Genomic DNA, 72,089 nt, shown 5'->3' on the forward strand with positions numbered 1-72,089 from the left:
TATCAGATGGCATGTAGATTATTTGAAAACATGTTTAAAAACACTACACATGTACACTCATACTAAGTCAGGAATTGTAACAAATGCTCCCTCTACTACCATTTGGAAGATGTATTGAACCAAATTTTGTTGTTATAAAAAAGCTGTTCTAGAACATTCTACAGTTGAGTGGATATGGTCTCCCAAGATTCATTTAGGAAAATTATGTATTGCTGATGTATTGTGAAGGATCACATCTTAACATGTATTACAATAAATATCCTACTGGTGAAGTTTTCTGTCTCATGCATGTGAAGTATAAGGCAAATAATAAAGTCTACAGCATTAGGTTCCATGCCTAATTTCAGTCAGCCAATTAAGGCTATCTATCAGAGGGGGTGAATTTTACAAAAAAAATTGAATATGTGGTGGAAATGCAAACGTGGGCAGACAGATGGAGTATAGATTAAAGATCATGTGCTAACATTTATTAAATCCAATTTAAATGTTATTCCTATAAGTTTATTTCAAAGATAATGTTTCAATGAAATGAGACTCCATTTAAACACCTTGTGGAGGATGAGGAGGTTTTAAAACTTGTGGGTTACCTTTCATTCATTACCATATGACTTTATTGAGCTAAGCAGATGAGGGTCATTCTCTTTCTGAATTCCATTAATCAACCATGAAAAAATGTACCGGGTCTACCAGTATATTTGTGGTTAAGAAATTCATTCTAATATTTTTAGCCCTCCTATTCTTACATGTTTTTCACACTACACACTTTTGCAACTGAATTGCTGTGGCAGAAAGAAAATATAATTTCCCTATGCGCACTGTAAACTTCTTCTAAGCAAGGACCATATATTATGCTTACGTGTTTCTCTTCCAGGTCCAGAGTACAGAGATCAGGCACACACACTTGGTGTGTGGGGTCTTTTCCCAATCAAAGTATTACCCCAGCAGCAGTTGGATTTTTATATTTTTTGTAACACTTCAGGTCTTTCAGTCCAATTCCATTAGCTTGCTCTACTATCTCATTATGTAAATTTTGAATAAAAACACATAACTGGAAATGCAGTAGCTTTTGGGAGGGATCATTTTCGAGACTATTCTAGAACAAAACAACTCAAGGGAAGCTTCTTGTGGTCTCATACAAATACATAGAAATTGCTCTGCAGGAGTATGGAATACCTGAGCTAGCATTTCTATAACAATATTTGAATCAATTATTGCTGTTATGAAATATAAGTACACAAAGTTTCCTCATTTTTGTTCAGAATAGCTTATCTTACCTTGGTCAATATCAGAATGATTTTAACCTCATTAAAATGTTTTCCAAATAATTGTTTATGTAATTAAAAACATACAAAATCTCATAAGACCTATGGAGTTACAGAGATTAAAAGAAAAAAATAATAAACCTTTTAAAATAAATGTTCACCTTTTCTAAACCTGGTCTAGAGGAATTTATTTGCTTTGTAGGAAGAAGCATACAGGGCAGTCAGAATCATGACACCAAACATACGTTCTCCTGATAAGAGTCTAGATTAGGGGCATATGGCATTTTCTTTTTCCTACCTAAAAAGGCACAGGGTTACTTATCCATAAGACGTGGCTAGCCGTGAAAAGTAATTGACAAGCTGGCAAGCAGGATTGTGGAATTGGGCCTGAGTCTCCATTAGACAATCAATTTTGCTTTTCTGATTCCTCACAAAGCCTACACCACAGGCCCAAATTTATTGGCAAGTTGCCATGCTTTGGCCCCAAAAATAGAAAAAAGATAGTTTTTTTGTTTTGTTTTTCTAATTCAGAGATAACATGACTCTGAAAATGGCCCTGCATGGTGTCTGTAACAAAACCTTTCAAATCAGTGTCATTATGCCTTTGCATTATGTACCAACCTCTGGGTACATGCACTAGCTCTCTTTGAGAATATTAGGGAGAAACAGCTTTTATAGGGCCTGGAGCTCTGTGCTGCTCTGCTGAGGCAGCACGATTTATATTCCAAAGGTCTCCGTTGACGTGCAGCAGGCAGCCCTTCAATCTGGATCAAGAGTGACTTGTCCACATTTAGTTTGGGAGACTGATGTCTGGCAAGGGAGCAAGGTATGAAGGGGATGAGGGAATAAAGAGCAAAAGGTGCCACTTTATATTATGGTTGTGTATAGGTACATTTGGGCAGCAGCACTGATGTATTTCAGTAGGAACAAGGATTCCAGACTTGTGGAATCAAACAATTTCCCCAACACAGGATGTTTGCTGCCTCTCGCATGCCATATCCTAAGGAAGAGCTCTTTTCATGCTCTATTCTTTGACATCTGGTAACATAAAAAGGCATATATAGTTCATAATTTTAACATCAAATTTTAGGACTTTTTAATTGTGAGATTTGTGATTTCATCTAATAGAGGGAATGGCCAACACTTTGTATTCTACATTCATTCATTCAAAATGTAACTGTACAACTACTTTCTGCTAAGCATGCAATATATATGTCGAGGACATGGCGCAGACAATTCAACCATGTTCCCTGCTTCCATGGAGTTTCAAAACTTATGGATTACAAGCAAAATGAGTCTCATAAGAAAAGAGCATAGTGATGACGCTGGCATGTCAGGTTGTATCAGTCAGGATAGAGTACAGGCTTTGCCCCAGTCCAGTTCTCAGCTGACTGATGTAACTGGAAGTTATTGTTTACTGTCTCTACATGCCCATCCTAGGTCATCAGGAAGGCTCTGTTCCTAATAACTCAGAGAATTAGGGGAAGCTTTCTTTCCACTTCCAGTTCTGCAGGGGGAAGAGAAATATGAACAGTCTCACACCAGCAAATTAAATTCTCTCACAACCCTCTGGCCAGAACTGGTCCAATGGCCCTACCCAACCACAACAGACCAGGAATTCAATCTTCAGCATGAAGGGTGGAGAGAAAAGCTAGATATCAGTGAGTCACAATAACAACTACCATAGAGACCCTGCTGGATATAGTTCCAGATGAAGTTCCCTGTAACATCGATGCTTTATTCCCCTGGTTCACACTTAATTGAAAAACCTTCTCAAATGGAAAAATGTGTCCTGAGTCAAGTCAACACTTTGTTTTTATCCTCTGACCATTTTTTAATGCTTCTTTTCTCTCTCTCATTGTATACTCAGTGCCTGATTTTCATATTTACTAAATAAATTAACAGTTGGCTCACATTTTTAACCTGGTGGAGATGGAACTTAGATCAGTGCATTCTATGCAATCTCCGTAACATTTTAAAAAGAGTGTTTACCAAATAAGTTTGAAAACTTCTTGTTCCAATTGTAAAAGCCACTGGAATGCAAAAATACCAGAAATGGGATGGGCTTTTATAAAGGGGATTCATTAAGTTACCTACTTACCATTCTAAGGCCATCAACGTGTCCAAACTAAGGCATCAACAAGAGGATACCTTCACTGAGGAACAGTGGTATCTGAAATGCAGGCATCAGGAACACCTCTGTCAGCTGGGAAGGCACGTGGTTGGCATCTGCTTGGTCCTTTGCTCCTGGTTTCTGGTTTCAAAATTGACTTTCTTCTGATATGTCTCTAGGCTTCTGTCTCTCTTATCTTCCCTCCACCTCTCTGCTTGGTTCTCCTGGGGTGTTTCTCTCTAAGTGTCTGGGGGCCCTCTCTTAGCTTCTTGGGGGCAAACTCCGGACTTCATCTCTTAGCTTAGTATTTCCAAACATCTTTCTATCTGTGTCTCCCAGTGTCTGGGTCTGTGTTGGCCCCTGAGCTCTCTTAAGGACTCTAGTAAACTAATCAATGCCCACCTTGAATGGGTAGGGCCACACCTCCATGAAAATAATCTAATCAAAAGGTCTCACTCACAGTTGGGTAGGTCACTTCTCCATGCAAGCAACCTAATCAAAAGATCCCACCCACAAAATGCACCCACAAGATTGATTAAAAGAGCACAGCTTTTGTGGGCGACATAATAGATTCAAACTTGTAATACTTTATCTCCTCTTAGAAATTTACAGTAAGCATAAGTATATTAAGTATATTTATTAAACAAATAAGAGTTATGTTGTATAATATAGTGGTTTAAGAAATAGATTCAGGAGTGAATATGATTTTTTAAAAATTCTGGTTACCCCCTTATTCTGGCAAATATTTTAACCTTTCTAAGTCTCAAATTCCTCTGTTGTGTAATGGTGACAATAACATACTTTATATCTTCTTTGATAATATTAAATGTTGTATGAAGCTCCTAGCTCAATAATACTCAGTATTAAAGAATAGCTATTACCATTATTATCATTATAATTATTTCATAGTATAAATCATGGTGAATCTCAAATTTTTTTGACAGGAGTTAGACAACATTTTTTTAACATTTAAAGGCAAATTACTGTTGACAGTTCCATAAAATCGACTTTATACATTAAGAATTCATGAAGTGTTCATACTTAGAAATTTTATATTTGAAATCTTAATTCAAAAATAAAGGTTAATAAGTTTGACTTGTTACAATTTATAAAAGTGTATATAATTCCAAGGCAAATATAAACAAGTGAGAAAATTATCACCATAGGACAACCAAAAGTTTACATCATCTAATATATTAATAATTCTTAAAATCAATTTTAAAAATTGATACTCAATTCAAAAAAATAGACAAAGGATTTAACCAAATATTTAACAGTTACAGAAACACAAATACATAACGCAAATGAAAAATGCTCAGCCTTTTTCATAAAGAACTACAAATTAAAGCTACAGTGAGGTAACCCTCTTCCTCCCACCCCATAGGCTGACATCTGTATGTTTACAGTCCCCTAATGGGGACCCACAAAGAGGGTCACTGAACTGCAGGAGCATACTTTTCATTGGCCACCTGCACAGATTCCTATTTTCTCTAACACAAAATGGTTTATTTACTGCATTCTCTTGATTGTCTCTGGGAAAATTAATTACAACTCAGTATGCAAACTACATGAATATTTAACATAGACATATTTTCCAAAGTGTGATCCAGAAAGCTGTAGATTTCTGGGATGAATATAGTTGGGTATCTAAGGAAACAGAAATAAACATTGCTCAAAAAATTAAAATATATAGAATCAAAGAAATAGAAAAGAATAATTAATAATTCCCATGAGTCCTATAAAATTACAAGTTTAAGGAAAACAGTATTGACAATAAATGCAAATGGATCCACACACACACACACACACACACACGCCAGTTGGCCAGAACAAAAGTAAACCAATACCACCTAGTAGGGACATTCTGATGCATGTTGTCAGCTCTACTGAGAATACAAGAAGACATAGAAGATTCGACATAAAATTATGGAAAACTACATCAGTCCAATGTAAACACAAGGAAGACATTCCCTTAGAAAGCATTGATTGACTTGAGTTTGCACAGGACAGATAATTCACATACCCCAAATAGATAGATGAGAGAGAGATAGGTAGGTAGGTAGGTAAATAGATAGATAGATAGATAGATAGATAGATAGATAGATAGATAGATAGATGATAGATAGATATAGATGGACAAACTTTGGGATTATAGGCAATCCAAGCAGTGCAAATTAATATAATATGGATATGTCATTCTTATAAATTTAATTAGACAAATAATTTAAAATACAACATCTGATGTTGGGAAAATTGTGAAATAACACACCAATTTTCTAATGTTGGAGATAGATCCTTTATTGAAAAAGATTATATTAAATTAGGTAATCTAATACTCCCTACTTGGAATTTCTGTGAAAAACTCATTCCTAAAAGGCAAACCACTGCATAAAGGGAAGTATTGCAACTGCATTTTTGTAAGCATGAGGAATAAGACCTGATTTTAATATCTTACAAATAAATAAAACTGCTCCTTCAGCACATAAACTGCTGTAGAGTTACCTCCAGTAACACGTGATTTTGTTTGACATGTCCATCTACCTTATCTGCAAAGTGCTAACTGAGGGTAGAACCTCCTACATTCTCTTTTTACATGTGCAAGATTACTCAAAATACTTTTCACTGTTCTAGTTGCCAAATCAAATTCCTGTGCCAAGGAATAAAAGGGTATTGTCTGCCTTCAACCTCCTTGAATTTTTTCATTCTATCTAATGACCCATCTTGCACACACTAAAGTGGCCCAGCATTTTCACATTCTAGTTATGAATCACAAACAATTTACATGAGACTTAACATAAATCACCCTGAAATTACAGAGATGATAGAAGGCAAATGCCTCAAGTAAGATAAATAACATCAGTGTAAAGTTCTGTAAGTTGTATTCCATAACTGCAGCTACAATGTTTTCTAAAACCAGGAAAGACCGAAGTCTCCCTGGATGGAATCAGTTGTGGTTTGACCTAAAGCACAAAACAGGACCAAGAGGCTCTTGCTTCCAGTCTGCTCAGGCACAAAGGACCTCCCTGAATGGTTGGAGAGCCACAGGGACGGGAGGAGCGGCGGGGTTAGGAGAGCCGCAATCCGGAAGTGAACCCATGGGAGGGGTACTCTGAGGTCTCTGTGCCACGTCCTTGGTGACAGAGCGAGCAACTTGGTGGCCTCATATCTTACAATTCTTTACTTTAGCCCTAAGTAAAGTTTTACTGATTCTGTTTCCTGGGTCTAAATTCAGACTTGCACAACCATCTCTTCACTTTAGCTGCACGTAGAGAGATTTTCATGGCCCAGGGATTATACAATGACAAGTGTGTGTGGACTTGTACACATCCTTCCATTGGCTGCTACCTGATGAAAACAGTAAAGAATCGGAATGATATATGTTAAGTCAGTAAAGATAGAACATGTTTATTAGGTGGAGTACTGTTCACCTATGATTAATTTGCATATATTGCTTCTGCCACATATGCATAAAGATTAATCAGATAAATAGACAGACAGATAGATGATAGATATGATGTATAGATAGATAGGATGGATGGATAGATGGATGATGTATGGATAACAGATGGATATCTCAATCATGGTTTCTGTTACAGATTGAATAATGCCCCCTACAAAAGACATCCTTAAATATTAATCCACATTCCTGTGAATATAAACCCATCTGTAACCAGAAACTTTGAAGATGTCACTAGTTAAGGTATGGCCAAACTGAATGAGGGTGGACCTTGATCCAGTATGACTGAAGTCCGTATAAACAAAAAAATGGATGTAGAAGCAGAAACCAGAGGAGTAGACAAAAAGAGATAGCCCTGTGATGGAAGATTGCTGGGAAGTCATCATCAGAATGCTGTGGACTCTGGAGAAAGTCTGTCCTTGCTGACACCTTGCTCATGGACTCCAGCCTTCTATACTGTGAGTCAGTCAACTCCTGAAGCCAACCGGGGTGTGTTGGTTATCGCAGTCTGCAACTGTCAGTTTGCCTTCAGCTCTTTCTGCTTATGGCTATAAGCACATCACAATTCACATTTTCAGAGTGTTTTCCCAGGACCATAATGCACTGTTAGTTTTTTTGTGTATGTAGTAAGTAACGTCAACTTATGTTTTGGTTTCAGAAAGAGGAGATAAATCTATAATTTTTATATTATGAATTGCACTAGTCATGTGTTCCCAAATCTAATTGTTTTGATTTTATATACTCTATATGTGTACACTTCTTTCTTTGTTATTCACATAAAAATATTGTGCTGCTCATATTTACAGTGTTCTACTTTATAAAATATTTTAATGGTTTATTTTTTCTTTCATATGTATCTCTCCATACATTGGATTTTTATTTTAGTGTTGCAGCAGAAAGTATGGAAGTAACCTATTTTTTCCTTTGTTTATATTGCTATCCCGTTATTCCAAGAATAATAATTGGATTTTGTTTCCTTTTGTAATTGTTTGCTCAGTTAAAGATTCCTTTATAGTGTATCATCTATGATTTATGATTTATATTATTCCAGTGATTTATTTCTCTGTCTTTTATGCCTCTTCAGTATAAGTTTAATTATTCTTGATATATGATAAGTTTTAATATGTGGTAAGATCTTTCCTATTCCATTACTATTCTTTTAATTTCAGAATATATTAAGTAGTCTTACTCATTTATTTCTTTAATGAATTTTAGGATCTTTCTGTCAGGTTTCATAAAGTATCTCATTAGACTTAACTGGAAATGCATTAAATCTATATCTTAACTTCCAAAGAGTTGTCATATCTTCATGTATTCTTTTCAAATACAATTATATAATCATGGATTTTCATACTTGCAAGGAATCTTAAAGAATTAACAGACCTCCTATTTAAAGCTTGAATCCTCTCACTGTTCTTTCAGGCAGGGATATAACCAGATCATGCTTATGACAACACATGTGCCTTGTTGTTTGTTCAGCTGTTTTGTTTACAGTAGTAAGATTTTCTAGCAACAAAACACAGTGGGCATCCAGAAAAGATAGTTTCTAGAAGACGTGGCATATAAGCTGGGCGTTACTGCTGGGTAAAAATAAAGGTAAGGCTTACTTCAGAAAAAATAGGAATTTGCAAAAACATCAAATTTTAAAATTAATAGCAAACTTAGGAAGCTTTGAAAATCTCAGTATAGTTGAATTGAGATTTTCAATTTGTTCAATTTTTAACCAAGTTCCAATTGGTTAAAAATTAGAGTCCTGACTAAACATGTAAATTTGGTGTTAATTTCTGTACAATTTCATGGAAAGTACTGAACACGGTGCACCTAACACCGTCTCTGGACACCAGAGGACAGTGCCAAGATGCTCCCCAAGGAGCTCTAGACTTTCTCTCATAACCCCTTTTCCTGCACGGGTGTGATAAGGACATCAATGTTAACATCTCCTTCTCTTCCTTACCTTGTCCTACCACGTGTCACAGGAATATCTCTGTGAGGTTTCGATTCATTCGTGTTCTCGTCAGACCACCAAATAAACGACTGAACTATATCACTGCATCCCTGCGTAGACATTAGTTTTGAATGTCTGCTTAGACGTTAGTTTTGAAATTCTTCCCTTGTGTTGCTAAATACATATGGCAAATAGTTTTTGTGGCATGATTATTAGATTTTATATTGAGCAATACTTAATTTGGGAACTGAGATATTAGGCTTAGATTTTCATATGCCCAGATATTTTTGTTTTAATCTGGAATCTTCAAATAGCTCACCTATCAATACTGCATCTTGATAGTTCTTTGAAAATGTCCCCCAAACCTTAAAATGTATTTGTAGACTTAGGCATTTTATATCTTACCATATAAATAGTAATTCTTGTAATTATTTTTTAATCTTAAATTTGTTTCATAGTTTAGTTTCTTGGGTGATGTCCTAGTTTGCTAATGCTGCAGAATGCAAAACACCAGAGATGGATAGGCTTTTATAAAACGGGGGTTTATTTCACTACACAATTACAGTCTTAAGGCCACAAAGCATCCAGAAAACCTCTGTTAGCTGGGAAGGCAGCTGGCATCTGCTCCAAAGCTCCGGCCTCAAAACGGCTTTCTCCCAGGACGTTCCTTTCTAGCAAGCTTGCTTCTCTTCAAAACATCACTCCCAGCTGCACTCCCTTCTTTTCTCTCTTTGAGTCAGCTCATTTATATAGCTCCACCAATCAAGGCCCACCCCGAATGGGTGGGGCCTCGCCTCCATGGGAACATCTCATCAAAATTATCTCCCACAGCTGGGTGGGGCACACTCCAAGCAAATCTAACCAACACCAAAACTTCTGCCCCACACAAGACTACAAAGATAATGGCATTTGGGGGACACAATACACTCAAACTGGCACATTCCACCCCCTGGAACCCAAAATGACATTATCTTTCCAAATACAAAATACATTCATTTCATCACAATATAAATCATTTCAGTAACAAAAGTTAAGTACAAAATCCCATCAAAATCAATTTAGGCGTGGTCAGTCCCAAGGCACAATCTTTCTTTAGCTGTGGATCTGTGAACTTAGAACAAGTTATGTGCTCCCAATATACAAAGGAGGGACATTCATAGGATAAACATTTCCATTGCCATAAGGAGAAACAGTAAGGAAAACAGGGTTAACAGGAGCAAAACAGTTCCTAAAACCCGCAGGACAAACTCCATGGCTCTGTCTTTGAAGAAATTTTTCCTTCAGTTTGTTCCTTGTCTGTTTCCTCCAGTCCAGACCGGCAATGGCTCCGTCTATAAAGATCTCGCAAAAATTCTGTTGGCTTTGCATGAAGCATGCAGGGCTCAAAGCCATCAGACAATAGGAGTTTCCACAAATCCTTTCTGCTTAACTCCTTATCCAATCTTGGCTTGTCCTTAGGTTGGGCTGTAGCTTCTGGGATTCTACCCACTGGAAGCCCGTAATTTTCCAAGCCATCAACTTCTGGTTTCTTTGAACCCAAGAGTTCAGTTCTAAGTTTATCTCTCTCTGCTCGTATTTTACTATAAGCTGCAAGGAGAAGCCAGGATACGTCCTCCACACGTAGTCTGGAGATCTCCTCAGCTAAGTATTCCAAGTTGTTGCTTCCAGATTCTTCCTTCCATCTGACACCAGGACTCAATTTTGCCAAATTCTCTGCCACTTTAAAACAAGGATCGCCTTTCTTCCAGTTTACAACACATTCATCATTTCTGTTCAAGGCCTCATCAGAAGTATCTTTAGAGTCCATATTTCCACAAACAGTCTCTTTAAAACAGTTTTGGCCTTTTCTATCAAGCTTCTCACAATTCTTCCAGAGTCTTCCCCTTATCCATTGGAAAAGCCGTTCCAACATGTTTGGTATTTGCAAACACAGCAGCAAAAGCACCCCACTTCTCTGGTACCAAAATCTGTTCTAGTTTGCTAATGGTGCAGAATGCAAAACACCAGAGATGGATAGGCTTTTATAAAACAGGGGTTTATTTCACTACACAATTACAGTCTTAAGGCCACAAAGCATCCAAGGTAACACATCAGCAATCGGGTACCCTCACCGGAGGATGGCCAATGGCCTCCGGAAACCTCTGTTAGCTAGGAAGGCAGCTGGCATCTGCTCCAAAGCTCCGGCCTCAAAACGGCTTTCTCCCAGGACGTTCCTCTCTAGCAAGCTTGCTCCTCTTCAAAACATCACTCCCAGCTGCACTCTCTTTCCTCCCCCCGAGTCAGCTCATTTATATAGCTCCACCGATAAAGGCCCACCCTGAATGGGCGGAGCCACGCCTCCATGGGAACATCTCATCAGAATCATTGCCCACAGCTGGGTGGAGCACATTCCAAGCAAATCCAACCATCACCAAAACTTCTGCCCTACACAAAACCACAAAGATAATGGCATTTGGGGGACACAATACACTCAAACTGGCACAGGTGATAATTTCATGTTTCTTATATCTATTTAATTATTCAGGATTAGTCTTTTTTTTTCTTATGTTAACTATGACTAATTTCTTTGATACTGTTTTCAAAGATCTAGCTCTTAATTTTCTTTAAAAATCTACTGGTTTATTTTGTTCTAACGTATTTACTTTCTAAATTCCTTCATCTTAGTGTTTCTATAAAATATTTTGTTGCCTTCCTAAGATGTACTTAACAACTTAATTTTTCTTTTTTCTTATGAAAAATATTTAACTCTATGGCACTCTCAAAATTCTTTCAGTTTTATTCTTTAGAAACTGATAAGTAGCAATGCCAGCAATATCATTACTATTTGTTGCTATTTGTTACTATTTGTTTACTATGACTATTAATATTTACTATCATATTTACTATTGTGTTCTTGGTTCCTTGCTTCACCCAGTGGTCACCTATGTTAACTTTTTTTTAAGATTAAATTAAATTCTATTAATTAAATAATTGACAATTATTTATCATTAATGATTTCTTGTGATAATTTATTGTTAATTTGCTGAGATTTTTAACATGCTTTTTAGTGATCTAATTTTTTAAAGTTTCATTTTGAATTGGTAAATGCTCAGTTTTAATAAATACCCTATTTTTCATTTAGGGGAAATTTACATATATTTTCTATTTAAGCATTGTCCAGAGTTTAGTCATTATACCTACTTAAAAATGTTGAAATCTTCTATGTTTTATTTTTCTGGTTAATATATATCCTACTGACTGTGGTGCATTGCCTCACACTAAAATTTTATATCTTTACCTAATTTCATGTATATTTAAGAATTTATATTGTATGTATCTGATTCCTGTACTTGGTGGGTGTGCTGGTTTGAATGTGCTGTGTACCCCATGAAAGACTGTTCTTTTAATCCACTCTTCTGGGGGCAGACTTATTGTCGTTGGGACCCTTTGATTAGATGATTTCCATGGAGATGTGACCCCACCCATTTCAGGTGGGTCTTTGCTACATCCTCTATAAAAGAATAAAAGGCAGAGGCACTTTGAACAGAGCTAACAGGGACCCAGAAGGTTGCTTAGTGATGCAGACAGAAAGATGTTTGGAGATGCTAAGCTAAGAGATGAATCCCAGAGTTTGTCCCAGAGAAGCTAAGAAAGGACCCACAGATGCTTAAGGAGAAAGCCACTGAAATAAGAAACTGAAAGCAATGTAACCCTGGAGCAGAGGACCAGCAGAGGCCAGCCACGTGCCCTCCCAGCTGACAGAGGTGTTCCCGACGCGGACAGCCTTTTGCTCAGAGAAGGTATATACCTGTCCATGCCTTAATTGGGACATTTTCATGGCTTTAGAACTGTAAATGTGTGAACTAATAAACCCGCATTGTAAAAGCTAATCCATTTCTGGTCATATAATAATTCTATACATAATTTTCTGAGGAACCACCAAACTGTTTTCTACAGTGGCTGAACAATTTTACACTCACACCAGAAATGAATGAGTGTTCTTTCCCCACATCCTCTCCCACACTTTGTTGTTGTTGTTTTAATGGTAGCCATTTTAACAAGGGTGAAATGGTACCGCATTGTTTTTTTGGTTTGCATTTCCCTAATAGCTAATGATGTTGAGCCTTTCATATGCTTTTCCTGCCCATTCATGTATCTTCTTTGAAGTGCCTGTACAAATCTTTTGACCATTTGTTTGCATTGTTTGTCTTTTTTCTTGGTGAGCTGTAGGATTTCTTTATAGATTCTGGAAATTAAATCATTATCAGATGTATGGTTTCCAAATATTTTCTTCCTTTCTTGGAGGTTGTCTTTTTACTTTTTTGATGAAGTCCTTTGAGGCACAAAAGATTTTAATTTCAATGAGGTCCCATTTATCTAATTTTTTTTCTTTTGTTGTCCATTCTTTTGGTATAAATTCTAAGAAACCATTGCCTTACACAAGGTCCTAAATATAAGTCCCTGACTTTTCTTTTAGGTGTTATGTAAGCCTGGTTCTTATATTTAGGTCTTTGATACATTTTGAATTAATTAACTTTTGCATATGGTGTGAGATAGGAATTCCCCTTCTTACTTTTGCATATTATATACAATTTCCCCACCATTTGTTGAAAAGACTATTCTTTCCCATTTGAGTTTACTTGACATCCTTGTCAAAAACCAATTGGTCACTTGGCAGGTGAACTCACTGCCCTCCCTCCTATGTGGGACATGACTTCCAGGGGTGTAAATCTCCCTGGCAATGTAGGACATGACTCCTGGGGATGAGCCTGGAACCAGCATTGTGGGATTGAGAAAGCCTTCTTGACCACAAGGGGGAAGAGAAATGAAACAGAATTAAAGTTTCATTGGCTGAGAGATCTCAAAATGAAGTTGAGAAGTCTTTTCATAGGTTATTCTTATACATTATATAGATACCTGTTTTTAGATTTTAGTGTATTGGAATAGCTAGAAGGAAATACCTGAAACTGTTGATTGCAACCCAGTAGCCTTGATTCTTGAAGACAATTGTATAACTATGTAACTTACACGGGATGACTGTGTGATTGTGAAAACCTTGTGGCTCCCACTCCCTTTATTCAGTGTATGGACAGATGAGTAGAAAAATGGGAACAAAAATTAAATGTATAATAGGGGGTATAGGGGTATGGGAAGTTTGGGGTGTTCTTTTTTATGTTTATTTATATTTTTTTAACTTTTTATTTGTCTAGAGCAATGAAAATGTTCAAAAATTGATTGGGGTCATGAATACACAACTATATGATGGTACTGTGAACAATTGATTGTACACTTTGGATGATTACATGGTATATGAATGTATCTCCATAAAATTAAATGAGAAAACATATAAGGGATCTCTTTGGGCTGATGGAAATTTTCTAAAACTGGATTGTGTTGATGTTTGCAAACTTTGTAAATTAGCTAAAAATCACTGAATTATACACATACTATGAATGAATTTTATGGTATATAAATTAGACTTAAATAAAGTTTTTTCTTTAAAGGAAAAGAATCAATTGGCCATAGATATTATAGTCTACTTCTGAACTCTCAGTTTGATTCCATTCATCTATATATTGTTCTATTCACTAGTACCATGCTGATTTGACTACCGACTTTGCAATAAGTTTTGAAATTGGTAAGTGGGAGTTCTCCAACTTTGCTCTTCCTTTTTATGGTGTCTTCATCTATTCAAGGCCCCTTACTTTTCCAAATGAAATTAATGATTGCCATTTTCAGTTCTGCAAATAGGCTGCATTAAATCTGTAAAGAGTTTTGCATAGAAATGACATCTTGACAATATTTAGTCTTCCAATCCATAACCATGGAATGTCCTTCTATTTCTATAGGTCTTCTTTGATTTCTTGTGGCAATGATTTGCTGATTTGTTGTTTTCTGTGTATTAAGTTCTTTACATTCTTCATTAAATTTATTCCTAGGTATTGGATTATTTTAGTTGCTATCATAAATGGATTTTTTTTCTTGATTTTCTCCTCAGCTTGCTTATGACTAGGGTATAGAAACACGGCTGATTTTCACTTGTTGATCCCACCGCCCCTAACTTTGCTGAATTTTCATTAGCACAAGTAGCTTTGTGGTAGATTTTTCAGGACTTTATCTCTATATAGGATCATGTTATCTGTAAGTAATGAAAGTTTTACTTCCTTCTTTCTAATCTGGATGCCTTTTATTTCTTTTTCTGGCCTAGTCGCTCTAGCTAGAACTTCAAGTACAATATTTAATATCAGTGGTGATGGTGGACATTCTTGCATTGTTCCTGACCTTAGATGGGAAGCTTTCCATATTGCACCACTGATTATGATGTTAGCTGTGGGTTTTTCATATATGCCCTTTATCATGTTGAGGAACTTTCCTTCTATTCCTAATTTTTGAAGTGCCTTTATCAAGAAGAGGTACTAGATGTTGGCAAATGACTCTTTTCTTTCCATTGAGATAATCATGGTTTCCCCGCCTTCTTTCTGTTAATGTGGTCTATTACAAAAATTGATCTTTTTTATATTGAACCATGCTTACATACCTGGGCTAAATCTCACTTGATGATGGTGTCTGATTCTTTTAATGTGCTGATACGATTTGCCAGTATTTTGTTGAGGATGTTTGCCTCTATATTCATAAGGGTTATCTGTCTGTCTTTTCTTGTGACATCTTTATCAGGCTTTAGTATTAGGGTGATGCTGACCTCATAGAATGAGTTAGGTGGTGGTTCCTTCTCCTCAAATATTTTGGAAGAATTTGAGAAGGATTAGTGTCAATTCTTGAAATGTTTGATAGGATTCACATGTGAAGCCACCTGATTTGGGCTTTTCTTCCTGGGAAGTTTTCATTATTGATTCAGTCTCTTTACCTGTAATTGTTCTGTTGAGATCTATTTCTACTAGTGTCAGTGTAGGTTGTTTGTGTGTTTCTAAGAACTTGTTCATTTCATCTAGACTGTCCAATTTGTTGGCATACTGTTGTTCCTAATGTTCTCTTATGATCCTTTTTATTTCTGTGGGATAAGTAGTAAGGCCCTCCCCTTTCATTTCTGATTTTAATTATTTGTGTTCTCTCTCTCTTTGTCAGTCTAGCTTAAGGTTTCTCAAATTCATTGATCTGTTCAAATAACCAACTTTTTGTTTTGTTAATTCTATTTTTTTTTTTCTTGATTTTATTTCTTTCTGCTCTACTCTTTGTTATTTCTTTCCTTCTGCTCACTTTGGGTTAAGTTTACTGTTCTTTTTTTCCAGCTGTCCTGGTAAGTCTTTAATTTGAGCTCTTCCTTTTTTTATCACGAATATTTAAGGCTATAAATTTCTCTATGAGCATTTCTTCACTGTTGTCCCATAAGTTTTGAAATGTTGTGTTCTTGGTTTCATTCATCTCAGGAGATTTACTAATTTCCATTGTGATTTCTTCTTTGAGCCATTGATTGCTTTCCTTATATTTGTGGATTTTCCAGTTCTCCACTGTTATTGACTACCAGCTCCATTCCATTGTGGTTAGAGAAGATGCTTTGTATGTTTCAATGTTTTTAAACTTATTGAGATTTGTTTTGTGCTCTAACACAAATGATCCATGTGCACTTCACAGAAAATTGTATTCTGCTTTGTGGTTTGCACTGTTAGGTATATGTCTCTTAGGTCTAGTTCATTTATAATATTAATCAAGTTTTCTTTTCCTTATTGATCTTCTGTCTAGATGTTCTATCCATTGATGAAAATGTTGTATGAAGTCTCCAATTATTATTGTAGAGGTTTCTATTTCTCCCTCCAGTTTTGCCAGTGTGTGCCTCATGTATTTTGGGTCACTGTGGGTAAGTGCATAAATATTTGTGATTGTTATTTCATCTTGGTGAATTTAGACTCTTTATTACTATTTGATGTCCTTCTTTGTCTCTTGTAACAGCTTTTGAATTAAGGTCTATTTCGTTGGGTATTAGTATAGCTAGTAATTAGTACAGGTCTATTTTGGATACCATTTGCATGGGTTGTTTTTTTTTCCATCCTTTAACTTTCAATCTATTTGTGTCTTTGGATCTATGGTGAATCTCTTGTAAAGAAAATATAGTTGGATTGTGTGTTTTTTTTTTCTTTTATCCATTCTGCCAATCTTTTGATTTGGGAGTTTAATCCATTATCATTCAGTGCTATTACTATAAAGGCAGGGCTTAATTCAGCCATTGTGTCCGTTGATTTTTTATTCCTCTTACATTTATTTTGCCTTTCTTTTCCTTTATTGTAGCATCCTTTTCTGTTTAATTGATCTTTTATGATGTAACTGATGGATCAGTTTCTCATTTACATTTCTGTATATACTTTAAATACTTCCTTTGGGATTACTCTGGGATTTCTATTATACAACCTATGTCTATAACCTACTGTTTTGAAAATACATCAGTTTAACTTCAATAGCATACACATTCTCTGCCCTTATATCCCATCATTTCCCCTCTGTATGTTGTTTTTGTCCCAAATTATCAAAGTAGATTTTCTGTGCCCATTATCAAGAAGTATGATTATTTCTTATTCGATTGTATTCTGACCCTGATAGGAAGAGAGTATAGTTTTATATTGAGGCTACAATACTATTCTGTTTTGCATTTGCCCACTTGGTTACCTTTACTGAGTATCTCCACTTCTCCACCCTGCTCCAGGCCCCTCTCTCCTGACTTTGCTTTTACCCTGAAGATCTCCCTTCAGTAGTTCCTCTAGGGCAGGTCTTCTGGTGACAAACTCTCTCAGCTTTTGTTTATCTTTGGTTGTCTTAAACTCTCCCTCATTTAGAAGGACAGTTTTGCTGGTTAAAGAACTTTGGGCAGTTTTTCTCTTTCAATACCTTAAATTTATCATATCACTATCTTCTCACCTCCACGGTGTCTGATGAGAAATCGGCACTTAGTCTTACTGAGGACCCTTGTATGTGAGGAATCACTTTTTCTCCTGCTGCGTTCAGACTTCTCTCTCTATCTCTTTATCGTTGGTACTGGGCATTTTGATTACTATGTGTCTTGAGGTACGTCTATTAGGGATTATTCTGTTTGGTATACGTTCTGCCTCTTGGACATGCGTATTTATGTCTTTCGTAAGAGTTAGGAAAATTTGGGCCATAATTTCTTCAAATACTTTTGCCCCTCCCTGGTTCTCTTCTTTAGGGATTCCCAGGATGCAAATGTTGGTACACTTAATGCCATTAGACAGGACTTTCAGACACTGCTCGGTTGTTTTGTTTGTTTGTTTTAATTCTTATTTTCTCTATCTGTTCTTCTGATTGTATGATTTTGATTTTCCTGTCTTGTAGTTCACTGAAAATTTCATCTACCTCTTCAAATCTTCTATTGTATGCATCTAATGTATTTTTAATCTTCACTATTGTATTCTTCATCCCCATAATATCTACTATATTTCATTTCATACTTTCAGGTTCTAGTGTCTTCTTAATATCATTTAGCTCTATATCCATTTAGTTTATATTTATACATATTTTCCTGCAGCTCCTTGAATTGATTTAGGAGATTTATTTAAACTTCTTTGATAATTTGTCTCAAAGCATGTCTTTTCTGAAGTTTTAATTTGTTCCCTTATTTTAATTGTTCTCTATTTTTGCTGATTATTTTGATGTGCTAATCTAAAAGGCAGGTTCTTTCTCTTGCTTAGTGTTTTATTGTAGAATGGCCATGTGTTGAGGCTTTTCATCAACACTAGGTCCAGCTTTTATTGACTTTTAGAGCAGCCAGTACATAACTGTTCAGGTTTCCACTGGACTTCTGCATCTGTTTCTTGTCCTAGACATGCACTGAAACTTTTAAGATTCCCCTTTTATGTGCAAATGCTTCACTTCCTTCTCCTTCTCTTTTCTTCTGTTCTTTCTCCAGGAACCCTAAGATGTTCTGTTTGTTTTTGTGCAGATTTTCCTCCCCAACTCCTATGATCTGCCCTACTGCTCTCCTTCACACAGTATCCCCTTTTCATTACATTTTTCCATCCCAGGGCCCATCCTACTTTACAACCATTCAGTTTTCTCTTTTTATTTCCATGAGACTTTCTTCCTCTGCTAATTTCCATCTTTGGGTATCCTGCCCAAGAGAGCAAGATGCGACCGAATTTCAAAAACACTCATTTTTTGTTTGTTTGTTTGCTTGCTTGCTTGTTTGTTTCGGTGCACCAGCAATTAGAGAATGGGTTGGTGCACTGGTTGCCACCAGTTCTGCTGCACATCTCTTGTTCCCTGAGGGCTCTTTTGTTTGCACATGCTCACCAGGTACTTGGGTTCCACCCTGGGTCTTTGTGGCCTTGGGTGCCTTGTCTGAAGGTGCGTGGAGTTCAAATTCACTGCCCTGAGTGTTTCTATGATCTGCAAACATGGCAGGAGGTGCCCAGGCCATGCTGATACTGTGTGACTCTTAAGCCACATGAGACCAAGCAAGGGGGGTGGGTCTGGACTGGCAGCTCTGATTCACAGTTCTCCTAACTTCTTTTCTGGTGTTTACTTTTCTTTTCTCTCTCTTCTTTGATTCAGTATTTGTGGAGTCCTTCTCAAGTCTCTACTGTCCTCCAGAGTTCCAAGCAAGTGGGATTTGTCTTTTTATTAGTTGTTTCTTCTGAGGTAAGACATTTCTATTTTGAGGGATGTCGTTTTTCCACATTTTGAAGACATCACTCAAGAAAAGATTCTTTTGAATGCTCTATCTTTGGTAGCTCCTATCTTCTTTCAGACTTTGCCAGATTCTATACATCACACCATTTTTTAACAACTCATTTAAATCCAGTTAATCAGAACACCTGACAAAAGCTAAGACAATTAGATTCCTTCTTTGGGATAGTGGAACGTGATATCAGAGATAATTCTCTTCCATTTCTATCAGAGAAACTATGAATACAAAGCACAGAGGAGATATACATAGCTGTCTTTCCAGCCCTGTAGAGGATGCTCATATTACCTACAGAAAATATCAGGGGCGATTGGTAGGAAGACAATCATGGGGAATTCCGTTCTCTGTGTTTATTTGCTTCTCAGGCCATCTGCTCCCTGATCACTCCTGAACTTATATGTGGGCTGTTCTGGTTTGCTAATGCTGCTGTTATGCAAAATACCAGAAATTAATTGGTTTTTATAAAGGGGGTTTATTCGGTTACAAATTTACAGTCTGAAGGCCATGAAAATGTGCAAATTAAGGTGTCAACACAAGTATACCTTCACCAGAGGAAGGCCAATGGTGTCCAGAAAACCTTGTTAGCTGGGAAGGCATGTGGCAAGCATCTGCTGATCCCGGGTTGTGTTCCAGCTCATCTCTCAGCTCCTGTGTGTTCTTCAAAATGTTGCTCTTGGGGCATTTTGTCCTGTCTTAGCTTCTCCAGAGCAAATGCTGGGCTAGCATAAGTCTGCTTTCAATGGCTGTCTCCAAAATGCCTCTCTCAGTTCTCCAAAATGTCACTCACAGTTGCATTGAGTTCCTTCTGTTTTTCAGCTCTTCTATATGGCTCCAGTGATTTAACTAAGAGTCACCCTGAATGGTTGGGGTAACAGCTCCATGAAAATTATCCAGCAAAGGTCTTGCCCACAGTTGATTGAGTCACATCTCCATGGAAGCAATCAATATGTTCCAACCTAATCAGCACTATGTCTGCCCCCACAAGACTGCACCTAAGAACATGGCATTTTGTGGAACATAATACATCCAAACCAGCACAGGGCCTTCAAATATATTCACTTATTTTGTTTAGGCTAATTCAAATTGCATTTTATTTATTTGCAATGCAAAGGAGTTTCATTATTTAGTCCTTATTTTCCCAATCATTATTTCTTTTGTTGATCCATAGCAAAATACTAACCATGTTGAATAAGCTCGTTGACTTAACTTATGCCCCCTTCCTTTGAGGGTGGTCTAGACTTACTGACTCAGTTCAAAAGAATACAGTATGGAAAAGGAAAACTAGTAACTTTATAGGGGAGAAACATGATGTCATGTAGAGATCATGCACCCTTGCTATGCTGTGATGGGAAGGTCACTAGCCCTCTGCTGAAGTCATTCAAAAACTACAAACACCAGTCTAATTACAAGAAAAGCAGAAGCCCCTAGATTTGGTGATGTTCCCCAGGATACCTGGCATGTACTCTGAAGAATATTATGGTCATGAAAAACAAGGAAAGGCTGAGAAACAGTCACAAATAAAAGGAGATAAAAGGAAACAAATAACAATGTGGTGCCTTAGATTAAATCCTAGTGCAGAAAAGGACATTAATGGAAGATGAGTGAAATACAAAAAGACTAGAATTTAATTCTGAGTAAAATATTAATATTAGTTTCTTATTTCTAACAAATAAACCCTGGTATTATAAGAAACTGTAAAGTAATGGGGGTAAAGGAAGAAACTAGGTGAGCAACGTGTGGAAACTCTGTACTATCTTGCAACTTTTTTTTTTGTAAATCTAAAATTATTGCAAAAATAAACATTTATTTTAGAAATATGAGGAAAATATTATGAAAAACCTTCATGCTAACACATTTGATACCTTTACAAAATGAAGGCCACCGTACAAGCCACGTGACTTCACATCCATGTTTTTTTCCTATGATTCCCATGAAAGGGAATTCATTTCTATCTTGCTGTGCAACTTTGTTTAGTAAAATTCCCTTATGAAAATAGTGTACTTATTTAAAAATTAGAGTTTTTTAATAGATTTTAAAGCACTATCAAAAAAAACATGTGCATGCTTTTATATTAGTCCTAGAACTATTCATTAGGGCTATGCTAGTAAGTAATGTTCGGTGATGTAAGAGCTGAGAACTTCCTGAGGTTTGAGCATAAGGAAACTTTCCCATGTATATACCAGTGACATGAAAGAAATTGTCAAAACTAGAAAAGTGGTCACTTTTCTAATTCATGCAGCACAAATCTATTGAATGCCTACTGTCTGCTCAGTTGCAGAGAAATGGATGAACTAGACAAAGTCTTCACCCTTATGGAGCTTACTTTTCCATTGGAGAGAAAGTAAACAAGTAAAAAAATGCATGTATGATAGAGGGTCAGGGTGTGGCAGTGGGTTATTCCACGAGTGTGAGGTCTATGTGGTAGCCCTTAGCCCTCCATGCCCAGGAGTATATTTTGCCAGTCTAGCTATTAGCCCTTAGCAATGTGTAAGAATTAAGCTCTCACAAATGCGAAGATTAGCAGATTTGCAGGCCTACCTTTAAGGAGTGTAGTGAAACTCAGTAGAATGTTCAGCATCCAGGGGAAGCTGCCGGCTGGAGAAGTGGGAGCACAGTAGAAGCCTTTGGAAACCACCTAGAGACCTTGGTTATCAGTGTAACAAAGCAGAAATTCATACATGGAACTGAGTAGAGTGCAGGCTCAAAGTTGACTGCATGCTTATAACTTTCTTCAAATGCTTGTGTATTTGGGATAGTGGCCCTTGTAAGACTCATGCTTACATAAGCTCTCCACAGGAAGCCTGGCCAGTTACTTCAAATGTCAGACACTAGTCACAGGTAAGAGTGAAACAAGCTCCTTAGAGTATTGCAGATGATGGGGAAACACATAATGCTAGGTCCATGTCAATGGAATAATCAGGTAAGCTAAAGAACAAATGTATCAACATGACATGCCTAATTGGGAGTGTTTATTTAATTCTTCTTTTTCCTGGATACTGATCTCTTTTTTTGCTATTTTAGTTTTAGGTATCTAATCTGTTCCAACAGCCTATATTATCTGTTATTCTAACAACCAGGAGAAATATTTCTGAGGGTTGGTCATTATAGGCAAACCACTCAATCCCAAATTGCTCCTTGCAGACTTCATCAAAATTAATACCTGAGGCAAACTAACACATTGATAGGGTTTTCCCCTCTCTGAAAAAAAGGGACCTGCAAATTCTACCTACTTAATACAAAAATGTTAACTCCATTAAGCCACCTGTAACTCAAATTTGGCTTAAAACTGTTCCTGTAGTGGTTTGGATTGAGCTGTCCTCACCCAAACTTTGACCTTGTGCCTGGTGGCAGATGTGCGTCAGGGAGCCCAAGGAGGTAAAAGGTCCAGTCTTCAACATGATGGCTGGGTTTCTCTCTGAGTGAAGCTAAGGAGTTGTTATGGGGTTCAAACTCTCTACACTGACCCCAGCAAAGCATGCTCCAGCAAAGCACATCATCATTTATGATTCAGCACCACTCCATGCTCCCTTAATCAGACTCAATTTTTGACAAAAAATGACTGCTTTCCAATGAACTTGTGATATTTAAAGCTCTATATATAAAGTAAAATTAGAGCAGCACTGAAGTTAAAATAGGCAGATTAAAATGGCTTTAATTGATGTCCTGAAGGGTAGGGATGAATAAATAGAAATTGCAAATATCCTCTGCTATGGTCTATTCAAATAAATCTATTTGAAATTTCTCCTATCATTTTTTCTTTCAAACCATTTTCACTGTATTTCCTAAATGGAAAATGAAAGTAGTCTCTTATTGACTTTCATAGTTTGAATTTGTGTCCCAAAATCTTTGGTAATAGTTATGACATCAATGCCAACAGACAATGATTGAATGTCCAACTTAGGGCAGCCATTAAATAACGTTCCTTCATGTACAAGATTTCTATTATGCAGTAAGGTAAAATTAGAACATAAGGTGGAATTTAGACTTTTCTGAGTTCATGTATGGGTGCCAGTTGGAAATTCAATTGGATTAGCAATTTTTATTTTAGAATATTTGTTTTGTATTATTTCGGTTTTGTGTTAGTTTCTTCAGGGAGATAGAAATGGAATGAGTAGACATTGTGGGCTCTGTCCCAGGAAACTTATCCATGAGCTAGAGCCATAACAAAAGATCTTCACTTTATATCAATGTTTAATTGCTTGAACTTGATAACTATACTTAAGGTGATTACATAAATCAATATCTTTATTCTCAGAAATTGTACATGGGAGTATTAAGTGTTCAAGGAGCATGATGTATCCAAACTTCCATCAAATGCTTAGAAAATAGATAGATAGCCTGATAGATAGATGGATGGATGGAAGGATAGATTGAGAGATAGAGAGAGATAGAGAGAGAGAGAGAGAGAGAAGGATGATAGACAGATGGCAGATTGATCAATATGTAGATAGGTAGATAGATGATTGGTAGGCAGGTAGGTAGCTAGCTAGATAGATAGATAGATAGGGAGAATGGTATGGCAAATGTGGCACAATTTTCAACACTGATGGATCTCAGTGTTTGGGAGGGGGTCTGTTGGAATTCTCTGTATAGATTTTGCATTATTTTTGCAATTGCCCTGTAAGTTTGAAATCATCTCAAGAAAAAAATAAAAGATAAAAAGAAGGATCTTCTGGGAAAAGTTGAGTATTCTGTTTATATAAAGTCTTGAGAGACTCAGAGATATATTACGGCTATGTTGATGTAGAGGAAAAGGTACAAATTCTGCTCATTTCTATATGAAAACTCATGGCTTTAGCATAATGAGAATCTCAAGGAAATCAATGGCCTCTTTGTCCACCTCAGAGTATTTATCTCCCTTGGTTCATGAAGAAATAAGTCCTTTTGCAAAGTTTAATGTTGACACATCAATCACTAGCAATGCGAGAGGTGACAACTTGTATGTCTTAAGGACAAATAGAGGGTAAAGCAGAGAATGTGAGAAGATGCACTGATACCTCGTCACACCCTCCTGTTCACTCAAATATATCACACATTAAAAACTGAGGGTCTTTAATAGTTCTGTTTTTGAAAGTAAGTGACATGAAGTCATGACATTTAGTAGTAAGTGATTATTAATGTGAGATTTTTACACACACATGATAAGACATGGGAAAGCATGGATTATATTTGCATATTATATTCACATATATTTACATTTTTAATCATATAAATATTATTATTCCCATTTAATAAATGATGCAACTGGGGCAAGAGCCTATAATTAACTTCACCATGGCTGCATCCTAGCAGTAAGTGTAAGAATCCTAATTGTACCTTACTTCAATCTGGCACCAAAGGTGATGTTTAAATAGGTTTCTTCTATCTCTACAGTCACATGGAAATACTCCTTGTTTTACTGAGCAGGTATTGGTAAACCTCTTAGCACTGCATTGTTTTCATCTTCTTAAGGCTCACCTATGGACTCCATAACAGCATCTACTGATGTCAATGTCAAAATATTCAGGTCTAGTGATTTGTTTATTTATTCATAAGTTACATAAGAAGTGTCTTTCTGCATGAAATACTATTAATATTTTCACTATTTGTCTCATCTGTTCTCTCTTTTTAAATTTTTCTTTTCTATTATTTTATATTTTAAAGATTTATGCTTTGAAAACACATTGAGGAGTCCTCCATTTCTGGAAGCATGTTGGCTTATACACCCTGAACAGACCATTAGATGAACACAACTAAAAATTCATTGTAAATACACACACAATCACATGCATATATACATAGATTACGTTTTTAGGACAAGGAACTTGCAAGATATTAGTAAATAGATAGGAACTGAGTGGAGTTGAGGATTCAGAGAAGTCAGAGGAGTTAGGGTTCCTATTTTGAGCATTTCATGAACCTAGTGAACTTCAGCTTAATCTATGCGTGCATCCAAGACATACAGAACAGAAGACAAAGTCCAAGACACCCCAACATGGAGATCTAATAGAAGACATCTCCTTGTACAACCTTAGTCCCAAAGGCTATATCTTCAATATACAGATGACCTTGAAATAAGTGTGTTTTTCTCTCATCTCCCAATTTTTACCATACCTGTAACAGGGCTACAAGATTCATCATTTGTCTCAAATTCTGATAGGGGAGGAAATAAATTTTCCCGGAGAATTCATAAACACTAGTTAGCCCTTAAGTGAAGTTTCAGTTTCAAAACACAATACCAGAATTTTAAAAAGCATGTATGCTAAAAACACATGAAAAAATGTTCATCTTCACTAGTATTGGGGAAATGTAGATCAAAACCACAATAAGATACCATCTCACACGAATAAAAATGGCTGCCGTTGAACAAACAGGAAACAGCAAGTGCTGGAGACAACGTGGAGAAATTGGAACTCTTACTCATTGCTGGTAGGAATGTATAATGGTGCAGCTACCGTGGAAGAGAGTTTGGCATTTTTTTAGAAAACTAGATATCGAATTATCCTATGATTTGGCAATTCCACTTCTCAGTACATACCCAGAATATTTGAAAGCAGTGACACAAAAAGACATTTGTACACTGATATTCATAGTGACATTGTTCGCAATTGCCAAGAGATGGAAACAGTCCAAGTGTCCTTCAGCAGAGGAGCGGATAAACAGAACGTGGTGTATACACACGATGGGAGACTGTGCAGCAGGAAGGTCCTGAGACATATGGCAACACGGATGAACCCTGAAGATACGATGCTAAGAGAAACGTCAGACAAAAACGGAGAGATATGGTATGTTACAATTACTAGGAACTCTCTGAACAATGTATAATATATGTCTTAGAATGTAGAATAGTGGAGACCTGGAGATAGAAGCAAGTGAAGGGGGAATAATAACCTAATATGTTCACATATGTTAATAAGGGTGAATTTAAAGGTTTGGCAATGGGTAAGTGATGATTGTTTATTAATGGGATTATAAGTATCAGAGCTGTATTGAAGGCAAACAGGTTTGAAAGGGGTTGTTTAAAGACCTGTGTCCCACAGATCAGCAATACAAATATAGACAGATGTTTGCATAATATACTTCTAAGGTATGACCATGGTACAGAGAGTTGACAACAGCATGGTATGTGGGAAAAATTGAACTATTGCATACTAGGGACTATAACTAATAGGAATATCTTACTAGTACCACACAGATACTAGGGACAAATAATTAAGGGCTGAAAAGAGCTATGGGATGTTTTGGCCATGAGAATTGTTTAAAATAGAGAGTGATGAGGATTGTATAACTAAGTGATGATAATATGAGATATGGTTGGATTATTGTGGATATAACATATGCTATGTGAAATTAGAAACCCCCTCTTTTGTAAGTCAAGCCCTTGCTCTTGTGAAACTTATGATTATAAAGATTAAGCTTGCCTATAATTATGCTCAGGAGTCACCACAGAGAACCTCTTTTGTTGCTCAAATGTGTACTTTCTCTCTCTATGCCCAGCTCTGCAAATAAACTCATCACCTTCCCCCCAGTGTGGACATGACCCCCCAGGTGAGTGAATCTTCCTGGCAATGTGGGACACAGATTCCAGAAATGAGCCAGATCCTGACATCGAGGGGTTGAGAATTCCTACTTGATCAAAAGGGGGGAAAGAAAGCCATCAAAATAATGTTTCAGTGGCTAAGAGATTTCAAATAGAGTTTAGAGGTTGTCCTGAAGGTTACTCCTATGCAAGCTTCAGCTAGATATCCCAAATGGCCACAGTATGATCAGCCCAAGTCAACAGTAGTCTCCAAAACCCTAAAGAATGCCTGGGCTCCTATCTGAGACTCTATAAAAGTTTCACTTACTAAGTTTATTCTTCAGAAAATTAAATATTCCAGAGAACCCCTATGCCAGCCAAGTCCCCAAACCAGAGGCAATAGCCTCTTCAAGAACGTCAACCAGTTACATCCCCTTTTCCCATAATGTGGACACCCCTTTTCAACAGGAAGTTAGGGTGGTCACTGCCTAGACAACCCTGAAGATCAGGAAAGTGTTTAAACTAGAGGAAGGGGTAGCAACAGACAAATAGAATTTAACAAATGATTACGAATATTGAATCTCCGTATAATTTCCTTTTTCTTGGTTGCTTGGGTATTGGAATAGCTAAAAGGAAAGAACTGCAATGCTGGAGCTGTAACCCATAACATACTCTGAAATGTGCACTCTAACTACCTGTTAAATTTTAATTTGAAAGTTATCACCTTTTTGCATATATGTTGTATTTCACAGTAAGGAAATAACTGAAACTGTGGAACACTAACTGATAACATTCTTTGAAATTTGCTCTCTAACTACTTGTTAAATTGCACTTGGAAAGTTATTACTTCTATGTAAATATGTTATAGTCCACAATATGAAACATATATGCATACATATATGTCTGTATGTGTTTATATGTGCGTATGTGTATATGTGTGGTTGTGTATGAAGCTCAGAATTTAGTTTAAAATGGACTTAGTCTGAATGTGCATCACATGTGACTGGACAAGGCAAAACTAAATCATAACTAGTGGGACACATCCTCATAAGTTCCCACCATAACCCCCATAAGGGATTTCAAGGAAAATATGCATGTAAAAGTCAAAGTTACTAAAAATCATGGCTTATGTAAAAAAGAAACAAAGATCAGGAACAAACCTGTTAGGTATGGATTTTCTAAGATACAGAATGCAAAATCACATTTAATATGTTTGGGGAAATAAAATAGGAACTATAAAATATGAGCAGAAAATCAGAAGCTATAAAAATTAACATAGATATTTGAAAAATGGTTAAAGGAATGTCATAAAACTGAAAATATTTTAGTTACCATTAAAGAATTAATGGAGAGTTTCAAAATATAGTATTCATAACTGATGAGAGACTTGGAAAGCAGACAAGTGTGCTAAGAAAACTTATTCAGAATGCGGTACAGATGAACAAAGAGATGAAATGTATAAATAAAAGATTAAAAGTATGGGACATATAATGAGGACCAACAGAGAACTAATTTCAGAAAGGGCAAAATGGAGAATGAGGTAAAGATAATATCTGAAGAATTAATATCAAAAAGTTTTCCAGAAATAATGAAAGATATACACCCCCAGATCCAAGAATCCCAAGAAATCCCAAGCAGGGTAAAAAGAAAGCTCCACACTTTAATGCATCATAATAAATGGCACAACACAAACATTAAGATAGATCTCATAAGCAAGCACATACATGCACACACACCCCCCCCACACACAGATGGGGGATTATCTTCAAAGGAAGCGTGATTAGACTGAAAGCTGAAATCTTGACACCAGAAAAAAATATTGAAAAAAAGAAGGATAAAATATTCTCCACCTAGTACTCCTGGTGAAAACATGTTTAAATGAAGAAAATAATATTTGTTTTAGGGAAATAAAAACTGAGATTAACTATCTTGGAGAGACCCTTACTAAAGAAACTTCTAAATGATATATTTCAGGCAGAAGAAAAGGTCTGTTAAGCAAGAAGGAACAAAGCCCAAAATAGCTATAAATTTACAGGAAAATCTACACAATCTAAAATAACAAAAATCTATGTAAAACAAATATAATACGATTTGGGTTAAAAAGATAAGATATGGAAGGTTGATTGCAATTAAAATAGTCTAATGTTCAAGTTTTGTTAGGAAGGAAGATAATGATAAGGATAATGTTAGACTTTTATAAATGTGCATGTTAAAATCTTGGAAAGAAACAACAACAAAATAACTTTAAGGCAAAATATGTTATCAAGGATAAAATTGGACAGTACAAAAAATAAAATCTTCACCTTCCCATGACAATGCAATTATATATAATTATTAATAATTATGTGTCTTCAAAATATATAAATTAAAAATACATAGAAACTCTAGGAGTGTCAGACAAATCCTTAAACACAGTGGGAGACTTTCAGTACAATTCTCTGAGTAACCGATAGATTAAGAGGATAAAAATGCAAAAAGGATTTAAACGATTTAATTGACGAATCAGTCTAATGGACAGCCATAGAACACAGCACCTCAAAATTGCATAAAGCATACTCTTTACAAGCACACTGAAGATTTGTAAAAACTTAGTACCTCCTAAGCCATAGCATAATTCTCAATAAATATGAAAAGATTGTTATATAGACCACATTGAATTGTTATAAATCGATAACAAAAAGACAACCAGAAATGTCCAAAAGTTTGAAAATTAAATAAAATTTTTAAACAATGTGTGAAAGATAAAGTCAAAATTAAAATTATAATAGATTTAAAATTAAATATTGCATATTAAAACTTATTGAATGCATGTAATTTTGTAGTTTGTTGTGTTATGAGAGTTCTGAAAAATTAATTTAACAAATATACATCATTAAAAAACAACAATGCAAAGACAGCAAAAGAAAAAAGGGATAAAATAAAGATGAGTTGTTTTTTTTTTTAATTTCTAATAGAATTAAGAAACTCTGGCAAGGCTGAGTAAGCAAGTAAGCAAGCCAAAAACAACAAATAATTTAAAAGAATTCACACCATTTGAAAACAATAACTTTGTTTAAATGTTTGGCCAATGAATTTGAGAATTGATGAAATGAACAATGCTAAGGAAAATATAACTGTTTAAAACTAACTCAAAGATGGTGTTAGTAAAGGCAGTCAGTAAAGGCAGAAGGAAGGTTTAGTAAAATGCAGTATCTCTTAAAGATAAAAACTTACCTTACTAGAAAGTGAAAACAACTCTTTTCATGTGTTGATGGATACCTCTCTCCACAAATAATCCTATAGCAAAAAGAAATCCAATGATGAGAATTTGAGTTAATTTTTAATAGGTTTTATTGAGCTTATAGAGCTATTATTTATGAAAAGTAAAATGAATAAACCTATTTTTTTTGGCTGGGCACAGACACACAGCACAGACACACAAATAGATCAGATAGAACATTTTATCTAGGTTCTGTGTGAGGCAGGAGAGTAAATTTTACTCCATCTTGGCCTAAAGCAGAAGCTTTACTGTGTCTTTTGATGAATTAAATTATTAATTTTAATGAAGTCCAATTTACCCATTTTTTGTTTGATTTTTTATGGTCTACTTACATTTTTATGGTTAATTTATCTTTAGTGTATTTTATGGCTTATGGATTTTTTTCCTGTTTAAGAAATATTTTCTCTATTTCTATGTTATGACAATATTGTACTTTGTCTTCTAGAAGGTTTAAATCTGATCTTTCACTTTTAGGCCTATGATTAATCTCTATTTTTTATGGATGATGTGAAAGACTTTTCATAATAATAAAAACAATGGGAAAATGTTTATTCATAGTAAAATGGGGAAACAAATTGCCTTTTGTACAATGAAATGCTGTTCAAGAGTTCAAATTGATGAAGTACCAGTACAAGCATCATTGAGATAAATATCAGAAATACAACATTGTGCAGAAGATACCAGTCACAGAAGAATTCATACATTTTGGTTTTATTTAAAGAAAGTTCTAAAGCAAAGAAAACTAAGCAATATATTTAGATTTACAGAAACAATAATGACATCACAAGAATAATTTTCATAAATTTGGGATAGTGATTATCACTGTGTGATAAAAAGTAAGCAAGAGCAGAATGTAATACAGGAGTCAACTAAGTGACTGATCATAATCCATTTCTCAAACTGCCCAGTGAATAATTGGCTGTTTAGCTCTTAATCAAATATAAATATACCTAGATGCATAATAAAATATAAAATCATTCATAAAACAAACATTTATGTAAATCTTTTTTAGGTGCAATATATTTCATAAAAAAATTTTTAGCAAAGACACATTAATGGAAAACTTAGTGGCAAATGTAGACAAAACAAGAAAAAAGATGATTGTGGCTTTTTCTTTTGTTTTGTTTTGTTTTGTTTTTTCATTTTTGGTTATCAACATCTAAAACTTGCATTGATCCTATCTTTCACTAGTACATTACATTTCTCATTATTCCATAAATCTCCCAAGTAAGAGACACCTACATTCACAGACATTACACAACACTAATGAGAAAGCAAAGAATGAAAACATTTACAATAATTAAAATAGCCCTTTATTTCCATAGAAGTTCTCTTGGCAAACCTGCCTCTTGCAAGTTCAGAAGCCCAAAGACACTAATATTGAATTATGTCAGCCTTTGGCATACATGATATTTTTCAATCTAGAGTCTCAATCTCCCCAACTTTGAAATTAATTATATTTAATGCTTTATTGAATTTTTCAATTACTGGCCACTGCTGGCCAAGTCTCTTCTCTTGAATTCCTAGCGTTATACTGCTCCTTTGTTTTTAAATGAGGAGAAATTGGCTTCTGTTTTACTGTTCTCATTAATTTGAATAAAAAGCTGATTCCAGGTTACTGTGGAATTAAAATGATTCCTGAAAAAAGTGCATCCTATGTTAGTGGGTCTAAAACTTTGCTACATATTAAAGGCACTTCACAGTTTTGAAACTGAGTAATTCCTGGATCTCAACCCAAGAAAATTGGATTTAATTGGTCTGGGGTGTGAAAAGACCTGAGGATTTTTCAAAGCCAAAGAAGTGATTCTAAAATGCAGTGAAGTTTGAGAATTATTGCTCTTCATTTTCCTCTCTGTTCTCTGCTTATAGGTGTAGTAAGTTTTCAAATAAATATCCAAATAAGTATTCACTGATATTGTCTATGTAATTAAACTTGACATAGGAAAAAATAAGCAAATATTAGGATAAAATCACCACTCATTCCTGAATACAGATTTAATTTAGTATATGCAACTTTGCATTATATCTGCTTTCAATCAAAGAGACAGACACATCTTTTCCCTTTATTTAGTACTTTAAATTCGGTGGTTTCTAATTATTGGAAATCAGAATATATAATAGCTATGCATGTTAATCAATGGGTAACTCTTAAAATTGTCCCAAATGCTTCCATGTAGTTGAAAAAAAACTGTTGACTTAGAAGATTAGTACTGACCTCTCCCATTTTGCAGGAAATGCGATGAAGGCAGTGAAATCTGGAAATACAAACTGTAATATCCCAGGAAGCATGCATGCACAATCCACAAGAATATCCATGCAAAATGTCAAATAAAAATGACTCAGTTTATTTAATAACACAAAGAATAGTTGCAATAGTTAGCAAATTAATTGTGCGTTAATTTTAGTGAAAATGAAATTGATCATTCTTGTTTAGCTTTATTATGCTCAGGTAATATGCTAACTATATAGTTATCACTTTTACTCATCATAGTATTCTTAAGAGGGCATTGCTCTTGTTTTACTCATTTTAGAAATGAAGAAACTAAGGTTTAGTATTTCCTAATGTTAGATACGTATTAAGATCTCAGTCTAAAAGTGATTTTAATTATTAAAAACATTCTCTATGTATCTATCTATGTATCTATCTACCTACCTTCCTACCTACCTACCTACCTACCTACCTGTTATTTATCCATTTATCCCTTACAGCTATACTGCATTGCAGAAGGTTAGGAGAATAAGAAGTACACATTGTTGGGAAGTCAGTTCCTACATAAAATAAACTAAGACTGTAATACCATGTATTGAGTGGTTCCTGTATACTTGGCACATTTAAAACATTTAAGAAACTTTATCTTATATCTTTTTAACAAGACTTCAAGATAGATCTTGATTTGCCCAATAATCAGGTGAAGAATTTGAAACTCAGAGTCTTCTATATGTCCATATAGAGCAGTAAATTATTTTACATTTCAGTCATTTCATGATGCAGATGTTCACTGAAATTTGGAGATCTTCCTTGTATTAGAAGCATGCCTCATTTCATTGTGCTTCATTTTATGGTGCTTTGCAGATATTCTGCTTTTACAAATTGAAGGTTTGTCATAACCATACGTCGAGCTAGTCGATCAGCACCAGTTTTCCAATGGCGTGTACTCACTTTATGTCTCTCTGTCACATTTTAGTAATTCTCACAATATTTTAAACTTTTTCATTATTATTATATCTGTTATGGTGTAATTGTTCTGCAGTGCCATGAAACATGCCTGTATGAGATGGCAAACAGTGACAGACGTTGCATGTGTACTGACTGCTCAACCAAACAGCAGTTTCCCTGTCTCTCTCCCTTCCCCAGGCCTCCCTATTCCCTGAGACACAATAATATTAAAACTAGGACAGTTAATAACCCTACAATATCCTCTAAGTGCTCAAGTGAAATAAAGAGTCATAAGTCTCTCATTTTAAATTAAAAGCTAGAAATGATTAAGCTTAGTAAGGAAGCCATGTCAAAAGCAAATGAAGGCAAAAAGATAGACCTGATGCACCAAACAGTCAAGTTGTGAATGCAAAGGAAAAGTTCTTGAAGGAAATTAGAAGCACTACTCCACTGAAAGTGAAACTGCCTTATTGCTGATACGGAGAAAGTTTTAGTGGCCTGGATAGAAGCTTAAACCAGCCACAGCATTTCCTCAATCCAAAGCCTAATCCAGAGCAAAGCCCTAACTCTCTTCAATTTGTGAAGACTGAGAGAGGTGAGGAAGTGGCAGAAGAAACTAGCAGAGGTTGGTTCATGAGGTTTATTGAAAGAAGCCAGTTCAACCACTTGAAGCAGCAAGGGCTGATACAGAAGCTGTAGCAAATTATCCAGAAGATCTAGCTAAGATAATTGATGAAGTTAAACAACAGACTTTCATTGTCGATGAAACAGCCTAAATGGGAAGAACATGCCATCTAGCACTTACACATCTTGAGAGGAGAATCAATGCCTGGCTTCAAAGTTTCAAAGGACAGGCTGACTCCCTTCTTAGGAGCTAATGCAGCTGCTGACCTTAAGTTGAAACCAATGTTCATTCACCATTTCAAAAATCCTAGGGCCCATGAGAATCATGCTAAATCTACCCTGCCTGTGCTATATTAATGGAACAACTGGATGATGGTGCATCTGCTTACAACATGGTTTACTGAGACATAATTCTGAGACACTATTCTCAGAAAAAAAAAAAAATTCTTTCTAAGAAATGACTGCTCTTTGACAATGCATCTTATCACCCAGGAGTGCTGATGGAGATGTACAAGAAGATCAATGATGTTTTCATGCCTGCTAACACAACAGTCATTCTGGAACTCATGGATCAAGAAGTAATTTTGAATTGTAAGTCTTATCGTTTAAGAAATATGTTTCAAAAGACTATAGCTGCCTTAGGTAGTGATTCTACTGATGGATCTTGGCAAAGTAAATTGAATACCTTCTGGAAAGGATTTACCATTCTAGATGCCATTAGGAACATCCATGAGGAGGTGAACATATCAACCTTAACGGGAGATTGGAAGAAGTTGATTCCAACCCTCATGGATGAATTTGAGCGGTTCAAGACTTCACTCAAAGAAATAACTGCAGATGTAATAGAAAGAGCAAGATAACTAGAATAGGAAGTGAAGCCTGAAGATGTGACTGAATTGTCCCAATCTCATGATGAAGAGTTGCATCTTATAGGTGAGCAATGAAAGTGGTTTCTTGAGATGGGATCTACTCCTAGTGAAGATGCTCTGAACATTGTTGAAATGCCAATAAAGGATTTGGAATATTACAAAAACTGAGTTGATAAAGCAGCAGCAGGGTTTTAGAGGATTGACTCCAATTATGAAAGAAGTTCTCCTCTGGGTAAAATCTGTACAAACAGCATTGAATCTGCAGAGAAATTTTTCATAGAAAGAAGAGTCAATTGATGCAGCAATCTTCATTGTTGTCTTGTTTTAAGAGATTAGCAAAGCCACACCAACCTTCAGTTGCCAATACCCTGATCAGCCAGTAGCTATAAACAAGAACCCCACCGACATGTTCAGTTCCAGACCACTGCGATAAAGCCTTTTTGAGAGGATATGAAAAAAAGGCACTTTTACTGGTGGGTAATAAGATTTTGTATATTGCATGAGTTACTTGTAGTACTTTGCCACATTTGCCTGAATAAGTGAGCTGAAAATCAGGGGAGAAATATCTAACCTATTAGGGTGAACTGTAATGAGCTCAAGTGTTGAGATTCAATGAGGTCTGGAGTGTGGCTCCCATTGATGGAAGATCCACATGATACACTCTTGGTCAATGAAGCTCAAGAGTTCCAGATCCTTTTATCCTTTTCCTAACTTGGATTTTAAAATGTCATTGGTTCTTTCTAATTTCTTGAGGATTGAGGAACATAGAAACAGTAAATAAAATAGGAAGTAGGAAGGCTTTGCAAAGTTCTCTAATACTGGTAATAAGAGTGTGCATATCACTGGAGATAAGTTGAAATTTCCCAGGTTGAAATAGATAAAACATAAAAGTATTTTGTTTTGTTGTGGTTCATTGGGGGTTGTTTTTATTATTTATTTATTTATTTTATTTATTTTATTTTATTTTCACTATTGTCAGAGCAGTAGCTCCGTAGAACTGAAAATCTTCAATCTACCCAGGGAATCAGTGAACAATAATTAAGACCCATAAAAGGAAGTACTACTAAAGTGTTCACTAAAGCACTAGAGGCTTGGTTTTTTGTTTATGTACCACCATCATAGTTTCATCAGGATTATGATAGTGACAGATGAGACAAGTTTAAAGGGGTACTCTCAGCCGTCTTTGTAAACTGTCTCTGTCGATGCTGAGGATAGTATCCAATTTTACCTTGCTCTTCTGAATTATTTTATGGAAAATCCTTGTCAGGTTTAATTTGAGATCCCACTACACAAATATGAGAGTTCCAGAGACTGTTATCATACGATTTACAACACAACTATTTCTAATAGCTCTTTTCAGATTCCAAAGTCAATCACAGGTATTTTATAATAACTTCTTTGAACCTCTCCAAATAATTGAATTCTTGTAGTATTGTGGGATCCAGTCTTATTATTTACTTGTAGAAAGATAAACAAAGACATTTTCTTTTGCCTCCATGTTATCCTTTTTTTGTAAGGGCTTTTCTGATACTTGCCATCTCAGAAGGCGTGAAAACAATTAGTTAATATTTGGATCATTTTAAATTTGTTTCTGGCAGAGGTTTAAAACTGTTATTGTTTTCACAGCATTTGAAAACCATGGACTATTCAAAAGATATGTCTTTTACCTGTGTATATAGTAACTCTCTTATCTCTTCCCAATTGGCAGTCTATGATGAGTATGGTAGGTTCTGCCGTATGGATAAATTTTAAATTTGGTTAGAGGTCATATTCTAGGGAAGAATTGGCATCTGTTAAGACATATCCTGCCTGATAGTTTCCCATTTCAGTCTTCAGCTACAATCTGCCAACAAACAAGATTAAATTTGGAGGTTTGGGGAGGTTGTCTAACAGTCCTATGGAAGACATAGTCAATTCTCAGTCAGAGAAGAGATAGGCATGGATTTCCTCTTGGGCAAAGGAAGAAGAGTAGCAGGATTTAAAATGTACTGGAATAAATAGAAATGTATGGCGAAGATAGTAATAAATTTCCTAAGAGCTATGCCTGCATACTAAACAATGTGAATTTCCAGTAGGTAACAAAGGTTTTACAATATAAGGGATCACAGTGCTTAAGGGACATTCTAAAATCAAATGAGTAGAAGACTTTACTTATTTGACTGCTGCTGCTAGACCTCTTAGAAAAGGTGGGTAGAATTTTGCCTACTGGACTAATGAAAGACTAAAATAAGAAATGGGTCACTCATGAACCCTCTGAAGTTGAGTCAGAACATCAAGGACTTCTCTAGACTGATCATATACAAATAGGTAGAAAGGTTTATGGCAATTAGAAAATCCCAGCAAGGGGAGATACTGAAGACCTGATTCTATGTCACAAAATACAATTCTTATGTATGTTCCAGGATAGGAATCAATTATCAAGGATTTATAAACTCATATTCAAATGTGGCAATTTTAGAAAAATTGGGAACACATTGCCTGCAGTAACCAATGAGACCAATAAAATCTCTTAATTTTCTTTTATTAAGCAGCTTAGACAATTTTTCAATGACTTATAATCTATCAAGATGGAGGGATTTAACTCTTTGGGATAAATCATAACCCATCTAATACATTTTGTTCTCACAAAATTAAAAATATTCTTTGGAAACTATGTATTCTGAGCTAAAAGAGTAAGTGCATAGAGGGAGTTAATCTTAGCAGTCGCTTTATCTTTAGAATATAGCAAAATTTCATTCATGTATTACTTAGAGGTAGAATCACACAGAAATTTAAGGACCTTTTGGTTGTGGTTAATGGCATGTAAATAATAGAAGCGTGCCTCAGAAAACCCCTGAGGTATCACTGTTCAGGTAAATTGTTTAACTTCCCAAGAAGAACCAAAGAGGTATTGATTATCTTGATCTATAGAGACACTGAAAAAAGCAGAACAAAAATCTACAACAATAACATATGGAACCTTAGGTAGCACTGAAGATAAAACAGTTGAATATTTTTTGCCACAAAATGCCTCATACTTCATGGAGATCTTCCTTCTGGGCTTAATTAGATGCACATATACTGGTAATTTAAAGTCCCAATTAGCTATAAACCAATTATGAATAGAAGAGTGCTCAAGGATCTCAAAAAAAAAAAAAAAAAAAAAAAAATGCCACTGGGGAGCATTTAATTTTGCAAATCCATTTGCATAGTTGACTCCAAGCTCTTAAGATAGTAGGTGTGGTGTCACAGGAGCAAAAAATTCTCAATGAAGATTCTAATATGACAGTCACAGGCTGAGGCTAGAAGTGTGCTAAGTCTAAGGGAAAGGTTGTGTGACAATGGCAGGGTTTATGGTTGATATTAAAGCACCTGTATCAATCACATTTTTCAAGGGTCCTTTAATATTTAAAGAAATTTCTCCTTTGAGTTCAAAGTAAAATGGGAAATTACACTTTAATCTCTCCTCAGAGCATCTTCATTAATCACAGACTTCAATTTCTCTTCTTCAGTGTTTTAGGTGGTGTGGAACAGTTGGTTTTCCAATGTCTGTTTTGCTTATAGTATTTACAGGTATTCTTACCAAGTGTTTCCCGCCACCAGTGCTTGATGACTGAGGTAGGAGAATCTAGTTGCCTCATCTGCAAGGCCATTAATATGCAGTGAGTCTTTTAGGCTTTGGTCTAAGTTTCTATCAAAATGTTCTGTGAGTATTTGGGAGATTTGGCCACAGAGCTCTTTTACATCCCAGTATCCTTTTGTATATTAAATCCCCCATTTCTAGCTTAAGGACATTCATGAAAAGTGAGAAAAGAGCTGAGGTTACATCCACTTCAGGATCTACTCTTGAGTGTTGTTTAAAGGTGTTAAAGACGCTATCATTAGGAACCTCATAGTACTTTTAGGAATGAATTAGCATCTGATCTATTTATGCAAAGGCTTTGGAGATAGTCTCCAAAATGTTTTGTTTAATCTACAGAGTTTTAAATCCCCTCTGGATTTCTCTGCAATTTCTCAGTATCTTCCAACCTGCAATTTCCATCCGTTTTTGTTTTTGTTTTTGTTTTTGTTTTTTTGCATCTGAGTTTCCTTATAACACCTGAAAATTTATATAGGTCAGACAGCTATGGATTACATGTTCCTAGGGCTATTTCACATCCCTCTGTAAATGTTTTTCTTGTCTAAACTTCAGAAAGTCTTTGATTGTGAATTTCAGTTCAGAGTGATACCAGGGCTGGAAAAAAAAAAAAAAATCTAAGGGACTTGGCCTATTTTAAAGTTGATTTCACTGTAAGAACCAACTGAGCTTTGGGGGTTTCCAGCTGGCCTGAAATGTTAGAAAGTGGGCTGGACAGAGGGGTAGATACAAAGGAAAGTGTAGAAGCATAGGAAAGAGAAAAATAGGCTAAAGGCCAGTAAGTTCAAGTTGTCATTTAGGGTAATCTAAAAGAAAAATTGGTTTAAATATTTCACATTTTTATTTGCTTTGGCTGAGGAATTTTATAAGAAAGCAATTTGGGAGCCTGAATTTCATTTGGAAGCTTCTTCTTTCCAATATAAGCAAACACAGATCAATGAATGGAATTTTACTCCCATTCTGTTCTAAAGGGCCTCTCATATGAACAATTTTATTTATATCAAGGGTGCTTCAAATCAGCACTGTGATATTTAATTTTCCTTGGAGAAATTAAACTATTTTTATTTTTATTCTTATAAAATGCAGTATTCCATCTAGAGGACTCGTGGACTTGGGTTTAGACTGAAAAAAAACCTATGATAGCCTGACAAAAGTTTGTTGAAAACAATGTTCATGTACCTTGTGTTTCAGACCCCTATTGTTGTTTTTCACCAATTACAGAGGAAAGATCTTTGATCCCCAGAGGACAAAAAGCTTGTAGAAGAGATCTCATTCAGAACTATGTGCTCACAGAAAAAACAACACAATACTGTCTTCATAAGGTCTTGATAAGTAACACAAGACAAAGTTTGTTCAAAAAACAGTAATCCAGGGAGAAATCTTGTGGACACCTCAGGATCTGAGTCAATTCTAGAAACAGATAGTTTGAGGGTGATATCCATCTCTTCCCTGAAAATATCTTCCTGCAAACTCAGGACAGAAGGAAGACAGGAGACAATGTGGCCTGGGCAGAACTGGGATGTTTCCTTGCCTGATTGCTTGTTTCATGCCTGCAGGTCATAAAATGAGGTGGTTCTTTTCACACCCTTTCATTTTGAAAGCCAACCCTCAAATTCCCAAGTCAGTGAACAAGCTCGTAACAAATCAACCTACTACAAGCAGAGGAATTGTCCCAGAATTGAATGATTCGACATGTGATTAAGTCCATAAAGCATTAATACAGTGGTCTGAAAATGGGTCAGTCAAACATCACAAAACAGCTTCCATAAAAGAAAAAATATTGCTGGCAAAATTAATAGGAAATAAGTGGATGAATTGAATAATAGAATGGATAGAGCTAAATAAACTGATGATCTTGAAGATTGATCGAGTTAAAGAAACTCCATGCAACAAAGAGAATGAAATATATGGAAAATATGTGAGAAATACTGAAGAATATAGTTTCAGAAAATAGAAACTTGATGGATTGCAGAGGAATAAATAAAGATGTAAGGGAAGCCAATTGCCCTGTGGCACAGAAAAGGGCAGACTGGAGCAGTCCAACCAAGATCAGGATGGAGGATGAAAGGCTCATGCCCAGGCACCTGGGGAAGGACACAACCCCAAACACTGTAAAAAATCCTGAACATTCACAGAGATACAATGCTGGTTACATAAATAATAATGACAGACCAACTTACAAATTATTTCTTGTTGGTAGCACTGAATAGAGGAAATCAATACAAAAATTCCTTTAAAAATCTGAGGGAAATTTTTGTTTTAATATTGATTCAAACAATCAAGCAAGTATGAAGATAAATACATACATTTTACTGACGCAGATTCTGAAGATGATTATTTTTCCATGCATCTTTTATATATTGGTTTGGTGTTCCACTAAAATTAGAAGGAAATATAAGAAAACATTAATCCATGAGATGTATGAACTAGGATATAGAAACTTAAAAAAATCAGAAGTACTTTTTGACTCTGACACTTATCCTGTTTTTCTATTGGTAGGTTTGGAAAGCAGAGGTTTACATTATTATCCCTTGGTTTAATCACATTATAGGCTCTGTAATGATATTTACTACTGACACAATCATAATACTTTATATACTCTTTTATAAAGTTAAAAATTGTAATCAACCTATAGAAAAAAATTCTTCATTATAATAAGACAATATATTTTAAATAAAGGTAATGTCAAAATAATAGTTTAACTTATAAAATGTATAGTTAGCAGAAGGAAACAAAAGTGGGAAGAAGTTTTAATGCCTTCTTTTATAGTACAAATTTAAATAATAACATTGAAAATGCTGGTCACTCAAGAAATAAAAATTTAGATATATTATTTAAACTTATGATAACTGTACCATAGAGATGAAAAATAGCACTTAAACAAAAAATATATAAGGATTTGTATTTTATCAGGAAAAGGAAATTGTGGTTGAATTAAAAATATTTCTTTAACATATTGCTTTATTAATTATAAAATATTCTAAAACTCTGATTAAGAAAATAAATTCTTTCAGGAGTAAAATTATGTTATAGAGCTCTGCAAGTTATATTTAATATAATATCCATTAATACTAGGCCAATTTTGATTGGTCTTCCCCACAGATATGAACATCATGGAAAAGAGATGAATAGCTTCTTTTTATGAATTTATTTCTATTAGAAAGCAGGAAAAATTGACTCAATCCACAATATTTTAGTCTATGGAGAAACATTTTTGCTTAGCCAGTACATGACATGATCAGATAGTTCAATTGTGTATCCCAAATGTTAGCTAAGTTCACCGTGTTCTTTGCAGTTTAAATCAAATTGGCTCCATTCCTCAATTCCTCTGGGGCTTATTTGTTTCATGGTCATTCCTTTCAACCAACCTCTTAATCTCAGAACTTAATCTCACATTCGGCTGTCAATTCTCTACTTTATTATGCAGAAAAATTTAGCTCTTCTCTTTGTACTTGTGTTGTGTCTACCTTTGTATATCAAAAGATTCTTTAAGGCTTCTGCTGAAACAAAAGCTCTGTGGGCCCCAGGTTTCACTTTTTACCACCAAAAATATATGTCAGCAGCTTTGAAATGTAAAGCTTTTATTCTCTGCCCTCACCCATAATCTCTGTAAATAGAAGGAAACATCACAGGTTGACAGTAAGTTTCAAATGAATGAAATTATGCCACACTCTGCATTCCCCTCACCCAACCTCTTAGAACAAAAAGGAGCAACAGCTAGTTTTTCTTTTGTTTAAATATATTTTTGCCTATTGCACTTACCATCAATCAATTCACGAGTAATGCTTACTAGCATGAAGGGACTGCATTTGGACTTGTTTCCTGGTTCAGCAATAACGAGTTTAATTCTGAATAAGGGTGAGGGGCTATGGGATGGTCAGTAAGATTAGAGAATACAGAGTGAGGAGCACTTGGCCAGAATCTACCATTTCTCATCAGAAAGGCATCTGCTTAATTACACATAAGACCAATTCTGTTCATTGTGTCAGAAGATGTGTGAATATCGGTGATCCTGTGTTGGCTATTTTGCCTTCTTAGCAAGGGGTTCATTACTTTTGGATCTTCCAGTAACAGGAGTTGCAGTTTTATTTATTCACTCCAGGAGGGCTGAGGATTGTTCCAATTAACCATGTTCATTCTAGGCTTAATAAATGACTGGGCACTTTAGGAGAATTGATGAGGCAAGCTCACCCGGTGTCTACCTGCATGGCTTCCAGCTCTTCCTAAGGGAAAGGAAAGCATTTGAGTTGTAAAATCTAAGGGAAAGGCTCTTCTGAAGTCAGCATTGTCTCAGTCGCATGGACCTCCATCCCAATCTCTTGTGAACATTTACCTGGGTCTGAGGTACAGAGGCTTTGAGAGAAATTTCTGGAAATTTTTCACAAAAATCAGTGTGAGAGGTTATTGGACAAGGAAGCACCGTGTGTGGCCACTGGAACAAAGTGTGATGCTGAAATCAGGGAATGGAATTTCCTCCGCTTGTCCAGCAAATGTGTAGTAGTTTTATTGCATGGATGTCCCTGCATGGCAGTGGCAGCGCATGGGTAGCTCAGCAAGGTGCAGTCATGTGGAAAAGAACACTGCTTCAGGAAGCCAAGATTTCAGCACCAACAATTTTTACAGGAACCAACCAAGCTCTGGGAGCCCATTTCAGAAGAGAAGGCAAGACATCCCAATAGTGGAGGTTGCAGCAGACATGTCCCTTCAGGAGAAAATAGGAAAGAAACGGCCAGCCCAGCTGAAAAAAACAGGAAGATGCTCATTAGGCCATGGGATCATGTCACATGTTAGAAACACCCTAAAATTTCCTGCGAAGTCTGTGTTGATGGAGGTTGACAATGAGGTTGTGGTGATCCCACAAAAACAGTTGAGGAAAATGTCCAAGGAATTCTATTTTCTTATATTCAGTCTGAGTTTGTTTCCCTAATCCCAGGCTGGTACAGCTAGCATCAGTATTTCTATGATATTTATTTATTCATTTTTATTGTTAGGTCTCCCACAGCAATAGTACTTTGAGGCAACATCTATCTTCCATGTTCTTTCTCGCTTTAGCACTTGAGCAAAATACTTGTCATAAAGTCATCATCCAAAATGTTTGTTTTTAATTGAATTCATAAATGGGCCAACTACTTCAGAATGAATCTGGTTACACATGTCTTCTTACATATAAATGCCTTGCTCAAAACTCACCAGTAGTTTTTATTTGAGAACAGAAGAATATCCAGTATCTCAGGGTAGTTTTCAAGCCCTCAATTTCTTGCCATATTTATCTCCTTAGGCACTTGCCAAGCCTGCTCTTGCCAAAATTGTCTTTACAGTGTTTCAAATCCATTCTTTTGGTCCAACTGAAGTCCCATAAAATAAGGCTCCCTCTTTTTCCTCTTGATCAGTTTAGATTACATTTATTACTGAAAACTCTGCTCAAAGCCTACCCCTCCAATAAAGTGCCCTTGTCACTTTATTATTAATTGAATCTTTTATTATTAATTGAAACTTTCTTTGAACTCCATATCTGTAAGTCTCTCCAATTAAACCTCGTACCTTTGCATATACTCTTCTCTGTGCCTTGATTTCTCTTTCTTCATCTCTCAGCAAGGCTAAATTTGCACCCATACGTTCTTCTCTGGAATATTTTTGTCCTCCTTTCCCTCTGTGGTGATTAAGTTTGTGTGTCAACTTGACCAGGTGTTAGTGCCTAGTTATTTGGTCAAGCAAGGACTGGCATGATTGTTACTGTAATGATATTTTGTGGACTTCAATCATCAGTAAGTTGATTGCATCTATGGCTGATTGCATCCACAATCAACTGAGGAGATTGCCATCAACCATGAGAAAAGTCTGATCCAAACAGTTGAAAGCTTTAAAAGGAGAAGTGATTATTTCAGCAATCAGAAGAGAGTTTCTATCTCTACTTCAACCAGCCAGCTTCTCCTGGGGAATCCACCGAAAACCCTCATCAGACTTCCCAGCTTGTGGCCTGCCCTACTGAATTTGAAATTGACCATCCCCACAGTTGCATAAGACAATTCTTATAAAAATTTCATAATGTTTCTGTTTCCCAATAGAACCCGGACAAATATACCCTTCTTCAGTAAAACCAATCACTCTCCCTTTTGTACTCCCATATCACTGAGAACAAATCTCTACAGTGACACCTGAATTGTATTACCTGCTATGTGTCAATTTCTGTTCTCAGCTTGTGAGCATTTTAGTGGCAAGAATCTTGTGTAGCCCCAATCTTCATCCAGAGAATCCAGTATGTCTGCCTCATATTTGCCGTGATAGTTCCACCTACATGGTGGAACAGGAAAAAAAAAAAAAATGTTGTTTGATTCTAGATAGGGGGAAAACTTTGAAGACAAATTATAGTTAGGTCATCATGGTGACTGTATGATGAATATTTAGAGAGATCCAAGTATTGTTATAAATATTGTGGAAGATGCACAGATGTGTAAGACATGGTCTTTCTCTTTATGTGCTTAAAATATAATGAATATGGAAGATATAGTACTAAGATCATAATGGGATATGTGGCTACAATTATGTGCAATGAAGCATTATGAAGGAGAGGATGGAGAGTAAGGCTGCATTTATTTTTAATTGAGTTATAAATTTATCTATTTTTGTATGTGATGAGTCAGGGAGGCCTTAAACAGGAGGTTAATAGTGAGCTCCACCATGTCAAACGGTCGGGATACTGAGAGTGATGGAGTAGACAGAGGACATGGCATAACCGAAGGCATGGAGACTGGAAATTGCAGTGTGTCAGGTAAAATAAATGAATAAATAAATAAATAAATAACATATATGTTTATGAAGGCATGGTAGGATGTGGTACCTAAATTCATGTGGCAAATTAAGGAGTTCTCCATTTATTGATAGGAATATTACAAAAGGATTTAGAAAGGGAGGGTGGCAGGATATAGAGATGATCTGTTATGTAGGTGAGTTTGTACTGGCCTGATCTCTATCTGCACTCAAATTTCTTATCTTCTTTATCTCTATCTGCACTAGAGAACTGGAATCATTTTGAGCTCCTTAGAGGACATGTAGAAGCAGTGATGATGCAATGAAAGAATGCAGTACTACTGAGGGATGCTTTATGTTCTCACTGTGATACCATAGCTTTCAAAATGAAGGAAACGATGATTATTTTGTTGATTATCTTGGAGTCTGTTTGGGTGTCCACTGTGAGTGACTGCTGACAGACAGAGTTACAGAGCAAGGGGTAACTCACAAAGATAAAAGCCAGCAGTCCAAATGCTAGGGGGCTCCAGGTGAGAATGGGCTGCAGAATATCTCAGCTAAATGGAGCAAAGCTGGTTCTTCTCTTTAGTATCTTTTTGTTTTTAGTTGCTCACACTTCAGGTTTCTGTTGGCTTGTTTGTTTTTAAGGTCCATCTGAGCTGCTTTATCCTACTGTTAGTTTATCTTGTCTCCCCCTTCATGGCTCTATTGCAAGTTCCAGATCTCCTCCCCTAATCAATGACAATTTTTCATGAGCTCCCAATCATTCCTCTGCCCTAGGCCTTGGTGACTAAGGAGACAAGTACTATGTCTTTGGTCTCTATTCATAGGAATTACTGAAATTATATGGAAGAAAAATACTGGGAATATAAATGAGTTTCACCCTCAAGAACAAAGGAATGGTAATAGTATAGAGTCTTTCATTTTAAAAAAATCATCTTAATTTCTATACCAGGGATAATTATGCTGAAAGCTTTATATTTTTTTAAACCTGTAGCATCCTCCTATTATTCATTTTGGTATACTCCAACTATTTTTTCCTGTAAAATATTTGAGATAAAATGGTCCAAAATAAAGTAGAGCACTCAAACTGATCCAACTCAACAATTGTGTCTTTAAGTTCTAGCTCAATGCCAGGTACACCCCAGTACTATGTAGCACTCATACTAAATGCTTGATGAGAGACCAATCCCAGAGGATCACTCAGGAATTATCCAAACTGAAATTCTATTCTATTAAAACCCTTCTTTTTCCAAGAATGCAATGATTCCAATAATACAAGTGTCAGGCCTCACAGAAAAAAGAAGGAAGGAAGGGAGGGAGGGAGGGAGGGAAGGAAGGACTGAGTAAGGAGGAAAGAAGGAAGGAAGAGGAAACAAGGAAAGGAAAGGGTAGGGAAAAAGGGAAGAGAAAATAAAGGAAAAGAAAATGAGAAGAATATAGCAATTCTCCTACTCCAGATAGATAAACAGTATAAGTTACATCTAGGATTAGGAATGAGAATTTGACTCAGGATACCATTTGTAGGTTAACTGACTGATATTTGAAGTAGAGCAGTCATTCTTCTGAGATGTTGATCAATCTTACCTTCATAGAGAACTAATCATTTACTTACACTAAGTGTCTGTGAATAGAAGATGGGGACAGAGTGTTTAGATTGGAAACCTCTTTATAGAAGAGGAAATGGACTCAGCCATAAAAATAAAGTAACAGGGGGCATTGAAGTAAGTATCATTTCTATATATAAATGCAAAAACTGCTCTTTATGCCCACTATTTGTCCCCAGTGGCACAGCTAAATTGTGGTCTTCCCTTTTGTGCATCTATGACAACAGATCCATTATTATACCCATTCTACAAATGGCAAAACAGAAATCAAAGTTAAATGCATCACATGAAGTTATCCTGCAGCTAAGTTCAAATATCATGATGTGCAGAGATTTCAGTCTCAACTGCTACTTTACACGACAACCCAAGCTGTGCCTTTGCTACTTTCTCTCCACTTCTCTCAGACAAGAAAGGTTAGGTAAGTCTAGTTCTGTGTATGGGAGACCATGTGACAACACAAGAACACCGTCTTCTTACCCAAGTCTCAGCCACCAGCTCAACCTCAGAAGATTCAACAGGGCTCTTCTAAGGTCTTGGTTTCCTGTGTTTCTACTTATTTTATCTTAACAAAAGCTACAAGGCAACTGTCTCCCTTATATGACTCACTTCTGTTGCCTTCCTCTCTTTCTTAATCCCAATTTCTCACAAAGAATCAAAGAGATTAAATGGCTTTCCTAAGGTTTACTTTTTGTAGGGTGCATACAAAGTTTTAACACTTGGTATGTTTTGATTTGTTTCTAAATGTCTATAGACCTTACAATGAAGTACAGAAATAATGTTTACTATATAAGTGTGTAGGAAAGGATTAACTCAGTTGGTTCCGTGTGCTCAAACCATGCACATTCCAAAGAAAGGACTGTCCCTTGTCCAGCTCCTGGGAGATAACTTTCAAACTCTTGGAATATCCTCTCTAATAAGAGTATTTTTGTATACCAGGGGTTTTAGGCCATGCCAGATAGTTTATACTAACAATAAACTTTATGTTGTATACCTGTTTTTGTTCACCTGGGGCCCTGGGGCATGTTTTATCAGCTCACATCTGGGGTAAGGGATGAAAACTGAGTAAAGTCAGTCACCCGGGTGCTCCATGATTACCTGACTGACCTCCAGTAAAGATCCTGACACCAAGGCTCAGGTGAGCTTCTCTGGTTGGCAACAATTTGCCTGTGTTTTCACACATCGATCTTGGAAGAATTGAAGTGTCCTCTGTGCGATCCCACTGGGAGAAGACAATGGAAGCCGAACCTAGCTTCTCCTGGTTCTGCCCCATGTGCCTTTTTCCTTTGCTGACTTTGATCTATATCCTTTCACTCTAATAAGCTGAACCATTAGAATAATAGCTGTGAGTTCTTCTAGGGATTCACCAAACCCAAGTATGGTCTTGGGACCCACTTCACTGTGAGCCCTCTTCAGCCCATGCTCATACAGTCTGATGTGCTCCATCTAGGAGAAGAGCTGGCAGCCCATCTGCCATCCAGTCCCAGCAGCCTCTTTGAGGAAACCCACTGCATGCCTGCTTGAATCTGTTCTTGAAAATTTCCAGTGCTCTGGAACTGCCTCAACTTCCTCTCAAATATTATAGAATTCATTACATTTTATACAATCTGACTACTTGATTAAATTATTCCTGGGAAGGTGTTAATTTCAAAAGATGAGCTCCTGAGAAGGTGTGACTTAATTGGAAGGGTGTTCTTGGAGATATTTTTGTACTGGGTCATGAATTTATATTAAGTCTGAGTATATAAAAACCTATCCTTTTTTTTTTGGATACTTTGGGGAGAAGAGTGGTAAAGGTACTGACTACAAGGTTTTGAGATTTCAACAAAATATTGTCATTGTTTTCTTGTGTGGTTAATGACAATTATAAAGATTCATTTTATTTTCTAGTGGTTATTGTGACTTGAGAAAGGGTGGATTTAAAAATTCATAGAAAGATACAACATGAAGATGGCCTGGGGAGGTAATTATCATGATTTACTGAAGGCTACTAAAGAAGACAGTGAGAACTTTTAAACTAGATCCTAGAGCTTGGATGAGCAGTGGGTAATGGAGCAAATGAAGGTAAAGTCATGAATAATGAGATGTGAGCTGCCTGCTGAATGGGCTTCTGGAACCACTCCCGAGCACACCTCCAGGCACTCTAGGAACATACAGGCCTGGGTACAAATATTTTTCACTTTGCTTTTTACATAAGTGCACACACACACACACACACACACACACACACACACACACACACACAGAGAGATGATATTCAGTTCTCAATTCACCTGTCCAGAAAACATCACCTTGGTCCATAAAACAATGCCATACAGCAACTTTCATTCCATTAGTTTGCCATGGTCATTTCTATTGTTTAAACATATTACACCTGACACTTCTCTTATTACAGTGCTTTGGGGGAATCTGGTTGTAAAGTACTTGCTTTTTCACCATGGTAAATTTCCTTTCTATTTAGGAAAAAAAAAAAATAGCACCTGAAAATATTTTCACAGGACCCAGTCCTTTTCTTCTAAAATTAGATACATATGAAACATATTTCCTCTCATCATAGTAAAGAGAAAAAGATGATTCTTCCATGTAAATCCATGAGAAGTTACCAGATCCATCATTATTCTGAAAAATCAAAAGAGTAACAATTGGGGAATGAATCTATAATCCTTTAAATATGCAGAAGTTAAGCAGAGGGTATAGTAAATTTATTTTTCTAGGTGCCCAGTATTAAATATTGGCATATCATTGAAAACTGAGATGTTCTGAAATCAGCTTTTGGTTTATAGCAACAAGGCATGCATACATTAATAGATGATTAAATGAATGATTTTTCAGACAAGAAAAACTCAGGGAGACATGTAGACTTGAGGGCTAGTTTGTGGAGAGATAATAGTTGGGTATAGTCGTGATGATTGCTTTCCAAATATTTTGTTGTAAAGAAGAAAGAGATCCAAAGAGAGTACTATGAGTCAAAGGAAAAAGGAGCTAGATATGGTGATCAGTAAAGGAAATTCAAAGCAATATATAATGCTTAGAGGAATAAGACATTTCAAGAATCCAAAGTTAGAGTTCTAAAAGTGAAATACAGGGGTGTTAAAGTCAGTGAAGTCAGGGTAAAATCATTTGATTTGTGATCACTGGAATTCACAATGTAGTATTTTTAAGAACTCAAGGACTATCTTGGCCAATTGACCCTTTTTGAAAGGCTGGGTTAACACAATTAATATCTTAGAAAATTGAAATCTATGAAAACTCTATCAAAAGAGAGCTCAGTATATTACTAAACTCCTGGTTATATTAAGGGCTTAGCTAAAATAATAAAATTTCCATATCTAGATGGAAAACATGCTGAAGTAGAAATAAATTCAATGAACGTGGCTTATGCTGATGTATTTTTTCATTTATTGGGTTATTAAAAATATTTAATAACATTTTGGAGGAAGAAACTGAAAAATTTTAGTCATAATATTATGTACTTTCACATACTGAATTGGGAATATAAGTGATTTTCCTGATCGTAAATGTAGTTGACAAATAATTCAACATGAGGTATGTTTTAATCCAAGTTAAAATGAAATCTGTAAGAGTTTAGACATCAGGTGGATCACTCACTGATTGCTAGTTATTCTGCAAAAATGGAAATAAATAGAAGATGTGAGAAAGTGTTATAGATGTATAAATATTGAGTAGTTCTTCTAAGGAGACAAAATATAGAACATTTCACGGAGACTGTAGCATGTGAAATGCGTCTTAAAGGAAATGTTTTCCCCATGGTGTTGGTGGAGCTACTCTGTTGAATATAAATATTTTCTCATTAGGGGACATATTTTTTTTCTTAAACCTCAAATTAAGAGAAATTTTCTGCCAAGTTTTCGGAACATTTTAGTGATGGTTAACACAATATTTGTTAAATCAGAACATCTTCAAAACCCTATTTAATTGAAAAGGACAATTCACACTTAATCAATAGTGAAAACGCCATGGATTCAGTAACTCAAACTAAGAAGAAGATTGGGGAACACTAGAGGAAAGAACATTTAGAAGAGTTCCTATTCACAGGAAGTCTTCGCGAGCTATTAAAGTATCAGTCAATGCCAAGAAGTCTTTACTGTACTGACCTGCAGGTCATTTTATTATCTGTTTCCAAGAGCTGTAATACTAGATGGTACTATTTGCTGAAAGGTATAAGAGAGCGAATCGCATTGTAGGGAATAAAGAGGCAAGATTTTGCACTGAAATAAACACCAGTGATCTTCTTCATAAACATCATCCAAAGGCACATGGAAAGTTTAATGTTACTACCAAAAAGTGTTAAGTTCAGTCAGATGCAGAGTCTTAAATGGGTCTTAAAGGATAAAATATAAGTTCAAGTCTGCTGTAATTGCAACTATGGCAAATGTGACTCCTGGGCAATTTATCATTGCAGGGTCAGATGTCCTTAGCTCACGTATCCAACACATATATTTCCTGGGTAAAGTTAAAAAAAAAAAGCTCTATGATTGATTATTCTGTCATAATCAGGATTTGGGAGGGAAAGGGACATCTTAAAGTATAGGGGAAAATGGTGGCTGGCATCTGGATATCAAGAATGTGGGATTCAAGAGAGGTAAAGTCCCATGGCGTGTTTCAAGGATATAAACAAAAACAGGCAGAAACTGACTAGTTGCCACGTTGGATGCTTGAGGAATCGTATTTATTCTCCCCTATGTCCTGGGAAAGGGGCTTCTGTGACAAGGAAAGTAGTACAAAGCACTAATGAAGAAATGTCTCCATATAAAGAGCAAGAATATTTTGTCCCTGTAGACACCCCTCCGAATCCCTCCTTACCCCACCAGCAGGAGGCTTTTCCTTCTGCCCAGGTGGTAGCAAGTCCAGGATGCTTCCTTCCGCCTCGAGACCAGCAGTTCACTGACCTGACACTCTTTCCTTTCTTGTCGGCTAACCAGGAACAGCTACAGCCCATTTGAACTGTGTTCTGATCACCCCTATTCACCCTTTTGGGAAAAGAGGGATTCCTGGCCCTAAATCCTATGAGACGGCCAAACACACACCACACCTGACCCTGGACAGATGAGGTTCCCCCTCATCTGTCCAGACATTTATTTGTCCCATATGCTCAAAACCTGGGGGAAGAGGACCCCACGCAGGGCCCTGTGGAGCTGTGCTTGGGGCAGAGTCATCCAGGAGACTCTTAGGAGTCTTGGATGAAGGCTTTGGCTTTCAGAGGAAAATTCTGGTCCACTGCATTTTAAACTTCTTTTGGGGCATCAAAGGAAATGTGGACAATTTTCTTTGACTTTTTAAATGAGAGATACTTTATTCCTTTATAGATTACTTAAATTATGGTTGAAAGTTGGAGTACACATTCTTTTCTTAATGATGTTAACATTTCCAAACTTAAAGATTGAATGATGATTATCAAATTAAAATTAACAGAGGTAATCAAGAATATATTAAAACAGGATTAACACCTCAAATAATATGAAGAAATATTGTTTGCTGCAAATATTAGAAAAACAACCCAAAAAGAAAAAATAAAAAATCTAAGATAAAGCGCAAACATGTCATCATTGGAAGGAATCCAAATGGATTATTTCAATTAGAGGATCAAAAAAGACTTTCAGAATGTTTCAGATTACGAAATCCAACTCTGTGCTGAACAACACAAGGAAACCTATCAAAAGAGCCTCAGAAATGTGATAAAAGAGAAAAAGTGATTCCAAATAAACAGTCATGCCACAGGGGAAGCACAATAAAGTATGTAATAAAGTATGTATATGTGTATGTATGTATGTTTGTATATATGTATCATTTGAGATAGAAATCAAATGATAAAATATAACAAAGTTTCAACTGTTATTGAAGAGTAAATCCAATTAATTTGTCTCTCAATTTATCTATATGTTTTAAAAAATTAGAAAATAAGGAATAAATGACAGAAATAAAACAGTAGTAGAAACTTTAATATGCCTTTGTTGATCTATGAAAAACCAGTTGAAAAATTTATTAGGAATACCAATAAATATATGTATACATACATGTATGCATGTGTGTGAGTATGTATATGTGTGTGTGTGTGTGTGTGTGTGTGTGTGTGTGCGCGCGCGTATATATATATAAAACACGTTACATCCCTTGTCATAACTCAAATTTTTGTGTCTGCTGCCTGCGCATCCATCTCCTTCGGCTAAGACACTTGCCGCAACTGAACTTCAGTCTAATTAATAAGCGTTTTCCAGCCCTGGGGAATAACCCCCTACCCCCCAGAGCTCAAACCCACACCTGCAACCACCACCCACACCACCCGCACACCTCAAGTACCCACACCCAATCCCAAAGGATAAGCTAACCGTCCCAGCACGCTTGGATCCCCAGTTCCTGTCCCTTTCTGCATGTGTTTGCCTTAAACTAACTGAGCCTTGTCTCCCTTGGGAAATCTACTAACCTCCACCCCTGGACCACAGTGAAGGCACAAGTCCCTGAGTTTTCCTGCCCTACTTGTGTGCTCCCTGCCTGCTGGTTGAGCCACCCCATCCAGTCAAGCTCCCTGTGGACCCTCCCGGCCCTCCTCTCTCTCTGGGATCTGTGAGTAACAAAGGATCTTTGCTCAGGCGTTGTGGCCTAGGTTTCCCATTGTGTCACACCTGACTTCCACCCGGGCCCAAATTTAAAATCCAAATTAACTAACTTGAAACATCCCATATATAGATATACTTCATTTAATGCTTTCATGGCTTAGAAAGCCTTAAATAAATTATTTTTAAAAATCAGAAAAAAATAAGGTCTCCAACATTTTCTAAAATTTGTCACTTTATTGAAACATATGTTTTGGCACCTGTGTTCCAGATACTCTTTTACACACTACGGATATAGTCTAAAAGAAGACGAAGTGTCTGCTTCCCTGGAGTTTATTTTCTAGTGAAATTCAGATGATTCAAAATCAAACACATATGAGCTAGATAATATCATAGAGTAATTACTATGCAGAAATTAAAATACACTATTATGACAAAAATTGACTAAGTGGGGAATGAGGAGGCCTGAATTAAGCCAGGTGATGAGAGGTGGCCTCCTCGAGGAGTTGGCATTTGAGTTGAGATCTGAAGGGCAGATGAGAGCAAACTGTGCAAAGAAATGGGGCAGCATTTCCAGCCAGGGGAACTGCAAGTTGAGCAGCCTTCATCCAAGAATGAGCTTGGGACATTCGTGAACAGAAAGAAGGTGAATCTGGTGCAAAGTGAGTGAGGGGCAGTGTGCCAGTTTGGATGTATTATGTCCCCCAAAATGCCATTATCTTTGACACAATTTTGTGGGGGCAGATGCATTAGTGTTGATTAGGTTGGAAACTTCTGAGTGTTTTCTTGGAGCTGTGACCCTCCCAGCAGTGAGTGACACCTTTGATTAGGGTGTGACCTCTCATTGAATGTTTCCATGGAAATGTGGCCCTGCCCATTTAGGGTAGATCTTGATTAGTTCACTGGAGTCCTGTGAAAAGATCTCACAAACAGAAGGACCTCAGAGCAACTGAGAGTGATATTTTGGAAGAGCTGCAGCTGAGAGACACATTTTGAAGACGGCCATTGGAAGCTGACACTAACATCTTGGAGAATGCCATTTTGAAACCAGAACTCCAGAGCAGACACCAGCCACGTGCCTTCCCAGCTAACAATGGTTTTCCAAATGCCAATGGCCATCCTCCAGTGAAGGTACTCTATTGAAGCCTTACCTTGGACATTTTATGGGTTTAAGACTGTAACTGTGTAACCAAATAAACCCCCTTTACAAAAGCCAATCCTTTTTTGGTGTTTTGCATAGCAGTGGTATTAGCAAACTAGAACAGGGAGGGTGAGAGGAATTGAGGCATTCAAATTAGACAGTAAATGGTTTGGCATTTATACCAAATGCAATGAAGGGGAAGAATGACATAATCCCCTTTCTAATTTAAAATCACACAGGCTACTGTGTAAACTGATGGCAAGGAAACAAGAATAAAAATGTACATACAAGTTAAAACACTACTCAGTAACACAGATGGAATGTAATTCTGGTTGGAGCATGGAGGTATAAGTGTACAAAGAGAGAAATGGGCAGGATAGGGGTACATACATATTTGAAAGGACTGTGTGATATGAATTTTTTTTAAAAAATGCATTCAGAACTTTTCTGAGCAGCAGAGTTTTGTGTTTAAGTATTTTCATAATTGTAAAGTCAAAATTACAACACATAAAATAAGTAGACTTAGAAGAAAAAAATGAGGCAAATCTAAGAAAAGTAGGAAAAAGGGTTTATGAAAATACCCCCTTACTGGTCTTCCGTGTGTCTAGAATTTCAAAAGGAAAGCAGGTTTCTTGAGTTTAAGTTTTTGGCACTAGGAAAATATCCTTGGAAAGGCCAGTACACTCAACTAATTCAGAGCATTAAAAGAATTCTAGTACAAAATGGCAGCTGGCTAGCAGTGTCTGATAAAGCCTCTTCCAATTCCTAAATAAAACAAGCAATACAAGAGAAAATTTTAGAAAATAAAACACTAAAAAAATAAGCTTGGCAGCCATCCAAATAGCAGAATACTGGCTCTATCTTCACCATAAGGCAGATGGGAATGAGTGGAAAAATAGCTTCCCAGTTCTGCCCCTGATACGGCTGGGCTTCACCTTGTAAAACCAAGGCCAAAACACAGAATAACAATTTTTCTATCCCTGAGACACTGATGTAAGAGTTCTGCATTCCTACCACATTCTCCAGCCTCCCCATTCACTATAATTTTATACAAGGATGCCCACAGCCCCAAACAACTGAGCGGAAATTAGCAGAATTAAAGAAAAACAATAAATCTAAGGAAGAAAGATGAAAATAAAAAACCTTAATGAACTGAATGAAACTTACCTTCATATATCTTAATGGTGGTTCTTTTCTGTTTGTTTAATTGAAGTAATCTAGCAGATCATAAATGTATGAAATCATAAAAATGGGCTTTTAAAGAAATGCAAGCATCCTTCACCCTACCTCTGCCATTTGACCCCACACAGTTTTGCTCCGTAGAAGCAGCCTTTTCTTTTTCACATTTCGCTGGACTCCATACCTGTGAATGTGGAGTCTGAATGTCAAATGGATCAGACAAGGATCACGAGTGGGTGGGATGGCATCCCTAGAGATTGGAAAGCCCCTGCTTCTGCCTGAAATGACAGGCTACTCAACTCCAACCAGTTTCTGTCATGTCCAAATGTGGGACCAGATTTCCCACAGACTCCAGTGATATAAGACAAGCAAAAAAAAAAAACATATTTTTTCTTTGAAATGATGGGAACAATTCAATTTTTATATAAGCCAAACAAGTCATCAACCTCTATGACCTTTATTCTGTGACAATTATGAAAATAACACACACCCATACAGAAAGCTCCAACATCCCCACTCCAGATACCCAGATCCATCAGCTTTTAACATTTTGCCACTTTTACTAATCATTCTACCTATCCATCCATGTATCTGTCTTTCATCTATTTATCTGTTTTCTAAACATTTGAGAGTAGGTTGAATACACCATGCTTCTTGAGCACTTAATACCTCTATATTTCCTAATAATAACAAGGATATTCACTTATGTAACCACCTTAAATACAGTTATCAAGTTCAAGAAATTTAATACTGGTATAAAGCTTACAATGTAAATTCCAATTTTTTCATATGTCCCCATATGAAATTGTGTAGTGCATTTATATTGAGATAGTAGAAGATTTAGCACAAAAAAAAGGTTCCATTTTCTTTCCACATGCAGTTATATTCTCTGCTCTTCAGTTGGTCCCTTTGACAAAGTCACAATGTTCAGATGGATTTTGCCTCATTTTAAAAGTAAGGCAACTCAGCTTGGTGGGTGAACTCACTGCCCTCCCTGCTACGTGGGACCTGACACCCAGGGGTTTAAATCTCCCTGATAACACAGGATATGATTCCCGGGGATGAATCTGGACCCGGCACTGTGGGATTGAGAACATGTTCTTGAACAAAAAGGGGATGCAAAAGGAAACAAAATACAGTTTCAGTGGCAGAGATTCCAAATTGAGTCAAAAGGTCACTCTGTTGGGCATCCCTGTGCACTATATGGATAATGCTTTTTAGGTTTTAATGCATTGGAATAGCTAGAAGTAAGTACCTGAAACTATCAAACTGCAACCCAGTAGCCTTTAGTCTTGAAGATGATTGTTTAACAATGCAGTTTACAAGGGGTGACAGTGTGATTGTGAAAGCCTTGTGGACCACACTCCCTTTATCCAGTGTAGGGATGGATGAGTAGAAATATGGGGACAAAAAACTAAATGAAAAATAGGGTGGGAGGGGAGGGATGATTTGGGTGTTCTTTTTTACTTTTATTTTTTTATTCTTATTTTCACTTTTTCTGATACAAGGAAAACATTCAAAAAATAAATTCGGTTGATGAATGCACAACTATATGATGGTACTGTGAATAATTGACTGTATGCCTTGGATAACTGTATGCTATGTGAATATATCTCAATAAAATTGAATAAAAAAATGAGAGAGAGAGAGAGAAAGAGAGAGAGAGAGAGACACTAATGAGACCATAACAACTAAAGACAATGCATGACACTGGACTGGATCTAATCACAGAGGAGAAAAAGCCCCAAAGGATATTATGGGGACATATGAAAAAATTGGAATTTAAATTGTAAGCTTTATACCAATATTAATTTTCCCAAACTTGATAACTTTATTTAAGGTGGTTACATAAGTGAATATCCTTGTTCTTATTAGGAAACATAGAGGTATTAAGTGCTCAAGAAGCATGGTGTATTCAACCTACTCTCAAATGTTTAGAAAATAGATAAATAGATGAAAGACAGATACATGGATGGATAGGTAGAATGATTGGTAAATGTGGCAAAATGTTAAAAGCTGATGGATCTGGGTATCTGGAGTGGGGATATTGGAGGTCTCTTTATGGGTATGTATTATTTTCATAATTGTCATGAACATTTGAAATTATTTCAAAATAAAAGTTTGAAATCACACGTGTGCACACACACACACACACACACACATACACTCAAGCCAGGAGGATTAAAGGCTTTCACATTGTGGGTCAGATTGTGCTGCTTCAGCCTTGTTGTCAGAGGGAAAGCTGCCTCCAGGTAATTGGTTTATTCTTAAGAGAATCCAGAGAAAAATAAATGCATTGCATAAAGAATAATAAAGATAAACATGACCATGTATTTCTACCCAAAATCCATGTAAGAGAGAAGACACTGGAACAACATCTTCAATGTGCTGTAAGAAAGAGCAAACAAACCCAAAATTCTTACCCAGCTAGAATTCTATACCTAGTAAAAATAGCTTTCAAAAAAAAGTGAAGGTGGAATAAAGATTTCTTTAGACTCATATGCTCAAAGAATTCATTACCAGCAGACATGTGTTACCAAGAAACATTAAAGCAATTTCTTTAGGCATAAGGAAGATGATAACAGACATTAATATAAATGAACATAGAAGAATTAAGAACTCTGGAAATTTTAACTAATTTTAACTTCTTGTTTTAAATAAGAAGAAAAAGGATTTGTTCTTCTTCTTTAATCTGTTCAAAAAGATAATGGATTTATTACAGCAAAACTATCAACAATAAAGACAAAAACAATGTATTGTAGATCATTTAATATGTAAAGAATTAAACAGAATAATATCAAAAATACCAGGAAGGAAAACAATGGAAATTTACTCTTATAAGGTTTTTATACTGTACATGGTGTAGTATAATATATCTAGAGGGTAGACTATAATAAAGTAAACATGTATTTTATAAACCCTAACACACCCAATCAAGTAACAAAACAAGGAGATATAATTTTCAAAAAAGAAAAGAACAGAAAATGCAGGTATAAAAGGTATCGATTCCAGTGAGTTGTTGAAATGGCATGGATATGGAAAAATACAATCAATGCAAATTAAAGTCTTCAGCTAACAGTAACATTGTAATACACTTCCATGAAATGTAACAAAGGCAATATGCAAAAGCTAAATGTCAATAAGGGGGGATATAAGGAAGGATTATGAGATACATGGTGGTGGTGTTTTTACTCCTTTTAATTTTATTTTATTTTATTTTATTTTATTTTATCTTTTATTCTTTTTTTTTCTCGTTAGCTTCCTTCTTTGCAGAAAAAATTGTAATGTCCTCATATAGACTATGATGGTGAATGCACAACTATGTGATTACACCAGGAACCATTGATTGCTTACTTAAGATGGATTGTATGGTGTGTGAATAAAACTGTTTAAAAAAATAAACAAAAAGATACAAGTGCTGGAGAAAAGGTGGAGAGAGAGATGTACCTATTCTTTTTTGGTGGGGAAGTAGAATGGTGCAGCCCATCTGGAGGGTAGTATGGTGGTTGCACAGGAAGATAACTTTGGGGTTGCCATATGGTCCTGCAACCCTGTTATTGGGTATATACTTGGAAGTACTGAAAGCAGGGCCATGAATGGACATTTGCACACTGATGTTTATGGTGGCAGTATTCATGATATTCAATGGATGGAGGTGGCTTAAGGGTATACTGACTGATGAACAGAAGGGTGAACTGTGATGTATACATACAATGGAATATTGAGTGGCTGAAAGAAGGAATGAAGTTGTGAAGCATGCAACTAGGTGAATGAAGCTTGAGGACATTATGTTGAGTGCAATAAGCCAGAAATGAAAAGACAAATATTATAACACCTCACTAATATGGACTAAGAGTAATGTGCAAACTCTGAGAATTGAATCTGAGAGCACAGGTTATCAGGGGAAGGATTATTGTAAAGGTTTCTAGATTGTAAGCTCTTTTAGCAGTCACATCTATTCCTGAATTGTTAAGGGTATTTCTAAATTCTGAGATGCTGACCTGTTTGTGTATAACCTGGTTGGTCACTGGAACTTCAGGTATCTGTGTGACACCTGAGACTCAGAGCTAGAGCTCTGAAGCTATGAAAGTCAGCATTACCCCATACAGAAACTGTTAAAAAAGCTAAAAAAGAGATAGACTTCACTTAGAGATATGGATGAAGTGGATCTGATTAGGACTGAGGAAATCAGACTGAAGGGTAAAGGACGACACTGACTATTTCAAAATGTCAATTTCTGTGTGAGACCAAAGTAAAAGAAGTTTTTTTGGTGCAAAAATTTTATATTTTCTGTAGCAACTATCTAATTTAACTTTAATCATCAGTTTACTCAAATACCATAATTACATGGAACTTTGAATAGGAGGTGAGATCTGGTTGGTTTTTACAGGTTAGCATGAAACCCTGATACATCCCAGAGTAATTTGGGCAGAGAATAAAAAGTATTCACAAAGTCCCCTTGAGGGACTGGGGTAAAATTGGAAACATTAAACTTCCCCACCTCAGAAATTCCTTATATTCTCACAAGCATTGGGGACTACCAATTTAATAGACCAAGCCGTCTACCTTGGGGCTTGCCCTTATGAAGCAATTCACTGCAAAGGAGAGGCTAAACCTGCTTATAATTGTGCCTGAGGGTCACCCCCAGAGAACCTCTTTTGTTGCTCAGATGTGGCCTCTCTCTATAAGCCAACTCTGCCGGTAAACTCACTGCCCTCCCCTCTACATGGAACATGACTCTCAGGGGTGTATATCTTCCCGGCAACAGGACTCCCAGGGATGAGCCTGGCCCTGGCATCATGGGATTGAGAAAGACTTCTTGGACCAAAAGGGGGAAGAGAAATGAAATAAAATAATTTTTCAGTGGCTGAGAGATTTCAAATGGAGTTGAGAAGTCATTCTGGAGGTTATTATTGGGCATCACACAGACATGTGTTTTTAGTTTTTAGTGTATCAGAATATCTAGAAGGAAATATCTGAAACTGTTGAACTGCAAAACAATAGCCTTGATTCTTAAAGATGATCATATAACTATGTAGCCTTTACAGTGTGACTGTGTAATTCTGAAAACCATGTGACTGACAATCCCTTTATCCAGTTTATGGACAGATGAGTAGGAAAATAAAGACAAAAAATAAGTAAATATGGGTGTGTATAAAGTGTATGGGATATTTTGGGTGTTCTTTTTACTTTTATTCTTATTTTTATTATTTTTCTTTTGAGTAATGAAAATGTTCTAAAATTGATTGTGTTAATGAATGCACAACTATGTGATGGTACCGTGAACCACTGATTGTACATGTTGGGTGATTATTTGGGATGTCAACATATCTCAATAAAATTGCATTAAAAAAGGTATTGATTGCAAAAGAAGCAAGAAAAGAGGAAATAAATAGAGAACAAAGAAAAAAAGGGAGAGAGAGGAAACAAATAGCAAGATTGTGAATTTAAATCCATTGATAACAGTAATCATCCAAATACATGCTATTGGGAGTATATAGTTCATTTTGCTTTTTTGTATATAATCTGACTATGTCAGCCTACTAATGGGGTGTTTAGACCAAGTCTCTACAAGGAATCCTATGGACTAGATGTGTATGTCATAAAAGCAGTGGAACAGGTTGTCCAAAGGAACTTGAGTCTGAGCCATAGATGTCTCAGTCATAAACAGTACTGTGTGATGAGTAGTGAGTTTCCCGGATGTCCTGGGAAAGGTCTGAGAACAACAAGAAAAAATGATCATCAACATAGCAGGTTTGGAGATTAGAGCTGAAATTAATTTTATTTGTGAAATTTTAAAATGTCATACTTTGTGTACATGTAATTTGGGGTATGGAAACGACCCCCTTTTATAAGAGCTATGTACAGATGAGGAGATGATACTTCATTAATGCTTCTAATAACAAGATTCTTATTCTGGGGAGTGAGAGGAGGAAGACCCGTGAGTTAATTTCAGAGAGTCTGAAGTTAGATACAAAAAAAAAATCTGTGCATATATATTTATGATACTGTAAGAACCATAGCTTTCCTCAGATTCCTGAAGGTATTTGTGGATGATATGTTGTACCAAAATTATTGATAAAAATGTTACAGTGGGAAATCTTCCTACCTTATGACACACCATTCCCTCTGTATTAAGAAGACATTGTCCCCTTTGTCATCACAATCTTGTCCCGAAACTGTCTTTCTCCTTGGCCACAGCTTGTGCTGTTTAGTGTGGATTTTAGAGGTTTCCTTGGAGCATGCTATGGGTGAGGGCTGTTACTACTTCTTCCATCCCTCACACTGAGAGTTGTGAGCTCTCTTTCTGTTTGTTTAGGATTAGTATATTATCTATCAGTGTAAAAGTTAATGCAATTTTACTCATAATAAGTATCAGTGGAAAATGCCAATGCAACTTCTGACTGGTTACAGCATGTTCATACTTGAGTTTTCCCATGCAAATTACAGAGGTGATTCCACTGAACCCACACAACAATATCCATGGGGATATTAAGGTTAATGGCTGGTTAAGGTGGTGTCTGCCATGCTTCTCTTACAATAACTGTTTTTTCACTTTTCCACATTCCATTCTTGGAAGCACGTTGCTAAACCCAGACTACCTTCAGCCCCACCTACTGAAGGGAGAGAATATTTACAATAAGAAAGAATTTTCCCTCTTCCCCATTTATTTATGTATTCAATCATTTATTTATATCATTATTGGTACATACATTTTTATTTTACTCTTTGGGTTATAATTCAGTGCTATTGCTGTTTGTGTTGTTCCTCAAGTTGTTTCAGGTTTGGTCATTGAGAGCTTTATTAGGTTGGCTGTTTGGTATTTTTTTTTTTCTTGATAAAATGAACAATTACTTATTTTATTAATTTTTAGACTTTTTATTGTAGTAACATATATACAATTCAAAATAACCCATTGTACACTTTCAGCTGAACAATTCAATGGTATTAATTGCACTCAGAATATTGTGCTAACATTACCAAAGCTATTACCCCAAAATTTCATCACCTCAAATAGAAACTCTGCACCTGTTAAGCATTAACTTCCTCTTCTCATCCATAGCCCCTGTAAGTTGAAATTGACTCTCTGTCTCTATACATTCGCTTCTTCTAGATATGCCTTGTAAGTCAGATCATATAATATCTGTCTTTTTGTGTTCGGCTTATTTCACTCAACATGATGCCCTCAAGGTTCATTCATGCAGCATGCATCAGAATTCCATTCCTTTCTCATGGCTGAATAATATTCATTCCTTTTTATGGGTGAATAAGATTTTGTGTTCCATTCATCTTTAGATGGACACAAGGATTGCTTCTACCTTCTGGCAATTATAAATAATGTTGCTATGAACATTGGTATACAGATGTCTGTTTAATCCCCTGCTTTCAACTCTTTAAGTCTATCTCAAGAAGTGGGACTGCTGAGTCATATGGCAATTGTATGTTCAACTTTCTGACGAGCCAGCAAATTGATTTTCACAGTGGCTGCACCATTTTATAATCCCCGCAATGATCTATAGGGGTGCCAATTTCTCTGCATCCTCACCAACATTTACTTTCTGCCTTTTTAATAATAGCCACCTTGGTCTGTGTGAACTGGTACCTTATTGTGGTTTTGATTTGTTTCTCCTGATGATCAATGATATCAAACATATTTTCATGTGCTTGTTGATCATTTTTATGTCTTCTTTGGAGAAATGTCTATTCTAGTTCTTCGACCATTTTTGAAATGTTGTTGAGCTGTAGCAGTTCTTTATATATTATGAATATCAAACTCTTACCAGATATATAGTTAATTATTTTCTCCCATTCTTTACGTTATTTTTGACCTCCTTGGTAATGTGCTTTGATGCACTGAAGTTTTTAATTTTGACGAAGTTCATTTCATCTATTTTTCCTTTACTGCTCATGTTTTTGCTGTCATATCAAAGAAATCTCTCTTGCTTCTTAACTTAAATTTGTTAATTATATTAATAAAACTTTTAATGTTAAACCATCTAACAAAATGGGACCTTAAGCTAATCCTTTGAGTTTATATTTCCCAAGGAGAATGACAACAATAACGGTATCTTTTTCACAGCATTATTATAATAATAAATGAGATTATATATTGAAAGCAAGTAAAGTGTTCCTGCTACATGTAAGAATTCCTTTAGTGTTAATAATTATTATAAACTCTAACATAGATATATGTCATGTTCATGACTGAATTCAGTTTTCTAATTGTGTGATCTACTAGTTTATGCCAGTATAATATAAAACTATCCTGTTTTATTTTGGGATATTGCAAAGCATTCATGTAATTGTTTCATTTAAATTTATACATTTGAGACTAATGTAAGTACGTAAGGTTTCATGGATTTTTATAACCCTTTAATAGGCAGTAATTTTAATTCTAGCTGATATATTTAATAGACCACTAATGAATTTTCCTTAAATTATATTTTCCCAGATGTTAGCATCAGTATAACACTTTCTTAATGGTTTACATTTATTTGGTATATTATTCATTTTCCTGGCACTTGTAATCTTTTGGGGCTGGCTTTGCATTAGAACTTCTTTCTAAAAGTCTTATCATTTCTCCATCTCATTTGTCCTGTCTGGATATTTCTTTCTCAAGTAGATTATTTTCATCAATTAGTATTTTTATTAGGACTTAACATCTATAATCTTCTTTTGTAGTTTTTATTTACTTTGTTCATTTTTGCCATTTCCTGCCTCCTTTATTTTGCTTTTCCCTTTAGCAGACATATATTCCAATTTATTATTCAATACTTCTTAAAATTAATACATAACATCATGTAATTTAGTAGTCTAAGACTAATTAACATTCATGCCAGGCCCCCAGGAGGTGCCACCGGCCACGTGACCAACGGCCGGAGCCAGCGACCAACCTCCGGAGCCGAGGCGCGTGGCCCTGGCCGCTGCGCGCACGTCCCCCCGCGGCTAACCGTCCTCCTGCCGGCCCCTGACGTGCCCTGTTCCGCCGACTTGCTGGGACCACTCGGGACCCTGAGGGGCCGCGGCGGTTTAGCGGTGCAAGCTCAGCCCCCTGCGCTGTGGTGCTCACCGTCCCTGGAGCGAGAGTTGGGGGCCCGAGGACCTACCTACTCAGGTAAGGTAAAGTCCCTTAACTCTCTAGTGGCATTTTTTTGTTATTGTTAAAATATCCGATTTATTCTATAGAAAAAAACTAACATAAATTTTTTAAAATATGAGATTTGGGGGGTGGAGAACTTTCACTTTTTATTTTATACATACATGTTGATATTTATAACATTTTCAGCAATGAGCACATAATAAAAGTGATAATGAGGTTTTTTTTTTTTTTTTTGCATGAACAAAGTGCGTCTTTTACTAATTGAGCTAGGGAGGACAGGGATCTAGAGTTTGAGAATTTATTGTGTAGTTAAGGAAATTGTTAAGTTTTTAATCATATTAATTAATAATGGTTACCATTTACTAAGCATTTGCCTTTTGCTAGGCATTGGTCTAATCATTGTGTTTGAGTTCCATTATTATGTCCGTGTTACAACTGAGGAAACAGACTCAGAGTCTTTAATGAAATTATTGAAAGTGTTATAATTTGTAAATTGTAGAGACGGGATATGAAGGCTGGTTTGTTTGACTCCAGAGACCATGTGACATGGTGAATATCACACTAAAAGAGGGAATATGAAGTCTGCTTACTCTTTAAGCTTTTTTTTTAAATTGTGTTTTATTGAGATATATTCACATACCCTGTGATTTAGATGTTCTTATATACTTTTATTTTTGATTTTTATTCTGATTCTTTCTTGTGTAAGGAAAATTTTCTAATAGCATTTTTAATGAATCATTTAAGTGAAATACATGCACAGTCTTCTAGCCCAGTGATTTTCACATTATGTGCCCATAAATATAGATATATTATAGAATATAATATAGATATAGAAACCAAAGATTCACGGTTCAAAAATGTCCTTTCATATAGCTTTTGCTTCAGTACCTGCCACGGCATCCACTACCCTGGCTTCTAAGAGTATAGATTAATTGTGGCTAGTTGTCACATCTATATGAAATGACACAGACAGAATGTAGTTTTCTCTGCCTGGCTTCTTTCACTCAGCATTATGTTTGTGAGATTTGTTCATGTTACTGTATGTAATAGTCATTCATTTATTCTCATTGCTCTCTGGGTTTACATTTTAAGAATATAACACAATTTGATTATCTATTCTACTACCATATTTGTTTATATGTTTTTGAGTTTCTCTTTGTGTTTAAATTAAAGCAAGATTGGCTATAATTCCAGAAAAATATTATTTCAATGCAGAGAAAAGGTAGATACATGTTAAGACTCATGACTGCTTTTTCACCTTTCAAAGAGAAGGAACAAATGTGTTGGTAAGACTATCTTGTCAAATTTTAAAGTGCTATGGTAAGTGAATTTAAACTTAATTAATCCTGTGTATTGCTTGACGGACAGGAACAGGACAGGTGGATATTGTAGAAATGGATTCATACCCTCTTTTCCCTAATAAGATAATTAATAAATTCCTCTTAAGGAATTTTATTATAAGCACCCTACTTAATAGGTTTTAACAGTGCCATAATTTATGGGTATTTTTATTGTTGTTGGTGTGTCTAAATGAGGTATGGTTAAATGGTTTGAATTGAAATTATCTTCTCCATATTGGTTATGCTTGATTTTTGTATTCTTGATAGTCCCTTATATTTGCCTTGTATTGAAAAATATATGGAAACAATGAAGACTAAATAAAACATGTGAGAGTGAAAACTGTCCATAGCTTCCTAAAGTAGGTGGCAGTTTTGTATTGCTAATTGCAGGGCTGATATCTAGGAGGGAGATACTGATAGGAAAAACCCTGAGGCTTATTCCTTCTGGTTTGGTGATGGCAGGTCCCTCTGCGTATTGTAGAAACACACTGTTTATAATGACAGTATTTATGGGTAGGAGACTCAAAGAGGAAGGGTTGGTAATTAATCACATCACAAGGAAAGTACATTGGATTCCAAATTATGTGTAAAAAATTATAAATCTGAGATACTTTACTAACAGCCCACATCACAAGTGACCACAGAAAAGAGAAAACTAGAGATGGCAGAACAAGCTTATTTTTCATTTTATAGAATTTTGAAATATTTCCAAAATGACAAAACTTCAAATATTAACATAAAAAATCCTGTACTCACCACCAAAAATTATCAACAATTATTTTATGATATTTACTTCAGAGTTTTTGTAGATATGTATAGTTGCCTTACCTTTGCCACTTGTATGTACGTATCCATAAACTATAGTTTATTGCACAAGTTTTTAATATTTGCACAAATATGATTATGTCACCAAGAGCCTCTGTCTGCTTGTTGGGGATTTGCCATCTGTACTGAGCGGTTAACATTAAAACCCCAGTTGGAGCTGGGCTGAGGTGCAGTCGCTTGTTCAGAGGGTGCTGCTGTCTAGCACTGTGAGGCTTCTGTGAGGGAGGGGCTCTCGGCTCTCGGCTCTCGGCACGAGTCCACAGTTTTTACGTACAGATTTTATCCTGTGATCTTGGGCATTCCTCACAATTCATGTTGGTGTGTGATGAGTGGACAGTCACATTTGTCTCCCTGCAGTTATTCCAGGTTAATTACTAGTTTTTTGGTTGTTTATGAATTGTTCCAGGGGGACTAACAGTCTTCCACTCTCTATGCCGCCATATTAGCTCCTCTCCTCAGAATTGTTTTTGTTTTCTCTTTTGCTTTGCCCAGTGAATGGCTCCCTTCAAATCCCCCTATAAACGCATTAGGTGAATATAAGGACATTTAGGGAGGAAGAGAACCTGTGAAGAGTACCATTTTCCATTAGCAGTATAGAATGTGTAGGCAACATGAACTGCTCCGTGACATTTAAGTCGACAAATGTCATATATCTTCATGTTTCAATATCAAAGTAAGTGTGGCTCAGAGTGAGAAGTACAATTTCCCTCTTCTGTTTCAAAGGTAATGAAAATAGGGTGATTTCTATGAGGGTGGGGTGAGACCCCCTTTCTTCCCAGGGGTCCTGGAGACCTAACAACTTGTCATTTTGTAGATGCTGCTCAGCTTTTTCCTTGAAGATCAGTGATGTCACTGCCACTTCTGGTCCTCTGTACCTGGCTTACTGCATGGGGTAGGTGAGATTTCCTTGACCAAACCTGAGGGTAGGTGTGGGATGTACAGGGTGAGGGGAATAAGCAGGAGTGGGTAGTACAATCCAGGTCAGGCAGCCATGGGCCCAGGTCTGTTTCAGGCCATCAACCTCATCTCCACCCCTTCACCAACACTGAGGCCTGTCACTCTGCTGCATCCCTGCCTTTCCTGCCTTTTATATCAAATATAGGTCAGTGGTTTTGGTAACTGTGTAACCAAATAAACCCCCTTTTGTAAAAGCCAATCCATTTCTGATGTTTTGCTTTCTGGCAGCATTAGCAAACCGTAACAGATTTTGGTACCGAGAGTGGGATGCTGGTGCTGCTGAGTTTGCAAACAAACATGTTGGAATGACTTTTTAAATGGATAAGGGGAATTTTCTCGAAAAACTGTGAGGAACTTTAGAGTAAAGGCCTAGCTTGCTTTGAAGGACTGTTTGTGGAAATATGTATTCTCTTTACTTCTGTTGAAGCCTTGAACAGAAATGACAGATATGTTGTTACCAACTGGAGGAAAGGCAATCTTTGTTTTAAAGTGGCAGAGAATTTGGTAAAACTGTGTCCTCGTTTCGGGAGGGCAGAATTTGAAAGCAACTGTCCTAGTTTGCTAATGCTGCAGAATGCAAAACACCAGAGATGGATGGGCTTTTATAAAATGGGGTTTAATTTCACTGCACAGTTACAGTCTTAAGGCCACAAAGCATCCAAGGTAATACCTCAACCATCGGGTACCTTCACCGGAGGATGGCCAATGGCGTCCGGAAAACCTCTGCTAGCTAGGAAGGCAGCTGGCGTCTGCTCCAAAGCTCCAGCCTCAAAACGGCTTTCTCCCAGGATGTTCCTCTCTAGCAAGCTTGCTCCTCTTCAAAACATCACTCCCAGCTGCATTCAGTTTCATCTCTTTAAGTCAGCACGTTTATATGGTTCCACTGATCAAGGCCTACCCTGAATGGGTAGGGCCACCCTCCATGGAAATATCCCATCAGTTATCATCTACAGTTGGGTGGGGCGCATCTCTATGCAAACAACCTAATCCAAACGTTCCAAATTAATCCCCACTATTATGTCTGCCACACAAGATTGCATCAAAGAATATGGCTTTTTCTGGGGTACATAATACATTCAAACTGGCACATTCCATCCCCTGGACCCCAGAAAAACATATTCTTTCCAAATACAAAATACATTCATCCCACAATACCACAGAAACTTAAATCATTTCAGTAACAATAGTTAAGTACAAGATCCCATCAAAATCAAATATAGGCATGGTCAGTCCTAAGGCATACTTTTCCTTTAGCTTTGGATCTATGGACATAGAACAAGTTATGTGCTCCCAATATACAAAGGAGAGACATTCATAGGATAAACATTCCCATTGCCATAAGGAGAAAGAGTAAGGAAAACAGGGTTAACAGGAGCAAAACAGTTCCTAAAACCCGCAGGACAAACTCCATTAGATTTCAAAGTCTGAGAGTCATTTACAGAACAATGTTGCATCCTTGGGGCTTGAGAGAGCGGGAGCCTAACTCTTCCCAAGGGCCTTTTTGGCAGCCGTTTCCTCTCCAAATGCTTGGGTGAGTGCTCCAACATTTCCACACATTGGGGAGACCACCTTCTCGGCCCCACCCTCCTCAAACATCGGGGCAGCTCCTGGATTCCCTTCCATCTCCGGGTCACACGCTCAACCCCTTCAGAACAGTGTGGTGGCAGCCAGGCTCTACCCAATTCCCTGGGAATGTGCTCCACCCTCTTTGGGACCTCAGATGGCAAAACTCTTCCAGAGCATCGAGGCAGAAAGCCCGCCCTTGACCTCCAGGGCAAACTCACCCTTTCCATGTATGTGGGCTGCTCTGCTCTCCCAGCCTGAGACTTCTTGACTCCAGACCTCAACCTCCATGGCTCTGTCTTTGAAGAAATTTTTCCTTTAATTTTTTCCTTGTCTGTCTCCTCCAGTCCAGACTGGCAACGGCTCTGTCTGTAAAGATCTTGCAAAAATTCTGTTGGCTTCGCATGAAGCATGCAGGGGTCAAAGCCATCAGATAATAGGACTTTCCACAAATCCTTTCTGGATAATCCCATCTCCAATCTTGGCTTGTCCTGAAATGGCTTCTGGGTTCCATGTTTGGTAACATCCTCACGTTGAGCTGTAGCTTCTGGGATTCCACCCCCTGGAAGCCTGTAATTTTCCAAGCCATCAGCTTCTGGTTTCTTTGAACCCAAGAGTTCAGTTCTAACTTTATCTCTTTCCGCTCGCATTTTACTATAAGCTGCAAGGAGAAGCCAGGGTACATCCTCTACACGTAGTCTGGAGATCTCCTCAGCTAAGTATTCCCGGTTGTTGCTTTCAAATTCCTCCTTCCATCTGACACCAGGACTCAATTTTGCCAAATTCTCTGCCACTTTAAAACAAGGATCGCCTTTCTTCCACTTTACAACAACACGTTCATCATTTCTGTTCAAGGCCTCGTCAGAAGTATCTTTAGAGTCCATATGTCCATAAACAGTCTCTTTAAAGCAGTTTTGGCCTTTTCTATCAAGCTCCTCATAATTCTTCCAGAATCTTCCCCTTATCCATTTGAAAAGCCCTTCCAACATGTTTGGTATTTGCAAACTCAGCAGCAAAAGCACCCCACTTTCCTCGGTACCAAAATCTGTCCTAGTTTGCTAATGCTGCAGAATGCAAAACACCAGAGATGGACAGGCTTTTATAAAACGGGGTTTTATTTCACTACACAATTACAGTCTTAAGGCCACAAAGCATCCAAGGTAATACCTCAGCAATCGGGTACCTTCACCGGAGGATGGCCAATGGCGTCCGGAAAACCTCTGCTAGCTAGGAAGGCAGCTGGCGTCTGCTCCAAAGCTCCAGCCTCAAAACGGCTTTCTCCCAGGACGTTCCTCTCTAGCAAGCTTGCTCCTCTTCAAAACATCACTCCCAGCTGCATTCAGTTTCATCTCTTTAAGTCAGCATGTTTATATGGCTCCACTGATCAAGGCCTACCCTGAATGGGTTGGGCCACCCTCCATGGAAATATCCCATCAGTTATCATCTACAGTTGGGTGGGGCGCATCTCCATGCAAACAACCTAATTCAAACGTTCCAACTTAATCACCACTATTCTGTCTGCCCCACAAGATTGCATCAAAGAATATGGCTTTTTCTGGGGTACATAATACATTCAAACTGGCACAGCGACAACCTGTAATACTTAGCTGAGGAGATCTCCAGACTATGTGTGGAGGATGTACCCTGGTTGCTCCTTGCAGCTTACAGTAAAGTGTGAGTGGAGAGAGATAAACTTAGAACTGAATTCTTGGGATCAAAGAAACCAAAATCTGATGGTTTGGAAAATTCTGGGTTTCCAGGGGGAATGGAACCACAGAAACTATAGCTCCACATGAGGATTTAACCAAACATGGAACACAGCTGCCGTTTCAGTACAAGCCAAGATTGGAGGAGTTAAGTGGAAAAGATTTGTGGAAAACCCCATTGTCTGATGGCTTTAGCTCCTGTGTGCTTCACGCGAAGCCAACAGAATTTTTGTGAGATCTTTACAGATGGAGATGCTGCTGGTATGGACTGGAGGAGACAGACCAAGAAGAAATCGAAGGAAAAATTTCTGCAAGGACAGAGCCATGGAGGTTGAGGTCTGCAGTCAAGAGAGCAGAGTGGCCCACACACATGGAAAGGGTGAGTTTTCCCCGGAGGTCGAGGGTGGGTCTTCCACCTCAAAGTTCAGGAAGACTGCTACCCCAGGCCTCAGGAAAGGTGGAGCACATTCCTAGGTTATTGGGGTGTCCCTGGCTGCCACCCCACTATCCTGAAAGGGTTGAGCGTGTGACCCAGAGATGGAAGAGAATCTGGGTGATGCCCCAATGTTTGAGGAGGGTGGGGCTGAGAAGGTGGTCTCCCCAGTGTGTGGATATGATGGAGCACTCACCCCAACATTTGGAGAGAAAAGGGCTGCCACAAAAGCCTTTGGAAAGGCTTGGTCTCCCACTCTCTCAAGCCCCAAGGATACAATGTAATTCTGCTAATGACTCTCAGACTTTGAATTCTAATGGAGTTTGACGTGTGGGTTTTAGAAATTGTTTTGGTCCCTCAAACCCTGTTTTTCTTTCAGTTTCTCTTTATGGGGATGGGAATGTTTACCCTATGACTGTCCCTCCTTTGTATATTGGAAGCAGATAACTTGTTCCAAGTTTCACAGGTACAGAGCCAGAGGGTAATTTTGCTTTT

The 72,089-nt window shown here is 36.7% G+C and overlaps 1 pseudogene; it reads left to right on the top strand.

Annotated features, from left to right (window-relative positions):
- The first annotated feature begins 26,112 nt into the window (after positions 1–26,112).
- Positions 26,113–35,194, top strand: LOC119535481 (annotated as a pseudogene).
- Positions 35,195–72,089: the final 36,895 nt, after the last annotated feature.

Source organism: Choloepus didactylus, chromosome 5 (genome assembly GCF_015220235.1).
Source record: "Choloepus didactylus isolate mChoDid1 chromosome 5, mChoDid1.pri, whole genome shotgun sequence".
Taxonomy (NCBI): Eukaryota; Metazoa; Chordata; class Mammalia; order Pilosa; family Megalonychidae; genus Choloepus; species Choloepus didactylus.